This window comes from Micrasema longulum, unplaced genomic scaffold (genome assembly GCF_059751315.1).
Source record: "Micrasema longulum isolate JH-2025_06_02 unplaced genomic scaffold, ASM5975131v1 h1tg002097l, whole genome shotgun sequence".
NCBI lineage: Eukaryota > Metazoa > Arthropoda > Insecta > Trichoptera > Brachycentridae > Micrasema > Micrasema longulum.
In genome coordinates, this window is record NW_028279264.1 from 1,855 (window position 1) to 73,943 (window position 72,089).

At 32.8% G+C, this 72,089-nt stretch overlaps 1 protein-coding gene across 2 annotated transcripts; it reads left to right on the forward strand.

The window, feature by feature from the left end:
- Positions 1-6,090: 6,090 nt before the first annotated feature.
- Positions 6,091-48,787, forward strand: Ack-like (activated Cdc42 kinase-like). Of its 2 annotated transcripts, XM_088239229.1 has the most exons (27): positions 6,091-6,378; positions 12,352-12,418; positions 14,254-14,431; positions 15,125-15,316; positions 18,928-19,077; positions 25,369-25,517; positions 26,605-26,745; positions 27,035-27,194; positions 28,225-28,356; positions 28,631-28,728; positions 29,634-29,745; positions 29,839-30,024; positions 30,377-30,605; positions 32,522-32,571; positions 32,876-33,022; positions 33,167-33,315; positions 34,074-34,196; positions 34,472-34,626; positions 38,130-38,188; positions 44,074-44,264; positions 44,688-44,818; positions 45,179-45,231; positions 45,325-45,488; positions 46,220-46,304; positions 46,881-47,874; positions 47,984-48,105; positions 48,464-48,787. In XM_088239229.1, exons 1-27 carry the CDS (start codon positions 6,375-6,377, stop codon positions 48,659-48,661), a joined length of 4,419 nt encoding a protein of 1,472 aa, XP_088095355.1. In that variant the 5' UTR covers positions 6,091-6,374; the 3' UTR covers positions 48,662-48,787. The 2 variants fall into 2 exon arrangements, with proteins under 2 accessions (XP_088095355.1, XP_088095354.1); XM_088239228.1 differs by lacking the exons at positions 44,074-44,264; positions 44,688-44,818; positions 45,179-45,231; ... (3 more) ...; positions 47,984-48,105; positions 48,464-48,787 and adding an exon at positions 38,833-41,303.
- The last annotated feature ends 23,302 nt before the right edge of the window (positions 48,788-72,089 follow it).

Genomic DNA, 72,089 nt, shown 5'->3' on the forward strand with positions numbered 1-72,089 from the left:
AATCGTCTTGCAGCTACAAAGTGCGTGGACGAGTAAAATTCTGGCAACTTAAAATTATCAATAAATTTACAAAAACAAACATAGAGCATAATAGTAAATTTGTAAAGTGTTTGTGCTAAAAAGAAAACAATAAAAAACTTAACAGATAAAGCACTTCAACACTATGGATAGCATAACAGATAAAAATATCCGAAGGGTGGTTTTCGTAGATGTTCGGTAGTCACTAGTCACTGTCGCAGTATTGCACAAGTGCAAACACATGTTTTTGCAAAATTCCTAGAAGATGGTCCGGTCCACGTGTAGTTGCCGGAGGGGGAAAGAAGCCTATTGTTCCAACGACTTTGTACCCATTTTAGTCTGTATTATTTAGTTTATAATGAGTTTGAAATTCCCGCTCAATTTTATTAATTTTTGACATTATTAGACGAACGTGTGTATGAGAGTGGTTTAAGGATTGACGTATCATTTTGTATGCACGAGTATATTAGAAAGAATATTTTAAAACTATTGAGTATGTATCAATAAGTTCACTTTTAAATAGTTAAATCTTGGTACATGCATCACAAATTAACACATTCTTAAACGATTTTAATGGGTTCATATACTTGTTAATGATTTTAAAGTAGGCGCACTGTTGTTTGAAAGTTTCCGTTATTCACTACTTGTCACATATTTTAGTAAGAATAAAGTGTAAATAATGCTTTAAAATGAATAGTCTTCTTTTTCCACTTTTTGTCTACACATCGACCACTTATAAACATTAACACAATGTTTGTTTAACAGTTAGCAATTTAATTTCGAATTTTAAGCTACTATTGGAGAGAGAAACTATAATTCACGCCCAGCTGGTACGGAGGCTGAGCGCGAACTCAGCATATATATACATATCTCCCATACAAGTTTATCTCCCCCATAACCGTTTTTTTTATATTTGTCTACAATGCATAAATGTGTGTCTATGTATACTCTTATCTCATCTGTAGAGCTGTGAATCGGTACCATACTAGGCACAATCGCACTGCGGCTTATTGATCAGTTTTAAATTAAGACGATCACTACCAAATAATGATATCTCTATTCTGCATCTTATTTCCCTATCTGGGTCCAAATCAGAAGTGATTTGACTGCCGAACATGCGCGGTCCGTCCATTTCGGGTTGTGGTCCCGTGGCTATTGTCTCGGACTCACGGACCAAAGGTCCGTGGTTGGAATCCCACTCTACCCCAACTTGATTCCATTTTCTAATAGTTAGTTATTTACAACTCGTTGAAAACGGCCCTCAAAATTAAATATTTGGGTAAATCATAAGAACGCAAATATTTCTTTTACTTAAAAAAAATATATATATATTGAATGGAACTAATGCTTCCCTAAAAATTTACCTCTAAACAATCGTTTTTTTTTTTATATGATAAGATCAGCTATAAGTTAACTTATCTTTTAAATAACTACAAGAAATATTTTGCTATGGTTTGTTTTAATCGCAGTGATCTTAGATGGGTTTGATTTTAAGTTCAATGAAAAGTTACCCCATCTTTTTTTAATTTATCCAAACGGTTTTCACACACATTTATGATACAATCAGGCATTTTGGTTTCAAATCAAATGTCAAGCTCACGTCAAAACCCGGCTGTCGGTTAAAGAACTAAATAAACTTTGGGCATGACTGAGCTTTTGGGCATGAGTTTGTCGTAATTTTAGAGGGCTCAGGGTTGGTCTATGTGTATTAATAGTACTATGGTTTTATTTAAGAAAACTGAACCTGTTTCTATGGTTACGTAAAATCATTACGAAGCATACTTTTTTACGTGTGCTTAATAATGTGTTGAAGAAACACGGTCTGACTTTTCTTCATACAAATAATGGATTCCTGTATTTTCTACCAGGATTACAGCACTAGAGCAGTGATTTTTATTACACACTTAACCTGGTTTTCACTGTCTTGTTAAATGTTTTAAAATAAAGCTGCTTGTATTAGTTATATTTTCGAAAAATAAAAATTTGTATGTTATTAGTTTTTTCAATAAAAATTACTTTAAAATACCATATTTTATCAAAATCTGGTATAGTTGCCAGAAATTAATTTTACCACCTTACATCTCTAGTCTAGTATTTATACGTATGTACATACATAAACTTTATGTTTATTGTTATATTTATGTTTATTGTTATATTTTTGTTTATGGTTATGTTTATAATTATGTTCATGTTTATATGGTAGAATTGGCTCTGCACTATATAGGTAGCTATTTTACTGGAATAAAATAAAATAAATAAATAAATAAAATAGTACTGCGCGTGCGTAAGCAGGATAGGACGCATGCGCAGTGCTTTACAGTATAGTGGATTTCTATCCATATAATATTTATATTATGTATAAGTGATGTAGTGGACATTGAAGGGATCCTAAAACCCACCATCCACCCGTAGCCGTTATAGAGTCCTGGGGTGATATCTTAACACTCTCGAGGCCGTAGTAAAATCTTCTATCTCGCGTATTTTATATGTAAATACGTGAGATAAAAGTGTTTTCTACGGTCGCGAGAGCGGTTCAGAATAGCACCGCTGGGGGAGCCTGTCAGCTATAGAGGAAAGTTAGCAAAACATTCCCAATGAATACAAACTCTATGCAGATTAATCAGGGGGAGGAGGATGTATGAACAGAGGCCAACACGTCGTCCCTGCCCCAGGACTGTCAAGACCTTCTAATTTTTTTTATTTGTTCAAAAAAAATCTTTGCATTTTACAATATGTAGCACAAGTTACAAATACAAAATAACTATTACATAAATACAAAAAAAAACCCTCAAAGGCACGGCCTGTGTAGGTGTACATTTTGTTACATTTATTTTATTTTATCAGGTAATTCAACAAACCTACATACTAGAAAATATATAATTTAAAGGTACTCGTCAATACAATTTCACATGCATAAATATATAATTACACAAAATCATTTAATAGAAAACAAACATTCCTTCGAATTAAAAAATAATGTAAAAATAATTCATATTGCACCCAAAGGCCATAAACTTGACAAATTAGAAATTCTCGAAATTAATAGATTAAAAAATAGAATTACTTAATGAACAGATAACACATGTGCATTCTCCATTACTTTACCCATTGTAATATAATTTTACTAATGACTTTTTACCCTTTGTTTTTCAGAAATCATTATTTACAAAACCACACTCACGAAGGATGAGACACCAAAAATAAAATAAAATACTTAAACTCATTAAAATAGCATTGTATCCATTCATTAGTTAACCCATAGAAAATTTGTTGATAATGATCCTTAAGATAAAAATAACTTTATTTAATTTACTTACATATAACTTTGAATTATGTATCTTTACCTCTGTTCTGTATAAATACATTTAACTTTTTAATAAAGATACCAGTCTCGAAGATGTCGCGAAAGCGATGAAACCGGTCACTGGATATTCCAAATTTGTGGATTAAAGTATCACTCGTGTTTTATTTATGTAATAAAATACACAAAATAGATTGAAATACATTTGTTGGTGTTTTTTTTAAAATACGTTTCTTATACAGTGAAAAATACAATATAAAATAAGTTGTACGTGTGCTTAGATTAACTTAGATTTATTCCCAAGAGATCAAATTAAATTTTCAAATAATTCAATTATATCGATTGATTAAATAAATAAATTTTAATTTAAATAAAAGCTACTGAAAGAATACGATAGATATCAAAAAATTAAAAATAAGTGCTTACATTAGAACAGTTTTTTTTTTTAAAAGAAAGAAGAAAGAAAATTGAAAAAAAAAGACTTCTTTCTTTTATAATATTTTTAAGATAACCAAATAAGTAAATAAAAATATATAAATACCAGCCTACCATCAAAAGACCTATGAGGCACCCCGTGTATCGGGGACAATACAACTAGAGATGAAAATAATCGACTAAATTTACTAATGGAATGATTAGTAATTGAATGAATGAAATAATCGAATAAATCATTCATTTCTTCAAGGCCGGAGATGTCCTCAGAAGTACTTCTTACTTCAGGTTGAAGTCATGGTCAGGAATCCATAGGGAAAGAAGTCCAAAATCCAAGCCCAGGGTAAAGCGAAGGTCTCAAGCGAAGTGAAATAAAGCCGAGTAAAAACCCGAGTCGGGTAGAGAGTAGAAATGAGTAAAAGCTAAATGTCAGAGAAGAAGTAGTCGTTTATTTGCTAATGTCCATGTTTTATACCGGTGGAGCTGCGTGCCCCATCATTCACCCCCGGCGAGCCGAGGCCATCGAATACCGCGCGGAGAGATAGAGCGGTAGAGGATGCCCCTCGCCCGCCCTATCCGTTTCCCTCTCTCAAGATATATATACATTTCCCTCTCCAAGTCTCACGGCAGTGAGCAAAACTAAATATTTATTCTAAATGCCTTGGTATGGAAAAGGGCACCCCCGTAAGTAACAAATACGAGTCTTTATTGAAGGAACAGCACATTTTTTACACCTACCGAGGTCCCTAATGCTAATCACATACTCTATCGCGGTAGCTGTCTCCAGAAAGGCCGCTTTCCCGTATTGACATCCGTAACACTACGCAAGACAAAAACTATTCTGAATCATAAAACAATTTTTTTAATTCTAGTATTTTTCATTAATATTAAAAAAAAACTATGTAAAGCATACAGTAGTTTAAAATTATTATTAAATAGTAATATATATAATATATATAAACTCTTAGGAACGAAATTTTCAAAATGAATTGCTCTGAGCGCATCTATTTCACAAAATTATAAACACTAGCTTCTGATAAATAAGAATATTTCCTCTGTATCTTGGAATATGCAATTTAAACGGTTATCCCCGGAATGTTTTCAATACTTTGAAATGTTCAATTTTGTTCGAAAGTCATAAGTTGTCCGATACGATTGAACGCGTTAACCAGCGTTGCCAGATCTACCGATTTTTCGGTAGATCTACCGATTTTAGGAGCAATCTACCGAATTCGATTAAAATTCTACCGATTTTTATACATTTCCTTGTTTTTTCCAAAGAACAAAATTTCAATGCAAATAAAACGAATTCATATTATAATAATTTATTGCTTGTTTGCTCACTTCGATTGCCATCAGTTGCTTATTTAAAAAACTGCTTATCTTTCGTACATAAGTATACAATGAATGATATATTAATTATGGAATTGGCTTGTATTGTTGAATATGGTAAAATAAATCATGGCATAGAATTTCATGACATTATTGAAAAATGTATATATGTCTATTTTATGAAGTGAAATGTAGAGGGATCACTTTTCATATTGAAAATAATATAAATGGTTTTATCTCCAGTTAAATATCTATTTAAATTTAGTTGATCATTGTTTTAATAATTTGTTCAGTACTTCAGCAGTAAGCAGTTTTTATTAAATTTTAAGTTGCACTAAAAGTGAATTATTTCTTTGTTTGACAATAAAAATACTATATATTTTGATAAAATCATGTCACTCATTCAATTAAATAATATTTTGAATATTAATCTATGTATTATATTATTTATTTTTTTAAGAACTAACTCAAATATTTCCTTTCTTAAATGAATATTTGAGTATTGAAATGAAATATTGTAATTTACATATTTTATTAAGAAAAAGAAGACATTATAAATCACTATATTTTGGTGATTCACTTATTACAGTCTTTTTGGTTTTCAATTGTTCATTTACTAAGCGTTTTCAACTATTCAAAGCAACGGCCTCAGGCACAACAGGGCTTTAATTTCGAACAACTGTCAAATTTATTTTTGCCCCCCTCCTTCCCTCCTACCCCCTCTCCAAAATCAACCGAAATCTACCGATTTATTTTTCTGAATCTACCTTTTTTCGCTTGATCGGGTCTGGCAACGCTGGTTAACACAAAAGATCGGTGGTCCATTGCCTAGGAATAGACGCCATTTATTTACCGCAATAACGTTGCCTTTATATTGTGTTGGTTCCATTATGATTCATTTAGCCCCGTATTGGATATGCTTGTTATGTCTATTTTTGGATCAACTAGCATTTTCTCTATGTCGCTTCTCGAAACCATAGCTCGAAAAGTTCCGACCTTCGGAAAAAGAAAACTAAATGAAGTAAAATAAAAAATGGCGGTGTTTGGAAGATTTTTGTTTTGACGTTCGGCGTTTAGTGTTTTATGGCATTTATGTTTAGTTGATCTGTTGTGAAAAGTGGTTGCTTTTTCTTCATATTATTTTCTATATAAGAAATACATAATTTAAACTGTTAAGGTAGCACAGCGTACACAATACGCTGTAGTGATATCGCTGTTCTCCGAAAATAGACGTTTTATTATTAATAGAAAGGAATACTGTTGCTCATGGTTTTTAAATATCACCAGGAAGATGGGTAAGTAATTATATTCTTTGTTGGGTTTTCTAGAAAACATTTGAGGTATTTGTCATGTCGGATCTTATCGATTAAAATGCATCCGTTTACCTATACATATCCGGTATGCAGTTTTGTTCCTGTTCATGGGGGAAGTCCGATAAGTCGACCAAGGGTCAAAAAATGTCTTTCCTGGTTTGAGATTTTCTTTCATTTTGTTTTGTGTTAGACCAAGATTGATTTTACGAATTTCGGAGTGAATAGACTATAAGGAATGAATTATGGCTTTCAGCGACCAACAGTTTGGTTAGTAAACATTTAATTGCCCATTAAATTACGCCTTTTGTATTTTGCCTTTTGTGGACATTGTAAATGTAAAATATATAGTTTTGTACATAAACAGAAATTATTCAGAAATACTTCTTATTTTGAATGCAGTTTCTTTGAACTTATTCTAATGAATATCATGAATGTCATCTAATTGATAAATCATGAAATGTTTTTTTATAAAAAAAAAAACTGTAGATATGTGTGCAGTAAAATTAGATTAAATCCCTTGTAATATATGTTTGGATTATTAAAAAAAAATCCACAATGCCCAAAAACCTTCCCATAATAAATTTATTAAATAATCGACCTTTTATCAACAACTGTCAATAACTAAATTTATTTATTTTATTTTACATGATACTTTTTTTATATTTTTAATATGAACACCTTACTGGGCACAACTCGTGTCTAAGCATTAATTTACATTATTTATATTATGTGCCTAGTTACAATAGTTGGTATCTATAATAATATATGTATATCGTCTTTTTGGTTCCGGAACTCGGCGCTAGTGGAATTCGTGAAGCAGAGAAAAAACTTTCTTGACTAAAATACACTTTATTTATCGGGCAGAGTTAGTAGTAAAATAAAATAAAAAATTTACTGTCATATATTGGCGAGCTCACACGCTATACTTAGCCCGTAGTACAAAAGTATAGTAGGTCATAAGTCGAGCGACGAACAGGGCGAGATATCCAGCATAATAGGACTGGAAGTGAAGCGCGAAGATAAGACTTTTGAATGCAGAGGACGCGAGGCATAAATTTATTTATTTATTTTATATGGGATTTTTACAGCTATTACATAAACAAAATAAGTAGAAAAATATTAACTATACTTAAGCCAATTAAAAAAATCCACTGTAAATCTAATGACATATAATATAAAAGAAAAGAGTTAACGTAATTGTATGTGTGTGGCGTTTGTATTCATGTGTATGTTAATGTGTGTATGCGTAAATGAATGAGGGAGAGGGTGCGTGTGTGTGGGTGCGTAAGTATAAAAAAATAATTGTTTAAAACTTGTAAATATATTAAAAATGGTACAAGAAAGAGCTTGGTAAAAAGTTTGAAACCTTTTTGTTAAAATTTAAATCAAGAAATGTTATAAATTGTATTTTTTAAAAGTATGTTAAATTTCAAAACCATACTCTGAAAAATTTGCATTTTATTTTAAATTTAACCAATACACACTGAATGAATAATGTTCGACGAGTCCCATACAATACGAGTACGGTAGGTAAGCACAAAATGCAGTAAATACGATATGATGTCAACAATAAAACAAGGTTTGACATTACGCGAACGTTGGTTCAAAACGAGCATACAAATACATATTATATGCACCTACATAATATATAAATAAGAATAACATATAAGTTTGATAGAAATGATAATATATATGCAAAAACAGAGTGATGCGGCATTCTATCCTCTCCGCCCACCCCCTCGGAGGGACGGTGTGGCGGTTTGATCTTAATAGTCTGAAGTATTCGCTTGATTCCCTAACACTATCTAACTGACTAACTATACTGCAATTTTAATGTGTTCCCTTTAAATAGGAGAACACTTAGTTTGTTACAAAACAAATAGCAGAATTCAAAAAAATGAAGTAAAAAATCAAAATCTATATTTTTAAAAAAATATAAAAACTGTTCACAGTTTCTTTGGATTGTTTGTATATCACCGATAATTTGATCAGTAACCTTGCCAGCGGCTGCTGTGACAGTTGTAGATAAACAAACATAACAGATGAAGTAGATACGATTCTGCCAGCTAGAAATATTGCGCACCAAATCTAAATTTTTAAGGGCTTTGTTTGTTACAAAGTCGCCTAACTAGTATTACTATCAACAATATTTTAAGTTTTTCCAAATTTTTGTAGACAAGGACTGGATTCAACTCCCCGGGGAGCTGTTAACATTAACATATTACAACAGAGATGAAAAACATTTTAGAGAAGGTAATATAGAAGTCTAGGCATCTACAGGGCTTATTACCTGTCATTGGCTGGTTTAAGTGGCCACTTTACACGCTGTGTAACATTAACCATTCTGTCTACGCAAACATCAACAGATGAAAGAATTGAAAGAATATAGATGTTTAAATATGGGCAGAACGGTGAATGTTACACAGCGTGTAGTGGCCACTTAAATCAGCCAGCGACAGGTCATAAGCCCTATAGATGCCTAGACTTCTATATTACCTTCTCTAAAATGTTCTTTATCTCTGTTGTAATATGTTAGTATTGCTATGTTCAAAGAAAATGAAGTCACCGTAAAAAATATTTTTCTCAAATGCGTTTTTGTACTCTCATATTTGTTACATACAAATTGTTTCTCAGTCATTACACAACAGTCTAAAAATAATAATCAGACAAGAGTCCATCTTACAGTTTCATAACTAAAATACAAGTTCAAAGACAATGTTAGTATTATACCATACAAATATCAATGTGCATATGCGATAAGACATTATCAGAATACTCTTGTTGGCCAAATACAAAAAAAATGTATGTCTAGAAGTCTGCTCACAACTATCAACATACATAACTGCTATTGTTTAGAAAGGTCTAAACAATATGCATATACACATACTTCGCAAGGTATGGGAAATGGGAATACGATGTGATTTGTACAAATGGCTCATGTCATATATAAAAAATAGAAGTCAAACAGTAGCTGTGTTAGGATTTAACTCAAATAGCATCTACATTCCATCGGAGGTTCTACAAGGATCCCCACTTGGAACCCTTATTATTCTTAAAATTCATTGAATGTTCTAATTTTCTCACATTTGCTGACGACATCAAACTATTTTTAAAGGCTAAATTATGAAATAATTCAACAATGTTTGAGTATGTCCAAATGCTTGCAGACTGGCTGGATTTCTCCCTAGGGAGATATTCATATTTAAATTTATTTCAACAGAGAGGGAAATTTTTTTGAGAAGGGAATATGGTAGTCTAGGCATTTACAGGGCTTATGACCTGTCATTGGCTGGTTTAAGTGGCCACTTTACACACTGTGTAACATTCACCATTCTGACCATGTTTTAACATCCACATTTCCTCAACTCTTTCATCTGTTGACTTTTGTGAATGTTACACAGTGTGTAAATTGGCCACTTAAACCAGCCAATGACAGGTCATAAGCCCTGTAAATGCCTAGACTTCCATATTCCCTTCTCAAAAATGTTTTATCTTTCTGTTAAAATAAATTTAAATATGAAATAATGGTTTGGAATTACAAAACAACTTAGATAACCCAGCGAACAACTGTTGCTGTAGCCAGCTATACTTACACACTGCTAAATGTTTAGTTAATTCGTTCACTAGAAATAAAAATAAAATTATCTTGAATTGTGAAATTAACTGTAATTGTCTTGTCAGAAAAAAGAGCTGAGAGATCTAGGTGTGATTATGAATGAAAAACTCTTACTTGATTACCATATTTTTATTTTTAGCATTCTTTAATAATATGCATGCTTCCACTTGCCATTATCTTGTATCCCAACTCAACCCAGGACCGCAATTATAAAGGCTATCTTCATCGGTACATACCGAGATGGTATATTTAACTTCTGTACTATCTCTATCTACCTCGGTATGTTCTACCGACTTGTCATCTCGACAGCATATGATTGAATCCAACCAACGAGTTACCTCGAAAATTTATTCCGCATTCCTTACATAATTAATATTTGAAATAGTTCTCATTTATATTTTAAATAGGCTTCTGTGATAAAAAGCTTCAAAGGCCACTTCGAAGCAATTATAAACTCCAATAAATCCCAATTTAAGCAAAAAAGCTGAATCTCTTTCCTGCGAGCCATTTTTTCAAGTTTGGAAACAGGAAAAAGTCACTAGGAGCTAAATCTGGACTATAAGGTGGATGATCAACCAATTCGAAGTGTATTTCACGTAATTTTAGCATCATATCTAATGCTGTGTGAACCGGTGCGTCGTCTTGAAGAAAGAGCACTTTTTTCTTCTTTAAATGTGGTCGTTTTTTTTTTATTGCATCATTCAATTGATCCAATAATGCACGATAATACTTTCCTGTGATTGTGGATCCTTTTTCAAGAAAATCAATGAGCAATATTCCGAGTGCATCCCAAAATACAGTGGCCATAACCTTGCCAGCCGATTTCACTGCCTTTGCCTTCTTCGGAGCACTTTCACCAGCTTCCACCCATTGTTTCGATTGATTTTTGGTTTCAGGTGTATAGTGGTGCACCCACGTTTCATCAACAGTTATTAATCAACGCCAAAAATCAACAGAATTACGCTTTATAATGTCCAAACACTGCTGTGAAGTGGTCTCTCGAACTCGTTTTTGTTCGACACTGAGCAAACGCGGCACCCATCTTGCCGATAGCTTTTTCATAAGCAAATGATCATGCAAAATGTTGAACACACGTTCATATGAGATGTTTACCATTTCAACAATCTCACGCTACTTCACTCGGCGATCATTCATAACTATATCGAGGATTTTCTTGATATTTTCTTCAGTTACCACCTCTTTTGGCCTTCCCGTTGATGGTATTGTTGCAGTGCTTGTTCGGCCGCGTTTAAATTCAGCAATCCAATATTTGACCATGTAATCTGGACGGAGCAGACTCACCGTAATGTTTATCGAGCTTTTCTTTTGTCTCTTTTGCCGTTTTCCCTTTCAAATAATAGTGTTTAATCACTGCACGAAACTCGCTTTTTTCCATTTTTCTTTTCTTGAAAAGAAGAAGAATTTGAGTGACATTTTAACAGCTGCCATTTGACAGATTGCAATTTGGAAAAAATAAATCTTTTTTGTGTTTGTGCGGCCATCTAGCGCTTTGTAGCTTCATTATCAATCCGCCCTCGTATTTGTAAAAAAACTTTAACTGGATGTATGTACTATTTTTTACGATTTGGTTTATATTACATTTATTTTATTTATATTTTACAAATTTATTTATAAACAGGCACTATAAAGTATCTAGAAGATATTTCTTCAGTTTTTTTTTTTCATTTGAAGATCTTTCATGTTAATGATGATTTGTGGGAGATCATTGAACAATCTTGGAACAACGCAATTTAATGTTCGCTCTCCCAAGTAATTTGTAATTCGGGGAACAAAAAGGGAGCCCTTAGTTTTTATTCTAGTGTTAATCTAGGTTTGTGGTCCTGTGCTTGGTGTTGCGGACCAGAGCTCCGAGGTTCGAACCCCACTCTTCCTCAACTTGATTATCATTTTCTAATAGTGAGTTATTTACAACTTATTGAAAATGGTCACCAAAATTGAAATATTTGGTTGAATTAAATTAAAAGAACGCTAATATTTCTCTTTTTTAAAATAATATATTAAACAAGGTGTTTTTATTGATATTTTTACTAAATTCATTAACTATGGAGTTTTATAAAAAAAAAAACGAAAAACAAATATTATCAAATTTAAATAGGTACAAACATATCTAATAAACGTCAATCCACTATAATTTTATTGTGCCATTAAGATTAAGATGATATGTGTGAAATAGGCTATTCTCTGTCGGATATCACGCGGCTGGATTGTTTATTTGGAAATTCTTGTAAAAATGAACATACTTTAGGCACCTATTGTAATGATGAAGTTATCATTTTTCTGATTAATAATATTATCCAGTAAATTTAAATATCTTTCAGATATGGAAATCAGTCTGTTTGATTTTCTGATTGAAGCTGAGCTGCAGAATTACTACGAACCTATAACGTAAGTATCGTATTCATGTTGGTAGGTTAATTTTTTTCTTCTTAATTATGTTAGAGTTACTCATTTTACTTCATAAAAAAATAAACGTTTTATTATCTGATCAATGCCAGTCACGAGTGCTCATTTTGTATAGTATTAAGTTAAATGAGGCTCGCAACTCAAGTCACTCCTCCCGAGGGGGCGCACATAGGAGGAAGACTCAAGAATGCAGAATTGCAACAAGGAATGCAAGGGGGTCACGTGTGTGAAAAGATGAACAAACTGTGATGTGATGAAGAATAAATGTTTAAATATAATGTGTGTTACCAGAGAGCTGGAAAAAGGGGAGCGGAAGAAATAAGAAGTGCTGCCAAAAATATATGAAGAATGGAAAAGCGAAAGATTTTGATAATATTGCTACTGAGTTTATAAAGGCAGGCGGTGAAATAAGTTTTATACGGCTGCACAAGCTTTTTATCTGTACAAGGGAAAAGGCTCTAGGATGAAATGCGGAAATTATGGAGCAATCAGCCTTTTGAGTGCAGTTGTCAAAATGTATTGAAGATTACTGATTGGAAAAATGTATGAGAGTAAGAAAAGTTACTAAGGATAGAGTGTGGGAAATACAGAGCAGTTTTATGAAGGGAAGAGGATGAAGAGGATGGATAAAATATTTGCTTTGCAAAATATATTGATTACTTTTATGAAAGAACTGAAAGGTTTAAGAATGGGAGCAAAAATGGGTGATTTAACCTTCAATTGTCTTTTGTATGCTGATGATGTCGTGCTTCTTTCTAACAACAAAGATGACCTGCGATTCTTGGTAACAAAAGTCTATGATGTATGCAAGGGAAGTGCATTGTGGCATTGTGATCGGTCGGGCAAATGTGTGGTAAAACTATGTACAAATGCCGAGATCTGTACGTTATGTTAGGCTGAAATAGACAATATCGACAAAATCAAGAAAGGAACTGAAATTAAAATTTTAATTTATTATAGATATTTAATTTAATTATCGTTTAAAGTTAGTTTTAACTTTGTTATTTATTTTAAATATATTTATAAAAATATTTTTAAATAATTTAAAAATTTAAAAAAAATTGTGTTGGTTTGGACATGTAGAGCGAATGGACAGCAAAAGAACAGCTAAAAAGATTTACAATGCGAATGTTGATGGATGCAGAAATAGAGGAAGACCGAGAAAGACTTGGCATGACTAAATCCAACAAATATTTGAAGATGGACATGTCGAAAATTGGAATAATTGGCGTGCGTGTATGAGAAGATGTATAAATGCAGAGAAAGCGAGATCTGTAAGCAAAGATATAGTGATATGGCATTTTATCCTCTCTGCCTCTCCTTACGGAGAAATGGCATGATGGTTTGTTGTTGTTGTTAAGTTAAATACACATGTACCAAAATTCAAATAGTATACATAATAATATATTCCCTAAATTAGAGAATACAAATTTGTGTAATTTAACACGAGACGCATTTCTTAGCACCTCACTGCTTGAGCAATGTTCAAGCATTTAATAGTAAGGTGGCCACCTCAAAAATGTATTGTTTAGAGTAAGCTACTACGTTTTTGCACAGTTTTAACAAATCTCATGTTTGAATATCGTGGTGCTCATAGTACCCGAAGTGTAAGACTGATTATCTTGCCTTCACTTTTTTTTAAAAATCAAGATATGCTGTGAATAATGTACCTTTGCAGCGCCCTACTCACCAGGCGTCGATAAGGGAATGATGATGATGATGATGATGATTGGCTTTCGATATTTTACTAGCTGATTTTTAATGTTATTTCTCTCCTGGAGTGCTATATCAAGTTAACTTATTTATTGAAATTGTAGAAATGATCTTAAGATATGGAAGACATCCCAGTTAAAGTATGTAAGTGATGAGGACCTTACACTACTTGGAATGTCTCGCCCTGAACAACGGAGACTCAAAAAGTTCTACAGCAAATATTACTCACAAAACTATTTATCACGCATCAAAAGACTCCTGGGACCCGGGAAAAAGGATGAGGTAATTTATGCATTTATATCTACAAATAGATGAATGAGTTTTATTCACTTTGTAAATTTCTGCAAGATGACTCTTTTGATTAGTTTATTTGGGAATTTAGAAAGCGTTGTTTATCTGTGTGAGCAGATCTCTTGACAACTTTTCCTAGGTTTCTGTAGTTGTTTCTAAGAACAAATAAACAAATAGTATATTCAATTTGAGTAAAAACTCATTTTGTCATTTTGTTCTATAATATTTCTTATTTTTCCAAAATTTGTACTTATTCAAATATGAGTACATTATTGAAATATGCAGAATATTAAATAGCTTGTCTACAACAATGAATCTGGTTTTGATCCCGTATATACTTTGAATAAGTACAAATTTTGGAAAAATAAGAAATATTAGCGTTCTCATAATTTACCCAAATATTTTGGTGGCCATTTTCAAAGAATTATAAAAAACTCACTATTAGAAAATGGAAATCAAGTTAGGGTAGAGTGGGGTTCGAACCTCAGACCTCTGATCCGTGGGTCCGCAACACTAACCATGGGATCAAAACCAGATTCATTTCTGTAGACAAGCTATTTAATATTCTGCATATTTCAACAGAATGAGAACCTCTTTAAAATAAAATATGTAGTCATCTCATCAAAGCGATTATATAATATATTATAATTAATTTTGACTAACGCTTTTTTTTTTTCCCTACAGAATTGTACTTCATTGGGATCTCTGTCCGAAGAGAGGGCGCAAGAATTACAATCAGAAGCCTTGCCAGATACTGTGGTGAAAGGACCCTATCGACACATCATTCCTATTGAGAACATTTCCATTCACAAGGAGCTCGGTGCTGGAGAGTTTGGGGTGGTGAAACAAGGAGTCTGGACCAATGATAGCCGCAGAGTAATATATTTTTTTATCGAATCTTGTAGATCAATGTAAAAAAAAAATATGCGTCGACTCTGGAATCTAAATGTGGCATATTGTATTAAAAATATTTTTTCTTTGTCAAATTTGCAAGTTATATAAAAATAAATCAATTTACAGATAACAAATCCTTAAGATAATATGGCATAAATGATGAAAGTATAAAAATATAATATAGTCTAAGAAAATTAGCACAAAAATGATCATTCAGGGGAAATAATTTGTGTAGTTTTGAAAATTAAGCACACTTGTTCCTTGAGGTGTCTTGATCAACATACTCAAAATCCCCGATGGTGGGGGGTCTGCTATGAGCAGGGGAGGGGGGAAAGGTCCCCTTTTTAAGATTTTGGGTCATATCTTGAAAACCTTAAGAAATAGCGTTAATTTTACTTCTACAATAATTATTAATATAAAATTTGCTACAAATGAAGTTCTTTTCATTTTTACTGTAGGATTAATACTTTAGGAGCAACAGGAGGTCCAAGAATGAGAAGCAAAAAAATTAGCGTGGCCGTACGCATCTATCCATGTTTTTTCAAATCTAGGCTTCAGGTGACAAAATATTGATTAGACACAAAATATTGATTAGACACAAAATCACGGAAATCAGTCATATGCTTCCTTGATACTGGGGACAGGATCCTAAATGAGACGTGGTATACCTCAAAATGTGAAGATCAGAATAAAGAACGCCTACGAATCGTTAGGACAGCAGCAATGATAATCAAGCAAGATATACAGTCACGTGTTTATAACACAAGTTCCTACTCTTCCAGTGGTACATTTTTTAATTACGCAGAGAATGTGGTTCCCGAATCACTCAAAGTATTTATGGATTCACTTCTCATCCATAGGAACCGAAATGATAATAAAATAGAAAGAAAAATAGTTTCACTGACTCATTCTATCATCAGTATTATCCGAACCAGAAGTTTTATTTCTTCTGTGCTTTCAAGGGATTGCGTTTTTCATCCACGTTTAGTTCGGTTCAAGAAGCTTATTAAATCTTTTAGCTGATTTCAGGCTCAGTGGTTCTTACTACGATGCCACAATGCTCGAATTGTCTGCACTATATCACCCGCAAGAACCTACACCACCAGATACTTTTATGCAGTTTGTATTTGATAATGCATCCATGGAGCGCAGCATTGTTCCGAGAGCCATAAAGAAAGCAAATGTAACTCCACTTTTAAAAAACTCACAACTTGATGTGGAAGATCTTTCCAGTTTTTGCCCTATTTCAAATCTTCCCATCGTATCAAAAATACTAGAAAAAATAGTTTCTCATAGGCTCGTTAACTGTAACGAGCGGAATTCTTTATTTTCGGTAAGGCAATCGGCATACCGACGTTTTCATTCCACGGAGACAGGAGGGATAAGAGTACTATCTGACATTATAACGGCGGTAGACTCTGGTAATCTGGTGTTGGTGGCTCTTCTGGACATGAGTGCTGCATTCGATACTGTAGACCATAATATTTTGCTTGAACGTCTGGAGAAAACTTATGGTATCCGTGATCAGGCACATATGTGGTTCAGTTCATATCTTAATGAGAGAGAATATGCAGTTGTGTTCTAGGGTAAAAGCTCAACCAACTTTCGGGTGTCTACAGGAGTGCCTCAAGGGTCAGTACTCGGACCACTCCTCTATCTCCTTTACACTAAAGATATAGAGAACATTATCAAAGAATGTGGATTGTGGTCTCACTGCTACGCAGATGATACTCAGATGATACTTAGATTTATTTTTATTGCAAACCAGGCGAGAGAAGTGTGCTTGTCAATTTAATTGATGGATGCATCGAGAAAATAGGAAACTGGATGGCTGAAAACAGACTAACATTAAACCCATCAAAAACTGAACAACTATGGGTCGCTTCAGCCAGACGACAGAATTTGATCCAGGATACGGCTCTACCCAATGTAGGGAGTACCGCTTTACCCACCATTAAACTACTGGGAGTTTTACTCAATTCTGACCTTTCTCTTGACGCTCAAATTAGTAGAACGATAAGTTCATGCTTCTACCAGCTGAGACAAATTAAATGCATACGCAAAATTTGCCGGTTGATGCCGCCCGTCAATTAATAAATGCGTTTGTAGTGTCTAGAGTCGATTATTGTAATGGTATCTATGCAGGTCTACCAATGAACAAAATGACTCGCCTACAATCTGTATTGAATGCCGCAGCGAGACTTATTTTCGGAATCTCTAAGTTCAGTTATATCACTCCACTACTTCAGGAACTACACTGGCTACGTTTTCCACAGAGGGTCGAATACAAACTCTGTTGGCTTGTGTATAAGTCACTGCACAACTCTCCTCCGGAATATCTAAGGGAACTATGTATTCCAGATGAACTAGGTGACAGGCGTCTAACGCTTTGATCAGCTACGTCTACGGCGAGAGGAAAAGTTATTATACCTCTACGCAAACAGCGCACTAAATTTAGTGAACGCGCATTTGCGGTCGCAGGCCCTATTGCATAGAATGCTCTCCCAACAGAGGTGCGAGGCTGTGAAAGTGAAGTGATGTTTCGGAAAAAGCTTAAAACCCACTTGTTCTCTAAATCATTTGAATAAATCCGTAGCATGTGACAACAAAATAAATTATTTCTATTAAATAACAAATTTAAAAGAATCACTATGTAAAGCGCCCTTGAGGTATTTTGTTATGAAAATGGCGCTATATAAGTTATCCATAATAATAATAATGTGGCCACTTTAGATGGCTTGAACATGTTCCACACAGCATGGGAGGCATTTCATGCATTACACCTGCGGGATCTGTACCACATGGAGAGAAGATTGAAAAATTAACTAAAGTTCCGACTTCTCCACAAACCGGAACTTTAGGCGTCCTGCAACTACAAACATTTTACAAACTTCCTAAGAGAGGTCTATCGCAGATTTTGGTAGAAGATGTGAATACACAAAATCCTTTTCATTAAGATATGATCGTACCAACTCTGTTGTTTTGTGGATATGCAGCAAGTGGCTCGAGATTTCAAATATTCCTGAGTGGAAAGGTTTTATGCGTTATATTCAAAAAAATCAGAGCTTTGATAGTTATCCCTTTGCCATTTATCACTTCGCTTCCAACTGACTATGATACAATATACACTGCATTGAAATATGCTACAGAGTTGTGTCTAATTAAAACTTGTTTTGTTACTTTTGATCTACCACTTTATAGGCCGAGACATTGTTGCATCTTATCAAGATGATCCTTAAATCAAAAGTGTCGTTGTAAGACTATTATTAATTATTTCCCCTGATTTCACTAATTCGCTTGGGCTAATATAAGGAACTCTTTTATGCATTTTATTTGACTTTGTTGCAACAGAGGAGGAAAACATTTTTAGATAGGAATATAGTAGTCTAGACATTTACAGGTCATAAACATGTCATTGCTTGGTTTAAGTGGCTGGTTTAAGCACTCATTCTGCCTATGTTTGAACATCTAATATTCCTCAACTCTTTAATTTGTTTACTTTTGTGAATATAATATTTACTAGTTAAGGTATAACTAGTTGCTTAATTTTATATTTTGTACATCTAAATAAAATAAATTATATTACATTCCAGATACAAGTGGCTATCAAGTGTTTGAGCCGAGAAAGAATGAGTACAGATTCAGAAGGATTTCTAATAGAAGCAGAAATTATGCACAGTATTGACCACAAGAGCATCGTTCCTTTGTACGGAGTTGTACTAACTCCTGATGCTCTGATGATGGTTCGTTCATTCTGCTTTTATATTATCTATATTTTTATTTAATGGATTAATTATTTATAGAAATTAATCATTTATCTTAACTAAATTGCGTAGTTATTATTACCAATAGCGTAAACGACAAGATATACAAATTAACCTTTCCCTCACTAAGCATCCAAAAATTACACATGATTCGAACGGGGGGACCAAACGACCCCAGCGCCTACTTGTATATAGTGTCATGAGAATGAAAAGTTGGAAGTGTTTATGATGGTGCAATAATATACGTTTTCACGTATACATATTTTACTCATTTGTGTATTTTATTAATTTGTGTTAGTTTGCCGAATGCATAAATTGAAATCGACCCTTGTATTATTTATGTCTTTTTTTTGTTTTAATATTAAACGATTTGAAAATTTAAAAACTAAAACAGAAAAATGCTTCTTTGTGCTATTTTCACGATTACAAAAAATATAAAAATAGCTTTAATAATGCTCGAGTTATCGAATTAAAATCGGTCTCTCGAAATCGCCGCCTTCGGTCTAGCTAGGTTAATATATATTTTATTTTTTTTCAGTTTTAAATGTAAATATTTTTTTATTTTCTCTGATGGGTCAGAAAGTGTTTTTTATGTATCTATCTGATTTCGAAGTGTATTAGTTAGATTAAAGGTAAATAATTAACACATTTATTTTTATGACCACTATTCTTTAAGGCGCTGAGAGCCAGAGGAACTTAAGCGACATTTAAACAGTTGTTGGTAAAATGGCTTCCAAACATTTATGACTTTTGTTTTTTTTACATAAAATGACTAGACTAAGGTTAACATGATGATTTTTTGTTAACACAAATAAAAAAAAACTGTCAGCGCACACAAATTTGGTGGTTATGTTTATCATTATAAAATAAACTTCTATACTTTTTATTAAAACAAGTGTTAATTATCTATTGTTAATTTAATCATGTTATTCTACAACTTAAATGCTGAAACACAACATTAGTTAGGTCTAAACATTTTGTTTATACTAATGAAAAATAAAAAAAAACAATAAAATGGGTGTTTCCATAATATGGATCATAAAGCTGCTAAAAGACAATTGAACTCGGTTGAGTGAGTGTGGAACTGTTAAAATTGACTTATATCCCTCATTACTCACTCTGTTAACATTTTCTCATGTTAGTAAATTCCAGTATTACTCGCACGTTCACCATAATTATTATAAATGTTTCATCTTTAAAATTCTCAACATCACATTAAGAAGAACAATGATAACCATTGTAATATTCACAATCAAATTGTCTATTTATCACATCTGTATGCAGATATTTACAGTCGGTATACTGCTGGTATTTCCTTTTTTACAAATGTTAAACTATTTTATTACTATTTTTATTTATATCCCTACAGAGATGAGGTAGAATTTTTTCAAATTCAAGATTCAGGATTATGGATATTCGAGCGTTTACAGGGCTTATGACCTGTCATTGGCTAATCCTGAATCTTGAATTTGAAAAAATTCTACCTCATCTCGGTAGGGATATAAATAAAAATATATACCTACTCCCGTCTTGAGAGAAAATCCAGATTTGTGTGCAGGTACACAAACCAAAAAATGTTATTTTATTACTTACTAATTTACCAAAATGTATATTATGCCTAATCATATATACATTCTACAATATATATTCTGACAATTTGAAGATAACTGTTTTCAAATTAAAACATGAAGATTTTGTCATCTATGCTTCTTCACCAAGTATCGCTTATTTTAGTCTAAAAAAGAAATGTGAAACATTTACCAGTATCAATAAGATTTCCTTTTTTATTTCACACATACACACGCGCACGTGCACATACACAAATGTAAAAAAGCGTAATTTATAAGTCAGCAATGAAATATTAGGCGGTTGCGTAGTGATTAAATATTGTTTTTTTAATTCCGCTTCGTATATCTAATACCAATGACGTATAATTGAATAGACCGAGCATTAATAAAATGACATTTTAATGCCTACCTTGCCTTCATTCTCTTGATGGACTGTCATCAGGTTTAGCCGTAATTGTACACAGAAAAATGACATCAAGTGTAATGAGAAAATGCTTTCATTATACTGTAACTGAAAAACAGAAGCTACATATCGTTTCATTCGTAAATACAATCCAATTTATTGAACAATGTTTTTAAAGTACATTAGTAATAAACTGACAGACTGTCTTGTTACTATGGTAACAAGTTACAGAAAAATATAAGCTAAGAAAATATATCTATGGTGAGAGGACTTGAGTATAAATACAGAAAACAATTTTACAGGAGAGCCAAAACAATGTTTGAAAACATATTTATAAGCTCGTACGCCTAGTTATAGTGAATATATTTAACAAAGATGCATGCACTTTTGTCAAATACAGGGTGTTCTCGCCTGGAGGGTTTACTACTTTGGCCGCCATTTTGGTAAACAGGAATTTTGACAGTTCATATTTGTCAGTCGTGAAATATGTGTACGGGAAAATACTCTATAAACCAATGTGTTTTAATTGTAAAAACATTTCTTCAAAATTAATCATCAGTAAAGTTGTTGTGACGACTAGAAAAATGATGTGGAATTTTGGGTAAAAATAATGTGCCATCAAAACCCAGTGTTTATCGTTAAATGAAAGATTTCGAAGAAAGAGGCTCTGTAGCAGATAAACACAAGGCTGGGCCACAACGTACGAGAAGATCAGCTGCAAATATTGCTGCTGTTCTAGAAAGTTTTCAAAACAATCCATCCACTTATTCAATACCTTGCTTGAGAAATTGGACTTAAGACAGCTACTTTGTGGGAAATTATGCATGAAGATTTTCATTTGCGTCCATTTGAAATCCAGTTAACACAATAGCTTCTTTCACATGGCCATTTACGATGCCGTACATGTGCCAATATGATGTTACAGTTTGCTCTTGAAAACCATAATTTTCATGAAAAATCATAATTAGTGAAAAGGTGCATTTCCATTTAAATGGATATGTCAATAAACAAAATAGTCCGTTCTGGTCAACAGAAAATCCTCAAATTATTCACCAGTCACAAATTTATAATTATATTTTTAAACATTGTTTTGGCTCTCCTGTAAAATGTTTTTTTATGCTTACAAGTTTTCCCACCATACATATATCTTTCTTACATTAATGTTTTCATGTGCATCGTGATTTGCTGTCTTTATTTCGAGTTGTCGAGGGCAACGCAATATTTGTTAAATATGAGGTGTGATTGGTAAGGCAGTAACATGTTTATTTGTTATACGTCAGTTAATGTCTATGTCTAGTAGCTATCAGTGAGCCAAGTTAATGTACAATTTTTGCTTGTGTAATCATGCACATATGAATGATTTATATATAAAAAACTTTTTGTTACTCACACATAAGCAAAGTTTATTAAAGATTTTAATGAACTGTACTTATTTTGAAATAACATCGGAAAAAGCAAAATGGTTTTCTAAAATATGTATCCTCTTTTTCCCGCTTAATAGTGCATCGAGCGCTACAGTTGGAAGTAAAGATTATGAATCTTATGCTTCGAAGACTACTAAAAATCTACATAATTTCAATAAAAAAATATTTGCATTAAATATGAGTATTTTGTCAAAAATCAATTCTGGGTTCCTGTGCGTGGGTAGTCTAATGAACCACTACACCACAAATAAAATAAATCTGATTGGACTCACACTGGTCTAAAGAGGCAGCTAATAGGGGCAATAACTATTCTTTTGTTAATCATCATATTGATTAGACTTTTTGCATAAAACCTACCCCTTAATGTTAAGAATGTATCAGAATTATTAAAATATTTTTCTGATTCTGATTCTTTTAATCACAATTTACATTTTTATTTGCTTTTCCCCGCGCAAACAGTAAGCGCTACAATTCGTTCGCCCCGCAGTTTATTAATCTTCGATGCGTTGGTAGTGGCGTGACTTTAGATCAGTGCTGTTCAAGTTCACAGCGAGTGGAGGGCTTTGTTATTTAGCATCCTTTCGCAACTGTATTTTATGAATTTTGAAGAAAACTCGAAATATTATTAAATAGTTTCATAAACACTACCATGGCAATCATAATGACATAAGATTATTTTTTTCAAAGTCATATTTATAGCATTTTAGTTGGGGTATTCCTAGTACCCCCTCTGGAAATTTTTCACACTAAGGCACGGAAAGGTTAAATGTACATATATAAAGATTCCACATATTATGGTACTTTATGAAGCATTTTGATTGCATTGTTTATCAATATAACTAAAAATATAGTTAAAAAGTACATAAAGTATCATAGCAATTGACAAAAGATAGAATCATAATTATTTTGTTAAATATGTTAATATTTCAATTGATTAACATATTCGTTTTCTTTTTGTTCATAAAGAAGTCCGTGAAACTTAATTTTTGAAGTTTATTTAGTTTTTTCTTTTGCACAAAGCCATAGTGTATTTCTAACTTATAGTTCCTCTTTTTAATTTTGATATAAAGTCTCGTGCTAAAATTTATATTTAAATGTATTTACCGAGTTCTGGTTAATTAACTATCATAATGTTATTCTAAGTCCACTGATAAGTCTGACATTTACAGCTATGTATAATACTGACTATTCATAAATAAAGCAGAAATGTTTTGCTGTTCCAATGAGCTCATGCGTTAGTCACCGAAATGGAATGTTTACGTTTTATTTTCCAACTTCAAATATGTACTTGTACAAATGCAATAAAACATAATAAGTGGAACAGATTTTAACTGGTGGTGTTTTTTCTAAGTGTGTATCATTTCCATTTGAAAATTGCTGAGCGGTATTATTTCTTTGTTTGTTAATCATACTGTTTCAGATGCGATGTTTGCGTGTGTTGCGTGTGTTATGTGTTAATATTTGATAATTATTATAAGCCTTTATTTATCATTTCATATTTTTATTAATTTTTCTTTTTGTTATTATTTATTATTTGCCCCTGAGGTCGCGCTTTTGAGGTGAAAGATATGCTACTTTATGTTTACCATGTTATAACTATGTGCCGAATGTGTTCTTTTGTCTTTCTCTCATCTGCACCAATGTTTGCAATGGGTGCAGGGAAATAACAGGACTTATCACAAGAACACGATTCTTTAGAAAATCACTTCATGCTTTGATTCATTATAAAATTATGATGGTAATGAAATACAAGAATAATGAAATTGGTTTAATTATATGAAGACATTTGTTTACTGATTTCTGTTATATGATTTTTTTAAAAGTATTAATTACAATTGATTAAAAATATAAATTAAACAGAGTAAAACTTTACATGTTAATAACAAGAAATGTTTACACAAAACAAGTTAAGAATGGGGAAGGTTTACATTTTAATGTTAAGAATAATTGAATGTTTTGCTAAATTCTGCCGAAATGCTAGCGGTGGTGAGTAGTTCAGTGGTTCACATTCTGGTCAAATAATGTTTATTATATAAGGTGCGGTTGTATAATTTGCTGATTTGAATTGGGCAACGGGAAGCTTGGCTTGGCCGCCAGAACTTTGCAGGTTTCATTCAAATGGGTGGGTCAGAAGGTTTTTTTCCCACTTTTTTTAATCAATTTTTTATCACGCAGATTGGTAATGTTACCTATCTATATATATATATATTCCAGTTTATTTTCCCCTTATCGGCCTCAATAAAAATGGGCATAATGGTTTTTATTGTTTTAGTAAATATTAAGTCCATTTACATATCAATGATTGATTAACATCAGTCACATCATGCTGTTCAAAATATTCCCCAATTCTTGCTATATGTATTTTAAGAAACATTCCCCGTACTTAACATGTAACCTGCGAATATTGCTTGTTCTTAACTAGGCTGCATATTTTTTAATGACCATAGTTGTGTGATTATTTAATATTCACATTTTAATACTTTATTATTAGTAGCACCATATGACGGCCGCAAGATGCCATTCATATTTCGAGTTCATATAAATTTGGGTAAACACTGTTTTTCCCCTGCACCCTTCAATTGGTTTATAGGGAAATGCATTGGTCATCATTTGCCATGTATGTTGATACTTTTTACACAAAGTCCTGGGTAACATGAAATATAGTTTAAAAAATATTTTATTTGAAACTTAAATGTTTATCTAAATTGTTGATGTAATGCTGATTTTAAATAAGTTGTTGAATTGTTTCCTGCCTTGGTTATAAAATTTAACTCAGATGTTATTTTTTTGTGTTACCTTGGAATACATAATTATTTTCAATACAATGTTGTACAATTATAATGCTTAATACACGCGCTTCCTTATACAATTGTAGGTAACCGAGTTAGCTCCATTACGATCTTTACTGGAATGCCTCAAAGAAGTTTCACTTCGCTCCAGTTTCCCAGTATTGACATTGTGCGAATTTGCTCTTCAGATATGTGAAGGAATGTCTTATCTTGAGAACAAACGTCTCATACACAGGTATGATATCAAACATTAATATTTTATTTAGACAAAGTGGGGTAACGAATCATCCACACCTGTTACTAGTTTTTTTATTCTAAATAAAAGGAAGAAGTTTTTAAAATAAAATTAATAAGTAAATTATTTAATTAGATTAATAAATGATTTTGGTGTTGTAAATACTATATTAGATGATGATAATTGTCATAGAACTAAAATAATTGTGGATTACATTAAAAATATCTATGTACTTCTTAAAGTGGTTAGATAAGGTTTAAACGTATTTGTAAATTTGGTTTGATGAAAAGAAAACCGCTAAACTATTTATCTAATCATTAATATTTTTGTAATAAACTTTTAATACAATATTATTTTTGGTATGTGTACATATATTTACATATTTTGGTATGTGTATAAATATGTAAATATATATACACATACCAAAAATAATATTGTGTAAACAAGATCTGGTCAAAAAATTAAGTAAAATAAATTGCAGAGTCATCTGCAGGCGATTACTAGTAATTAATTTAACTCGGATAGAGTCTTAGCTACATAAATAAAGTAATTTGCTTTAATACTCAACCTCAATATCAAATACATAGATGGCGCTCCAAACGCGCTAGCGAAAGCTTTCCTTGTTTCATGACATATATACAAAAACCAAAAATGTCACCGATATGGATATTCGCTAATAAGCGGAATGGGGAATGTTGTAGTATCTACATAAAAGTGGCCACTTGAACCCAACCTATGACAGGTCATAAGCCCTGTAAACGCTCGAATATCCATAATCTTGAAACAAAAATTCTACCCATCTCTGTAGTGATATAAATAAAAAAAAAAACTTTTAATAAGTTATGCCAAATTCTTAAATTTGAAAATAAACCTTGAAGTTCTGTTTTTCAATATAAAAATATGATTCATGTCATTAATTAATTGTAGTGTTTTCACGTTTATAGACTACAGTATAATCTAAGACTAACCGAGTTTAAAACTGCGCCGTGCAAGTAGGTTTCTCGCGAGACATCAGATCTTTATGTTAACCTTCATCGATGATGTAAATAATGAAAATTTATAAAGATTTCATATTGGGTTTTTTCAGAGATTTGGCTGCTCGCAATGTTTTGGTGTTCTCAAAGAACAAAGTGAAGATTTCTGACTTTGGCCTTTCAAGGGCACTCGGTGTCGGGAAAGATTACTATCAGACCAACTTTAATGTTAATCTTAAATTACCTATTGCTTGGTAAGTATAAATATTTTGTTACATGTTACTTAATTAACACTGCACGGAATATACTTACATTTTCACAACTGCAATTCGAATTTACATTGACCCTTTTTAATAAATACATCTAAGTTAAGGATAGTCTTTGGTTGGTCCTTTCAGCCTCTATCTTAATGCATTAAATCATAAAATTCATACTTCACATTTTTTCCCTCGAAAATGTATTATTGAAATATTTCCTTACATAATTAAATTTTAGCGGAAAAAATATGTATTTATTTATTATCTTGAGATTTATCGATTTCAGGTGTGCTCCCGAATGCATCAGTTATTTACGCTTCACATCTGCAAGTGATGTATGGGCATATGCTGTTACATTGTGGGAGATGTTTTCCTATGGATTTCAACCTTGGGCAGCCTTTTCTGGGCATCAAATACTGGTCGCCATAGATGCTCCTAATTATCAAGTAAACTATCATTTTTTACATTTTAACAAAGACTGAACAACTGTGGGTGGCTTCAGGGGTGACTTCAGCCAGACGACAGAATTTGATCCAGGATACGGCTCTACCTAATGTAGGGAGTACCGCTTTACCCACCGTTAAACTACTGGGAGTTTTACTCAATTCTGACCTATCTCTTGACGCTCAAATTAGTAGAACGATAAGTTCATGCTTCTAGCAGCTGAGACAAATTAAATGCATACGCAAAAATTTGCCGGTTGATGCCGCCCGTCAATTAATAAATGCGTTTGTAGTGTCTAGAGTCGATTATTGTAATGGTATCTATGCAGGTCTACCAATGAACAAAATGACTCGCCTACAATCTGTATTGAATGCCGCAGCGAGACTTATTTTCGGAATCTCTAAGTTCAGTCATATCACTCCACTACTTCGGGAACTACACTGGCTACGTTTTCCACAGAGGGTCGAATACAAACTCTGTTGGCTTATGTATAAGTCACTGCACAACTCGGCTCCGGAATATCTAAGGGAACTATGCATTCCAGATGAACTAGCTGACAGGCGTCTCACGCTTAGATCAGCTACGTCTTCGGCGAGAGGAAAAGTTATTATACCTCTACGCAAACAGCGCACTAAATTTAGTGAACGCGCATTTGCGGTCGCAGGCCCTATGGCATGGAATGCTCTCCCAGCAGAGGTGATAGGCTGTGAAAGTGAAGTGATGTTTCGGAAAAAGCTTAAAACCCACTTGTTCTCTAAATCATTTGAATAAATCCGTAGCACACGACAACAAAATAAATTATTTTAATTAAATTACAAATTTAAAAGCTTCAATTAAATCAACTTAACAATAAAACCACCATGTAAAGCGCCCTTGAGGTATTTTATTACGTAAATGGCGCTATATAAGTTATCCATAATAAATAAATAAAGATATTTGTTAATTTTGTAGTCATCCTTTCTTTGATATACCACAGATCTTATTCAGCAGTTTAGGATTGCAATTTAACTTTTGTTTTATGTATTGTTTTAGCGTTTAGAACAGCCAGAATGTTGCCCACGAGAATACTTTGCATTGATGCAAAAATGTTGGGATCATGAGCCCACTAATAGGCCAAAGTTTTCAGAAATAATTTATATACTTCCAGATTGCAAACCAGAACAGGTTAGTTCACCATGCGATACTTTAACTGATCATGTTTTATATAAGAAAGAAATTAACTTTTTTTTGTACTTTTAGGTATATTTTTATTCACAATGTTTTGAGTATGTCCAAAAGCTTAAAGACAGGCTGTTTTTCAGGCGAAAATGTTTTCCGTCTCTATTGCATAAAATTGAGAAATTATTATTAAATTCTGATGAAAATTTTAATTAAATTTGACAAAAGTACTTATATATTACATTTTGATAAATTCCATATTTCCCTAATTTTAATATAGGTCCAGACTATATCTGCAAGTGAATACGATCCAAATGTTAAGAGAAGTGATCAGTTAATTTGCAAAGGAGGTGATATTATTACAGTCCTCGATAAAGGGTAAGTTTGTTTAGTTTTTAATGCTTAAAATATATATATATTTTTAATGTATTCCAACAGCTGGTATTTACCATTTTGCCTTATTAACTACTTATTGATCATAACATTTTCAACAACAAAATACCCGAGACCCAATAAAGGTTCTGAATATAGGGGTGTGTATGTAATAGGCAGAGAGGATAGAATGCCGCTTTTCTCTGCATACAGTCCTTGCCTTTGATCTTTTCCTGGTGGATTTTCTTATTATCAAAGAATATATTTGACACAAAAATATTCCATTCCAGACATACTTTAGCAATCATCTTCTTTCTTTGTTTGTTTATTTAATAATATATCTTTATTACTGGGTAACTTAAAAATCAGCATTTTTGAGTTACCCACTAAAAACACATATTTGTATCTTCATCAATGAATGCTGCAAATAGACAAGTTGTGATTCTTTAAAATCATATACGATGATTTTAATGCATCACAATTGTCTATTTGTAGCATTTATGGATGAAGATAAAAAATATGTGTTTTTAGTGGGTAACTACAAATGCTGATTTTGAAGTTATCTAATTTTACCCTGCGACATTCTTTCGCTGTCCATTCACTCTACATGTCCAAACCAATGCAGTACTCCTTTATTTGATTTTGTCGATAATGCTTGTCTCAGCCTCAGCCTAATGCACTGATCTTGATATTTGTGTACCTATCATACAGTTTTACCGCACATTCGCCTGATAGATTGCATTTGACAGCATTCAGCCTACTATTATCCTTGTTTTTCCAATTCCTACTTCACTCCCTGACATAAGGGTCGACACCTGAACTCTATCGTGTACTAATATTACCTCCTGCGACAAACATTTATTGGCCAATGTACATATTAAAATATTTAGAATTTTATAAAATTGTTTTAGTAGTCATCCAAGTGCTACACAGTGGAAGGGAATACTAAATAATGGCACTACTGGCTTATTCAACCCACAAAATGTTGTTTCTTATCTTGGAACTAGCCTACCCTCTAATCAGGTAAACTTTTAAATATGCTTGGATTTCACATTTTAAAATGCATATATTATGAAAATAAATCTTAATTTTTTTTTGATATAATATTTTTTCCAGAATGCTTTTATCCGATCATCGAGCGAAGGGGCGGGCACTAGTATCAGGAACTCGCTGATCCGTGATAAGGAATCTTCCACAAAAAGGAGACTCCGCAGTGACATGATATCAGCGCCCCAAGGCGTTAAACATACTGGACATGTTGGTTTGGATGGAGCTTTCTTTGGCGATGTATCTTTTCTCGAAGTGAGTAGCTTTGATATAAGACAATATATTACGTAACACCAAACACACTAAGGTCTTGCAGTATTCATACTTCCGCAGTATGTAAATAGTTCACTTACAGTCAACACAGATTGAATAAATCAGCTTGCGTATTATCGCAGAAATAGCAGAAATCGCATTCATCAATATAAAGATCTGAAGAATCCTGATTTTGACCACATTCACACTGCTTTCATCCTTCTGCCAATTCCATGTTTCACTTCCATACATGAGTGTTGGGACTAAAACTCCGCTGTGCACTGCCAGTCTAGCTTCGATTGACATATTTATGTAATTAAAAAGGTAAGATGGATTCAATTTATGTTTTTTTTAGATTAATAACCTACCAAGACAGGTTGTTACACCTTACAAGCCTTCTGAAGATTTAGAGCAGATACCACTTATAAATCCCAATTCTCCATCTCATTTGACCGGGGGTAACAACACACCTCTGAACTCTCTATCACACCCTTTTCTCCTAAGGGAGACCAATCCTCATCACCAAATTGGGAAAGCTGAAGCTAGAAAATTTATACAAGGCACTGAAGACAAAACTGCACACGGTGAGTACATCCAATTAAAAGAAAAGGTTTTTCTTTAAAATAAATATGTGCCATCAACCTTTCCCCCGCTAAGCATCCAATTACACATGATCCGAACGGGGAGACTAAAGACCCCAGCGCCTACTTGTACTCGTATATGGCGTCAGGAGAATAAAACGTTGGAAGTGTTACCGTGCAATAATTTATTCATGTTTTCTCATACACATATTTTACTCATTCGTGTATTTTATTCATTTTTGTTAGTTTGCCGAATGCTTATTTACATAAAGTGAAATTGACCCTTGTATTATTTACATCTTTTTTGTTTTAGTATTAAAAAAAAAAACAACTATTTCAAAATTTAAAAACAAAAACAGGTAATTAAGAACATCATAAAGAGCAGAATGTATAAAAATACAATTTTGATATTTATTTCTGTTTCCGGCATATTCCAATATATCTTTCAATTTTATGGATAAAAGGCAACATATAAGTATACTACAATATTAGAGTTTGTCCAAATGTTTATAGACAAAAGACTGGATTTCACCCCCCGGGAGTCATTAAGATTAACAAATTACAATAGCGATGGAAAATATCTTAATGAAGAGAACATGGAAGTCTAAGCATTTACAGGACTTATGACCTGTCATTGACTGGTTTAAGTGGCCACTTTACACATTGTAACACTCACCATTTTGCCTTTGTTTTAACATCTACATTTCTTCCATTTATTTTAGTGAAGTTAAAGAGCCGAAACCTTTATTTTTGTGAAGAGATTCATCTGACTGAATTATTTCAAATACAAGGCAATGCCTGAAAACCCAATTTTTAATCTTCTTTTTAACACTAAAATCAACAAATGGAAGAATTGAAGAAATATGGATTTTCAAACATAGGCAAAATAGTGAATGGTACACAGTGTGTAAAGTGGCCACCTAAACCAGCCAATGACAGGTCATAAGCCCTGTAAATGCCTATACTTCCATATTCCCTGCTTTAAGGTATTCTCCATCCCTGTTGTAATTTGTTAATATAAGTATACTTTACTTCAATGAAACACTAATTTTAAAATAAAACACCTTAAAGCATATAAAAAAAAGATGTATTATTTAATTTTTAATAATTAATTTATACTGATTTTAATGTTTTTTTGACCACCTTTGGCCTTAATCACACTTTATTTTTCTCAGCATGAATTTGTAGATGTACATAAAGAAGTTTCCTTTTACCAAATATTTCTATAAAGTTTTTGAACTCCTGAACCGATTTTGGAAATTTTCCCTTATTTTTTTCCCCCATTATGATGGCCCATAGATTTTCAATTAAGTTTAAATCTAGACTGTTTCCTGGCCACGAAAGGTAATTAAGTCCCAATGATTCTTTTACCTGCAATACCCAAGGAAGGAAAACACCAAAATGAGTCTAAAAAATGCTAAATACAATTGACTTTTTTTTAGTTTTTTTAAAGGATTTCTCAAATTGTGTTTAGTGAATTATGTTTCATGTTATATAAGAGATAAAAAAAGATTGTTTTTTTAAAAGGTTTCTTGTTATTTATTTATTGATTTACACGCCCAATGGGCTTTTACATATTTTATAAATTACATTTAAGTGCAGCAGTGAAACATGAGTATGTAAATTTGGTTAAAATTAAAGATAACATAAGAAAAGCTAAAAGATACAATAATAAGTAAAAATCAGGAAATGTACCAACATAGGTATATGGTACATAGAAAAATATTTAAAAAATTTACATATGAAAACATACACGCATACATATACATACATATAAGTTTATACATTATTATAGAGATACATGAGAAAAAAAAATAGTAAATAAAGAAAAATATTAAGAAATTTTACATAAATTAATTTATAACCTTTTGTTATGATTTGTCATTGAAATAAATATCATTGTGATTATTGATTTATAGGAAGACACACTGGAAATTTCAAATTGGATTCTGTGCCTCATTTATCCAAGGTAATGTTTTTGCCAAGTTTATTAACTTTTTTGTACACTGGTTTTTTTTAATAAGTAACCTTGTAGATTGTGAATAAATATGTAAATAATAGGTTCATCAATTAATTTTCTACTGCTTAAAAAAAATTGCATAAATGGAAATGGTATGAGCTATGTTTATAAAATATGCGTAAATGCTCCATCATACTCGACATAGGTCATATTTATATTTTAGTAGTCTCTTAAAATGCTATATCATAGATATTTGAAATTATGCCTTTGCAAATAATTATCTGATACTCTTCTTTACTGAAATATTTTTCAGGTTAAATGGCCAGGTAGCAAAGATTCTACCGATAGTAATCATTCTACTAAGTCCAAGAATGACGATTTCTACTGTAATAATGATTGTGATGGTGATATTGACCCAGAAACTCCCCATGAGTACCAAGAAATATCTGATGATGACCAGGTAATCACTTAATCTTGAGGATTGTTAATAAAATGCCAGTATTATGGGTATTATGAAGTTACACGGTGCTAGGCTTCAGGCAGTACAAAATTATACTTTAATAAATATGTAATAATTGATACCTATGATTTTTCTCTTGTTTAGAAACCATCTGATTTTCGTCAGTCATTACTTGATGAAATGGAATCCATGTTCCGTAGTATGGGAGGACTCAATAGCAGAGCAGTTAGCTCCAATCATCAAGATCACGAAGTAATAAATCAGCGGAACGAAATTGTTGAACTAAATGCCAAGTAAGGTTTCAAATATGTATTTTTAATTAAAACAAAATGCACAATGTTTTAAAAACTAGTACATTAATGAAGGGATAGAATGTTCAAATAAAATGAATTTGAAGTTGATGGTGCATAATTAATCACACCAAATACACTTTCACCAGTTACATAATATAAATCCAAAATAATAAAATAAACCTTATAATATTTTCAGTATTATTTTCATCAGTATTATTAAATTAGGTATTATGAATTGATCTCTACCAACTTGCCACAAAAAGTGATGATTATGATAAAATTATAAATAATCTCATCAATGAAACTTCTTGGTTTAGTTTTACTTTTTATTATTTTGACCAACGAGCGCTTTCGCCTAAGTAGGCATCTTCAAGACTGGTTTATTTATAATTTTATCATAATCATTAACTATGGAGTTTTATAAAAAAATATCAACAAAAAACATCACAAAAAGTGAATTAGTGGTATTTAGTTCTTATCATTGTTATGCTTTATGTTCTTTTGAATTTTTTTATTTATGTTTTAATAAATAAAAAATATTGAAAAGCACATAAACACAATAAATTAGAAAACACAGGAATTTCTCTGGCACATATGTAATGTTTTTATGTAATAAAAAAATGTAATTGTTTGTTCCTTATAAATATCACCTAGAAATAATGGAAGATTTCAGTTTTACGAAAGAATAATATAGTAAGCCCATTCTTTTTGATACGGCCATACTTCTGGAGAATGTAAAATTTTAATAATTATTTTAGGTTGAATGATACGGCTACACTGTCCAAGAAAAAACAAGCCATTTCTTCAGTAAAATTGATATCTGCCCATGATCAGAAAATGTTGGACACTGCAATTGCTTTGGCAAATGAATTGACTGCTAAGTAAGTTATGTTCATTTTTTAAAAAAAATTTTCAACATCAAATTTGACTATGGTTTCCACGCATTTTAAAATTTTAATATTGTTAGTAAAAAACAGATACCGTAACAGATATTTAAAAAATCTTCAAGAATGTGGAAGTCTGGGGATATAATTGAAAAAAAAAACATTTAATAAATATGTCATTTGGCCCTGTGCAACCTGCCGTGTTAAAAAAAGTATATTCTTTTTCGCTAAAAAGTGGTTATTATTCTTGATTTCTTTTTTGTTTCTCTCAGCTCAATGACAGATTTGGTGCACAATGAGCCGCCCAAAACGCCAACAACTCCAAGTGAGAAGTCCAAATTTCACTTCAGGTTTCCTCTTACAAGTGGACATTCTCATACCACAAACACTCTTAAGTCCGGCGACTCTAAAGGTGCAGATTCCCATGGTGAGTAGAACAATTTTCATAATGTTTTATACATAATCCTGGATTATTGGATCAACAGAGATTGTAAACCTCTTGGATGGGAAAATCGAAGTCTAGACATTTTCAAAGTTTATCGGCTTGTTTGAGTAATCACTTAACACGCTGTGCAAGTGTTTTAAAATGTCATGATCATAGAACATCGACGCATGTGATTTTCTTCAAGTTTACACAAGAGTGACTTTTTTTTTTACACTTTATAGAACATATTTCATTTGATAGTTGGGTTAGTTTTAAGAATTTAATTTTTTCAAACCTGGAATATAAAGCCTTTATAAAAACATTGACAGCCTCGAAAGAGTCGATTAAAAAAAAAAGTACATAATTTTTTAAAAAAAAGTAATAATTAAAAAACTATACATATTAGTTAAGCAGGGTGTATGTGAACGGAAGAAAAAATTGAAGGATGAAGAAGGAATGAAAATGACACACAATTTCCATGAAAACATCAAAGTTTTCTGGAAAGCTGTGAAAAACTCCAGGAGTAGCAGTGAAAGCGGAGGCATGACAGTTGTTAAAGATAAGGATGGAAAAATGGTGACTAGTGAGAGTGGAATAAAAGAGAGATGGAAGGAATACTTTGAGGAAGTTTATGAATCGCACACTGGTAACTCGGGCGGTGCCGATGTATCGACATTATCCGAGGTGTGTCTGAACGCAAATGATGAGGTAAGTCAGATTAGTATGAAAGAAATTATCAGCGTTGTCAAATGTATGCGGAATGGTAAAGCGCAAGGGTATGACTGTATTGCAGCAGAGTTTATTAAGTCGGGTGGCAAATTAATTCTCACATGGCTACATAAACTTTTTAACTTGTGTCTCAAGGAGGAAAGGACTCCACCTGATTGGAGGAGGGCAGTTGTTATGCCGTTATACAAGGGAAAGGGTTCTAAGGTGGAGTGTGGGAATTACAGAGCTATCAGTCTTCTGAGCGCTGTCGGCAAAATGTATGGAAGAATACTGATAGAAAGAGTAAGAAACGTGACCAAGGAGAAAGTATGGGATGTACAGAGTGGATTTATGAATGGTAGAGGATGTATGGATCAAATATTTGCATTACGCAATATGACAGAAAAGTTTTTGGCGAAAAACCAGAAGCTTTTTTGCGCTTTTGTTGATTTGCAAAAAGCATTTGATCGAGTTGATAGGAAAAAATTATGGATGGTTCTATCGGAGTATGGAGTGAGTGACAACCTTGTCCGCGCTATTGCTTCCTTGTACAAAGATAGTGTAGCGTGTGTAAGGGTAAATGGGTCATTAACTTCCTGGTTTGACATCCCTAAAGGAGTCAAACAGGGATGTGTAATGTCACCGTGGTTATTCAACATATACATGGATAAATGTATGAGAGAATTGAAAAGTATGGATGTGGGAGCGAAAATGAGTAATCTTACTGTCAGTTGCCTTCTGTACGCCGATGACGCAGTCCTCCTAGCTGACAGCGAAGAGGAACTGCAATCCTTGGTTACAAAGGTTTACGAAGTGTGCAAGGAGAGTGATTTGCTAATGAATGTGCAAAAGTCGAACGTCATGGTCTTTGAAAGAAATGTAACTATGACTGAATGTAAGATTGTAGTAAATGGAGATAGTTTGAAACAGGTCGAAGAATTTGTATATCTTGGTAGTATGTTTACTAGAGATGGAAATATGGACAAGGATATTGAAAGGAGGGTTAGTGCCGGTAACAGAGTTAATGGTGCCTTAAAGTCTGTCGTAGCAAATAAGTGTCTATCGCAAGAGGCTAAATTAGCAGTTCATAATGGAGTTCTGGTACCAACCCTAATGTATGGAAGCGAAGCATGGAGTTGGAAAAAAAGGGACGAAAGTAGACTGAATGCTGTTGAAATGCGATCCCTCAGGCGAATGTGCGGAAAAACAATGTATGATAGGTGCCCTAATGTCGAAATTAGAGCAGAATGCAAGGCTGAGTTAAGCATTATTGACAAAATTAAGAAAGGTCTTTTGCGATGGTTTGGTCATGTGGAGCGAATGAATGATGAAAGAACGGCTAAAAAGATTTATGATGCGAATGTGTCTGGTTGTAGAAGTCGAGGAAGGCCGAGAAAGACATGGCATGATCAAGTACAACAAATTCTTGAAAGTGGTCTTGTGAAAAGTCGGAATAATCGACGTGCGTGCGTGAGAAGATGTATGAATGTGAAGGAAGCAAAGGAAGTGTGCCAGGACAGAGTGGTGTGGCGTTCTATCCTCTCTGCCTACCCCTCTGGGGAAATGGCGTGATGGTTAGTTAGTTAGTTAGTTAGTTAGTTATACATTTAATTAAATAAATGAGAGTGAGAGAGATGTCATAAGGTGCGGTAACGTGAGGGCGCATAGCTTGCGTCTCGTGGTGCGGCGACGTGAGGGTGCGTAGGATGCGTGGTAGGCGGCAGCGTTGGGGCTGCGGCGTCGGGTGGTTAGTCATCGTGGTAGCGTCTCGTCTGGGCTGCTGACTAGGCCACGGGGATGGCAAGGCACCCGTCCGTGACCCTCGAAGACATACTCACCCACGGAGTGAAGGTATGGTGGCACAGGAGAAGAGAGATCGGAGAAGAGAGCCCGAAGAAGCGAGTCTGGAGAAGAGAGTTCCGGAGAAGAGAGTCTAAAGAGAGAGATCTGGGAAGCGAGTGTTGCGGTTCTTATCACCTTCCGGGCGTCCCCACTCCCGGATTGGGTTGACGCCTCCCGCTTCTCGGTCTCGTCTCCCTGATTGACCCACGCTTCAGTTGGGGGTCGGTCCACTTTTCCCGCCAAATTTCTTAATTCATTAAAATCTAACTTATTCTAATAAACTTAAATATAAAATTAACCTTACCTTATAATTAAATTATATTAACAATTGTAATTGTGTGCACGAGAAGATGTATGAAGGTAGAGGAAGCGAGATCTTTATGCAGAGATAGGGTGACGTGGCGTTCCATTCTCTCGGCCTAATGTAAAGTTGATTTTAAAATATAAATATTATTTTTAATTCGTTTCGAACTCGTGTTTTTAAAATTGTCTCTAGCTTCAAAAATATTATCACATGTGGATGGTTTTCCAAAGGGCCTTTTGGAACAAACTCTCGATTGCCTGAGCGGACAGGCTTTTTATGGCTTGGCTTCAAAGCGAGATGCGCATTTTGTTTCCTTGTCACTTACTAAAATAACCTAATGGTACTTTTTTAAGATAAATATGGTTTACAGAATAATTATTTTTATAAAAAATGACAGAATTGATGGCTTTGGCACAGCGGTACTTTCGGTCTATATCAACCTTTTCAAGATCAAATATAAAAGAAAGTCAGTGTCGCATTTTTCGCACATTTTCGCCTTCGCTGTTCTATAATCACGACGACACGTATTTCTTCAATATTCTTCTATCCGTTGACTGTTATAATGTAAAAGAACTAATGTTAATATTGACATGGGTGAGATTGTACCAAATTATTTATAATTCGAAAATACTTATCCTGTATTCTTTTTCAGGAAATAAAATGGACAAGCGATCGTTTAGCCAAGAAGCCCAAAGCGTTCCTGACATTCAGGTAATTTTAATATATATTTTTTATTGATTTGCTCTATAATTTGTATGTAATAACAATACTCTATTTGAATACATATTTATAATTCTTTCTTGAAATACAGAAAAATTACTTATAATATCCCTTCTAAGCTTCTCTTTTAGTTTTAACTTAAACAAAAAGCAGCCCACCTTTAAACTTGTGGCACACCTAGTAAAATACTTTGGCAAATCAAATAAATTGTTCATTTTTCTTAATTTCAAAATTAAGAAGAATTTTGTATTGCCAGATAACTAACAAAATTAGTTTTTTAACAATTAGTAGAGAAATTGTATTTATTTTCCATTTCATAATATTACACAAAAAAAATCTGATATACTTCCTTTGCGGTTACAGTAGTTTTGTAATATTGGTAAAAAAAATAATTAATTAGATTTATGTGTGACAGTGTTTTGATAGGTGTGCCTCTTAAATGTTTTTTTTTGTTTATTAGATGCTTTTACAGCTTTACATGTGCATTTAAATGTGTTAGTACAAATTAAATTACTTATGTTCATGCTTTTCCTTTCCACTACACCAATTCAATTCTCATTGTCCTTATTTTACTATTTTTGTTTTGTTTTTTATTTTTTTTATTGATTTATTTTTAAATATTTGTTTTTGAACAGAAATTACAATGCTCCTTGCAGTCCTTAAGTTCTATTGCTAGTAACGATATTGATTCTCTGTCGCAAAATATTCTAAGATTACCTTTATGGGATAAAGCATCCGCTGAATTCTGTTTTGCTAAGTCTAGGGAGTTGTTGACTAAGCCATTAAATATAACTTCGTATTCTGATTTGAGTGAAGTTTCCTCATTTGGGTATGATGTGTCTTCTTTGCAAGGAACACTTACATCCCTAAATAAAGAGTCATATTACGATGATAATATAATGCATGGCTTCAATGATCAGGTTACCTGCAAGTCTAAAAATAAATCAAAGTGTATAATTTATAACTCGGATGAGAACACTAATTCCGATAATGATACTCTAACTAAAAAGTCTTCAAAAAATACTAAAGCAAATCGTTTCTCCAATGGGAAAAAAAAATCGGATAGAGAAGAAATTGTTCAAAATTCTTTGTCCGCTTTAGATAGTAGTACGCTTAAACGGGACAAGAAATCTAATCTAAGTTCTCTGCGTGATCATTCTGTTTTCAAAACTTCAGACAAGGAATATAATTCAAAATCTTCATCTTTTGATTTATTAGAAACTATTGATCGCAGTTTATCTAAAGTTGGAATATTTTCTTCTAATAAAAAAAGAGGTAGCCCATTAAGTCCACAATTCAACACAAAAAACGCAAGCATGACCCCCAAGTCTGTCAAATCTCCCAATGCAAGTTTTTTCCTATTTCCCAATATAAATGATACCGTTGGTCCAGATTTTGAGGGTACCAATTCGAACTCTGGTTACGAGCATGATTTAAATGTTTACAGCCCACGTAGTTTACAGAATGGGGAATTATTTCAAGATACCGCTTATAAATCAATGCAACAGTACAATGATTACCAAGGATTGAGAAAATCTGGGAGTTTTACAAGAAAGAAATCCGGGATTGATCGAGTGCAACAAAATAATAATATTTCTAAAAAAAATGGAAAACCTGATTCAAATACATTCTATGAAAGTAACTCTATTTATGTCCAACAGATAGATGGGAAAAAGTATGTTGTTGCGGCCCCTAAAAATTATGGTTTTGATAATAAGATGGTATTCAATTCAGGTTTGCACAATTCCAACAGTAGTATTCATTCATATCAAGTGCAAAAAAGCACCTTCAATCAGAAGAATGATTATTATGCAACAAGACCGCGAGCTTTATCATTTTCTGAAAGAAATGCTCCACCACATTCAGCTAAGTCGAACTTCCCCATGCAAAAGGTTTTAAGTTCCAAGTCTATTAAGGCTCGAAACCTCAGACGACAGTCTTATAATCCTGGAGTTTATGATTTAGACACTTCGTCAAGTGACAGTGAAGCTGCCATAGATTATTCCATCAGTCATTCTGAATGTGATATTCGTTTGATTATGAATAAAACTTCCACCCAATCTTCCAAACATGTCAGGCAGTTATCTTGTCGGCGAAGTTCTCAAAAATCGTCTTCGAATAAAATTTCATCAAAACTCTCTACTTCGAATTCAAGCATTCGAAGTGTTCCTCAAAACTTTGTGACGGCTACTGGAAATGGACACCCTTCTTCGGATTTCAACCCTTCCCGTAATTCCAAGAGCAGAACGGGAAATTTTGTTTCGTATGATCAGGCTAACATTGGTTTTATGTATAGGAACCAACCGAATGTGAGTTCCCAAGGTAGAACGCCAATAAAGGATTCACAATACAGGTTGGATAGTCGTGAGTTTGCAGAAGGATTGTTGAGAATGAAACCAAAACCAGTTCTCGGAAATCATTTACATCCAGGTTATGGGATAGAAGCATCTAATTTTGATGTGTCTAAACTAACTGGTAAAAGCCCTCCGCCCTCCCAGAATTTTCTAAATAATTCTTGTGCTGGTTCTCCCACACTGAGAAGTAACATCAGCAATGGCAGATCTGGCACCAGTACACCTTGCTCATTTAACTGGCCAGAAACTATCAGTGCATCTGCCGTCAATGTTAATTTTACCCCTAGCCTATCCAAAGATTGGTATTCTGTTGACAGAAAAACTCTGGACAGAATTAATGTTGAAGCTACATCATCATCATCATCTGATTGTAGTAATGATTCTTTGACCGAGTATCCTGAATTCAAGATGGATTATTCTATTGGGTTTCCACCTAGTCCTGCTCCTTGAGAGGAAAAGACTTTTGATTATCTTTAAAACATATTATTTTTTAGTATTTATAATCTATTTATATTGGGTAAAATCAATTGTTTTTTTAGTAAAAAGATTAAATGTGATTTTGAATGTAAAAAATGTGGAATCGATTCCCGATGTGGTTGACATGCAATATTTCATAGTCCCTGAACTGGCACCTGAAGCGTAAGACTGATAATCTTACCTTCATGTAACAAACATTCTCAAGATACACTGCGATTGCCAATGGAGTGCCGTATGCACCATTAGGTCTTGAAAGGGAGCGACAATGACAAAAATGTGATTTTTATTTTTGAAATATGTACTTCAATCTGAGTTACATTCTATATAATAAATACATATTTTCTGTATCTTTAATTGTTATCACTAATTCTACATTCTCATGACAATATGCAATACTCGACAACACTCTTGCCACAAAACGTTTTTTATCCTTCTATTCAAGTTTCCTGAATAGCTATAACTGTTGTGATGTTGTTGATGTTGTGCCATACATATTAGTTGATTAATAAGCACTTAGCTTATTTAACGAGTATTTACATATAAATAGAGTCCGCTAAATTTGGCATTTTATTTTAAAACAATGAAGTTTGTTGTCAACATCTTTAAAATTTGATTACTACGTAAATAAAACAAAGTATAGTTTTAGAAATATTTGTTTAATTTATTTTACACGAGCCAATCCAACTGTGTTTATAAGTAAAAAAAAAAAATATTTGTGGATACCATAAATTCATGAGTATTTTTGAAATGAATACAAATTTCAAAATGAGCTAATTCCTTTTTACTAATGTGTTATGCTTCTTTTTATTTTATACATTTATTTTACTACAATACCCTAAGCATTTGAACATCTTCATTAAACTCTAATATAAATTTACTATTGGCAATTGAAATTAATCTTAAAAATTTAGATTTTTGGTCAAATTTACGATTTATAGATTTTGGACTTTTCTATACATTATAAATTACTGTGATGTTTGAGAGGACTGATTTAAATTGGAGAGATCTCAAAGGACTGAAACTGCTTATTTATATATTTTGAGCATTTCAAACAACTCTTTATTTTAATGTTATCGTTTTGAATCATAAAACATCACAATTAATTTAAATAATTTTGTGTGAAGGTTCTCCGCTTTACATCTAGCTGTAATGCTAGAGTATGGAGTTAGTAATTTCTTTTGCATACTCAGCTATCTTAATGTCATCTTAAATTCTTCTAATAATAAATACCATAATTTATACTTATATGAATTTGGTTTTAATAAACTTGTCATATTGATAAATTATGTGAAATATGAGTACATATTGTATAAGTCATAAATCTTTCATTTGAATCAAAGAGCAATAAAACATTAATTGTGATTTCTTTAAGATGGTTTTCTTTTTATTATTTCGGCTTGTAATGGTGAATATACATATATATACACATCTGGTGTGTTGCAATTAGAAATATTTATAATTTAATTTTATATATGTTAAAACGTATTTGCGTGTAAGGTATCCCTCCAATAATTACTATTTTTGTATGTGGAATGGAATCCCTTTTATTTTTAATTACATTTCCCCACTATATTTGATCATTTTTCGATATAGAAGATATTTTATTGTTCCATAAAATTTTAAACACTAGTACAATATACCTTCCTATGTATTTAGTGTTCAAGAAATTTGTTAAAGTCACAAAAAAATATTAATAATTACTCTAAGAAATGAAAAATGATAATATTACTGCCTAAAAGCCAAATGTAATATTCTTATATTTGGTGTGTTTATAGGAAGCAATGCAATCTTTGATTAAATTTATAGAATTTTGTCATTTGTACACATAAAATAAATACATTTTTCTGAACTAGGCTCGATACTCACTTAGCTTTATCTGGAATTCGGATTTATGTTTACATGATTATTTTGTTTTTTAATGCACAAGCACACACTAATAGATACCGAGCTATCCGCAACAGGAAAAAATCATTTTACTGAGAAGAAAAGTCCACGGTAGAGTTAGAAGAGCTAAATATCATTGCATCGACTTAGAAAAAAATAACTGTAAATTTTACAATGCCAGAGCTCAACAATCGAGAGTTTTTTTTTGCTTTAAAATCTGTCAGACTTGTTCCTTATTATAATTTTAAAATGGTATTGGAAATAATATCTTTACTTCTTGTATGTACATATTCATGTACTTACGGTATTATGTATATCCAGGTAGAAAAATTAGGTAATTGTTAGATTTTATTAGACTTTATCACATCTAGTATATAACTGCACAGCGCTATTATATTCTACTGTGTTTTCATCGGTGTCCTAAATGTTATAGCGTAGGAAGTTTTATTTTAAAATTAATTCAATTCCTCTTTAGATTCAAAGAAACAGCTTTAGGACTAATTTTCCAAAATTCACTCATATCTCCTTTTGTTCTGACTCTTAATAATTGATCTTGTCTGTAAGGACAGCTGTCTTTTGTAGTATGTAATTGTTTAAATAATTCATAAGACTCCGCTCGTTTAACGCTAGTCACGTTACTAGTCGTAGATATGTATGATTTTTAAAATTATCTAAATTGCGTGCCAAAATACCAAATTTAAATGTGCTCTTAAGGTAATCTCAGAATTTGTGACTGACATTTATTTTACTTCTAAAATATTCACTCACATGTATTTCAAGTAGTGATGTTTTCTGTCTTATTCTATACTGAAAAATAAATGTTTTTAATGTGTAAAAATACTTTTTCTTTAATTATCTTAAATAGTACCCTCCACTTTAATATTTGAAGTTTTCATGTAGGTACCTATTATTATTTACAATTCAATGTTTGCAATGCAAGTGGCAATAAATTATTCAGATGTTTGAGCTGAATGGATGTTTTCATTTGTTTGGTTGTATGATTTGCTTATGATTGGTTTATTTGCATAATTTAATTTTTATTTTGTTTTAAGCTAGTCTTAATGCACTGGCATATTCAGTCATATGTTATTTTATTTTTTTATTTTTATTTTGTTGGTTTTTTTCCCCATCACCACATCCTTATCCCTCCCAATCTTATAGTCGAGCCTCACGGAGGAGAGCAAAATGGCGTACGTGAACTTGGTTGAAAAGCCCGCTCGCTTTGTGAAGACCATTATGAACATCAGGCAGAAGCATGGAGCTAAATCCCCTACCACTATCAATGGTGGATGTTCTAGCCTCTACGACCCGGGAAACAAGTTTCAGGATGAAAAATTTGCCCCCACTGTCAGGTATTGTTTATTCAATAATAATAACAGAATGATGCATGCAGTTTTTGAAAGAGTGAGGGAGAGTGAGTACCCTACCTCTTCTAATATGCTGATAACGAAACACCATTTAAATGCTTTTGACAACGGGATCTCATCGGTTTGTGTTGTTAATGGGTGTAACAAATAATATGCGATTGATTGATTGAATGATTTAATAAAGACATATCTTGAAAAAAAATGAAAAATAGTATAAGTATATAATGTACACAATTGTAAAGGTTTATAATATGCATTTTTTTATAAACAGATCCTCAAAAAGAATGGCTAAATATTCTAAATAAGAGAAAAGTCTGAATTTTTATCCAGGTGTTACCTTATAGCTTTTATCTAACCTATTTTCTTCTATTTGGTGGAATTATTTCTGAATTGTTAAATGTTTTTTAGATCTATGAATGATTTGGATCATGAAGAACCCGCAAAGTCTCCAATAACACCCTGCGTGAAGACCAACTTCTTCAGATTTCCTCATGGTACTTCTATTGTATCTGGCGATCCAAAATTACTTGACACACATGGTAACAGCAGTACTATCAATCTACTATTATGAAATAGAAAAGAACAAATATCTTGGTTTATATTATTCAACATTGAAAATGTATCCAGCGTATCAGTTAAAATAAAGGAAATCTTGATGTTGTCTGTCTTCTGCAAAAACGTTATATGTAAAATCAAGTTTTGCTCGACGTAACAAAGAGTTAGAATCATTTGATTGTCTGCGTCAATGAGCTTAGTTTTGAAACAATGATCTTAATTTTTTTTAGAAAAAGTAATAAAATTTGCAATTAACAAATGTTATGTTATCTTCGATAACTAAAAGTATGATTTTTAAAGTTAATAATTCAAAAATAATAAAATTAGCTAATATTGTGTTTTAGGAAATAAATCTGACAAGTGCTCTGTAACAGAAGAAATAAAAAATGATATTCAGGTTAGAAATCAATTTTGTTTTCTTATGTACTTTTTGTTTAAAACTAATTTTTCAGGTAAATAAAGTTTATGATATATTATTTTCATTTTATAGCCTACGGTAACCAAAGAAAGCAAGATATCTCATGAAAGTTTGCCTCAAAAATCAAATATTTTGCAAAAAACATCTTCCGACCTTAACCAGAACAGTGGCCCGAACACACAAGAGTTTCAAATTAATGAAGAGATTCCAGTTTCTGACCTCAAATCAAATAACAGGTAAAATTTCTGTATAGAGCAAATCTTGCCTTGCTTATCGCATGACAGAATAGAGATAAAATAACAAATTTAACTAACACCTGGTTCTTATCCTCAAGTGGTGGTCAGTGCCATATAAGCTCCTGACGTCACTGTGACCTGTGAAGATCTATTGTGACAGGTCCCCGTGAATAGTTCTCGCTCTCCAAGCCCAGATTTGTAAAGTATCAGGCTATTAGGTAGGGGGCGAGCTCTTTAACATCCTCAGGTTTAACCAGTGGTCCCCCGAGGATACATCTTCTTTTATGTTATAAAACATCACATTCACATAGAACGTTTATAGGTGTTTTCTTACTGCATTGCAGAACCTACATCTAGAAGTTTCAGAAAGTTTGATTCTTGCAATGTGTTTGTTCTATCTGTAGTGGCCTGGGCGGGCTCTAGTGATAACCCTCACTTGATTTCGGCTGACATTTATTAGGTCGAAAGTAAACCTTTGTGGATCAGTTCCTTCGCGCGGTGCTGACCAGGTACTTTTTGCAAGAGCATTATGCTATGCTTCCTGTCCTGTGACTTAAACTCATTACGAGGAGCACATTTGGGCAACCTACAGTAGAGCCTATTGCGGCTGTATCAGCTCCCAGCCTTGCCAATTCATCTGCCTTGACTAATACCTAATGGAAACGTTTTTAATTTCTTATGTATTTCTTGATGAATAAACAAGTATAATTATTATTTTATTAATTTTCCAGTGCAAATTATGATTCGGAATCTGAAGCAGCAGCTCCAGACCCTCCAAAAGGCACACTAACCAAAGATGTAACCCAAGATACTCTGGTAATAATAATTTATTATGGAATTCATTGGACTGCCTTTCAGAATGTTTAAAGTAACGCTTGATGTCATCGAAACGAAATCGGGTTGTGGTCCTGTGGCTAGTGTCTCGGACTCACGGACCCCAACTCGATTCCATTTTCTAATAGTGAGTTATTTACAACTCGTTGATAATGGCCCTCAAAATTAAATAGTTGGGTAAATCATAAGAACTCAAATATTTATTTTTCTAATAAATAAAAAAAAAAAATCTTTGTACAATATACTGCTTAATTTTTGCTTTCTTCTTAAACATTTATGTTACTACAAGTCAGCTTAATTAAGTTGGATGTGTTTTACATCATAAAGCTAGTTATAGCTAGTTTAAGTCCATCTCTCTGAATGGAAAACCTTTATCCAAAACATGCTGTCCGCCAACTAAAAAATATTTTTTTTCAAACTAAAACATTATACATATTGAGATGCATCAATCTGCTGAAAAAACATATCACTGAAAAAACCTAAAATCCGGCTTAACCCTTCAGTGAGTGAATAGTATTTTTGAAGAAACATTCTTCAAATATGTGTTTTTGTTTTCAGACGGAAGTGAACCCCCTACCCCTTCCACCCCGAGATCGTACTATTGTGCATTCAATTAATAGGAAGCGTCACACGCGCAAACATGCTTTGATAATCCAGGATTCTAATCTGCAAAGGACTCTTAATCGTGTTCTACCGGAGACTATCTCTGGTCACAGCGAGAAAACAGAGTTAGATAAAAATTATCAAAATAGTCCGCAAGCAAGAGATATTGGTTTTACTACCAATAATGGTATGAAAAAACCCATTGTTAATGATGGTCAAAGTTCCCGTATTAACAAAAACACATTTCAGAATTCCGATAGATCTCAATACCAAAATATAGCTCCAAAGTTTTCATTCCCTAGTGATTCATTTGATACACCATCCTTAAAATTTGAAGCTCAACTGGAAAATAATTTTTCTTCTATTGATGTTTGTGATGGTATTACATCTCATGAAAATGATATTGCTGGCTCCCAGACTCAGATTATTGATAACGCCCCTGTGGCTACTATCGTTTCACCGCCGAATGCTGTTGATCAAGATGCTAATGGAGTACAAGATATGAAAAATAATCCTTATATTAAAAAAGACAACTTGTTAAATTTAATTACTAACAATATAGAAATGGAATATATTGATGATACCTTAAATAATTATGTTCCTCCGAGTGATATCTTGTGCAACAATGTAGGTAATCCACTTGGTGTGCAAAAATCACCAACTAAAATCCAGACAGAATCCGCTCAGCCAACAGAATTATCTAGAAATGTTCTGTTCAATAAAAGAAAGACAGATTTACAATATCTTGATACGCTATCGTCAACAAACCAACAAGACGCTGTTATAGAAAAACCAAGTAATATAGCCGTTCCATTAGTGAGTAAAATGAAAGCAGCTGATGACCTTGCATTACCATCTGGTGTAAAGCAAAGCGACTCAAATAGATCTTTACAGAGACGAAGTGTTGGTGATAACATTGATGAACTTGAGCCATGTACATTGGCAAAAGGTATTTATTGTTGATATTTTTATTTACGAATGTCTAAATTAAAATATTATGTATGCTTGTTCTGACTGGAATCCGGAGTATCAGTTGGTAAAAGATTTATTATTTTCAGGTTCGCCAGACCGCGTTTCAGTAGAAGATTTATTAGAGTTTGCCCACCACAAGCCTTGTGGGAGACAAAGAGGAACAGAATCAGATGAAGTCCGAATAATGTGTAAAGTGTTGAATCATCAGGTAAATAATACTTTATAACATTGTGACTGTTCATAATATTGCCAAGAATAAATATTCTTTATTGATATTCTTTTTTCTATAAGTAATTCATTTAGGGGCAAAGCATGCTGAATGGAAAAAGTGATTCTATGAATATTGATTTTAAATGACTTCAAATTTAAGTAAAACGATTTATTTTGGCATCACATGCCATGGATTTATTCAAATGATTTAGAGAACAGGTGGGTTTTTACCTTTTTACAAATCATCACTTCACTCACACAGATTTGCACTTCTGCTGAGAGAGCATTCCATGCCCTAGGAATTCTGATCTGAAGGATATTGAAGAGTAGTAAATAACGTGTGGCATGTTTAGCAGGTTTCCCCTGAGACTTGCCTCCTGAGTCTGGAGTTTGCTCAGTGGAACGTGCACCGCGCCATAAAGCTTGTGAGGCTTCAGGGCATGGGGCTAGGCGGGCCAAGCCTGTACGAGTGCTCGGCCGCCCTGGATGCCTGCGGCTGGGACGTAGCCAAGGCTGCCGCATTACTCGTAGAGCATGGTGACTCTCAAGTCTAAACTCTCCGCCCTTAACCTCTACACTGTTGGCCTATTTCTATCTTTAAACGACTTTCACTCAAATTTATCATTTTAATTACTAGGATACATTTTGTAAAAAGTAATACCAAAGGTAAATTTGAAAAAAAAACCTTTGTAACATCTCTGTGAGTCCATTTAATTTGCATATACTTACAACATCTTAAAGGTGACGTCCTTCTTTTCTGATACTGGTTTTTAAAGAAGTCTGTAAAGAAATTAATTATTATTGTCACTCTGTTTTCACAGAATGATGAAAGATATCAGTGTCTTTTTGCTAACACTATTCATTTTAGTAATTGATTTAAAAAAAACATATATACCAACAGTGTAACTAACACTTTTGGTACTCATTTTTATATGATTTCCCATTAATGCCCAAGATGATTAATGCTATACTAATATGTAGCAGTTGCAAGTAAACCCAACACTTCAGAACTCATTTCTTAAAATAAACATGTTTTTTCAATTTTTTATCAAGTTTATCTTTTAAGGCTACATATTCTATTTATGTATTGGGAACTTGAATAAGTTCTCGCTGTTGTTTCGTAAAAATGGATGCTTTATTTTTAAAAATTAGTAACATGACATTGACAGTATCGTACATCGTAAGCGACTACTTTCTCCCACCTTTCTGGCAGAATACGAATAGACTACAAAAAATGACACAAATCGAGTCATTTTTTGGCTTCTTTGGTGGAGTAACATATACTGTCATTTCAAGCTTAATGGTGAGCTTTACGATAAACTTTGCTTTAATATTACCCGATGTAAAAAGGCTAAGATAACACCACCTGTCGGGAAACAACGAGAACTTATTATATAATAAGTAATATTATACAATAAAAATATAATTTTACTTTATGATTGAAATTATAATTATAATGTTTCATTATACTTACAATTTTATAATTACAGTCTTGGGCATTGATAGTAGTGTAGAACTTTTGTTTCATTCATTTTACAAATCAGGTATTTAAAAAAAAACCTTAAATTCTAGTCTTGTAAATGCTTTTACATAAACACTCGTTTTTTTTTTTAGTTTAATTTAACTCTACGGAGTATTGATTATTGAGATAAACAAGAATACTGTATTGTGTATATTATTTTATCTTATAAAATTAATTAACAATACTGTAAGTTTATCACTCAAATTACTATTATTATGATTAGTTTAAAGTATTTATTTTGTATTAAAAATATATGTTAAAATGTTATACATATTCTTACAAGCATGCAAAGGTAATGTAAAAAAATTATTAACTTTTGGGTCATTTTTTTCATCATAATAAAATACATAATATTGTTATTTTCTTCTTAAAATTAAGTAAAATATTTTTTTGTTCATTAATTAATCCATTTTTTCACTCTGACATCAAATATTTTTCTGGAAAAGTAATGAGGCATTTTTTTGTACTATGGTAAAACCCAAAGGAAATAATTGAGTAAAATATGTGCATTTTGTAAGTCACCTACATCTATATTAAGAGTTTAAACTTTACATAAATAATAGCATTTCTCAATCTTAACCCCTTGTTGTGGAAAAGTCTTTAAATTGAAACGATACCTACGAAATGTACGTATTTTATACAAATGAACAGACAAATGAATCATAATCTGCATGTTTAATGGTTCATTTATAGCTATAATTAAAGATTCCCAGAACAAGGTATTTGAAAAATTGCGGGTCAGTTTTGTACCTACTTTTTAAATTATTTTTTTTAAAACAAAATATTTGCATTTTTATGATTACCCTAAATATTTCATTTTGAGAGCCATTTTCATCGAGTTGTAAATAACTCACTAGCAGAAAATGGGAATCAAGTTGGGGTAGATTGGGATTTGAACCATGGACCTTTGAGCCGCGAGTCTGAGACATTAGCCACGGGACCACAACCCGATTCAAATGCATTTCTTTTTAATTTTTCTATCCAAGTTACTGTAATAGTAAGTCATATTCCAAATAAAAGTACAGATTACCTTTAATGTAATATAACTCGAGTATATTCTGTACTCATTTTTTACTGTCATATAAAATGTGTTAATAAAAGATGAAATTCAGACATCACAAAATAATTATTTTGTGCAGTAATTTATAATATAGATAAATAACATAATAATGTTGGCACTTTCCTGGTAAAATATTGTATGTAAAATGAGAAATTTACCTGTACTGTATTTTGCCTATATGTTTACTTGTAATTGTTAATATGTAGTAAATCATATATTTATGTGGCAGTAAATCCATATACAGTAAAACCCATATTGTTTGTAAAATGAGAAATTTAGCTGTGCTGTATTTTGCATATATCTTTACTTGTAATTGTTAATATGTAGTAAATCATATATGTAGCAGTAAATCCATATACAGTAAAACCCATATTGTTTGTAAAATGAGAAATTTACCTGTACTGTATTTTGCATATATGTTTACTTGTAATCGTTAATATGTAGTAAATCATATATGTGGCAGTAAATCCATATACAGTAAAACCCCCTTTTTACGTTTTTCAAGGGAGCAAGAAAAAAAAAGTGTAAAGCTGAGAAAAAAGCTAAAGTGAGAAAATGAAAAATGTATGGAAAAAATAGGAATGACATAAAAATCAAATTGATTTGCTACATTATAATGTACATATATATACTTCCAGAAAAATTGTAAAAACAGTGATAAGTGGAAATTTTAAATATTTTTCAAAACTATTTTCAATGATTATGTAATTTGTTTTTTTATTTGATTTAAAAACAGCATGTTAAAATTATTTTATGCGTAAATAAAAAAAAACGAAAATGAAATTTTAAATTTGCATAAAATAACATAAATTATTTTCCCCCTAAATGTTGGGAAATTTCATATATACGGTATCACTTTTTTATCTATGGCATCACTAAAAACAACTGTCATATAGATCTTTTTTATAACTTTATATATTTATATTGTTATGTTTTAAACAACGCAATTAAATGATATTTAAACTTTATTGTTTCTAAACGTTTGTCAACCGCGTATCATGATTTTTACAAGTCAACATGACGTTTTAGTTCAAATGAAAACTAAGACTAACCCTAAAGGAAGACACTTAAACAAAAAGGTCAATTACACTGCACCTGCTTTGAATTTAGGTTAAGACAATAATTTATCGTTTATTAGTTGTTTACATGTTTTTATTCTTCATTCACGTGGCACACGCGGTGGTGCGCGGGCTCCGGTATCATTATTATGACATAATTTTTGCTTTTTTGACACATCAAATGAATTCCGAAAAATTTTAAGCGTAAAACTAAAAATGTTAAAAACGTTAATTGGGGGAATATTTGTACAAGAATTTATGAAGAAAAATGGGTCCTGAACATTTCGGTGTAAAAAGCGGGAAAATGTAAAATCGAGGAATGTAAAAATGAGGTTTTTCTGTATTTTGCCTATTGTCGTTTTAACTGTTTTATATTAGGTTCACAAGACCAAACCATATATTTTATGTCTATAGGATTTACTTCAGCAACTTGTAAACACCCACCTATTACGGGTAGTCTTAATTTTCAATGTTATTGGTTTTTAAATTTAAAAAAATAAATATATATATATTTAAATATATGAGTAAAGAAATACAAGAAAATGATACACAAAAAGAAATATGACTATTAAATACAAATGTTAAAAATATGTTTTAATATCTCCACAAATTTTTTATATTACTGAAACTATTTCTGTCACAACACAATATAATTTTGGGAAAAAAAATTACACACATACTAGCAAATAGTTAAATATAGCAAATAAATCACCCTTTCACTCATATTTTATTAAAGTGAATGACAATTTATGAGTAGAGCTTGTTAAAATAACTCAATCCGTATTTATCCAATTATCAGTGTAATCTTGGCAGCTGTTAATATTGATACTACAGTGTTCATGATATTTTTTGTCATACCAGTATAGTGTTGCGGCCCGCGTAGCTTTACACATATATGTATGTGGCCCGAAGAAAAAAAAGGTTGAATACCATTGACTTATACAGTCAACATTACTTTCTGGTTGTTTTGTGATACCGTCATTATCAGTACTTGTGACTATTTGTGAACGCTACGCCGCTGATCCGGAGGACACCGGAGCGACGTACACACTTCCGCCGAGCTGCTACGCCGACAGCAGCCGGGTGAGAGATGGGGCCCTAGGAGGGCGCCCTGTCGCAGCCACAGCCTTCTCTGGACGAGAAGCCACCGCATGCTACGCCGCTGATCCGGAGGACACCGGAGCGGCGTACACACTTCCGCCGAGCTGCTACGCCGACAGCAGCCGGGTGAGGGATGGGGCCGCACGGAGGCACCCTACTATGGATAAGGACGCAGCCGTCAGTGCAAGGGAGGCTGCCACCGCACGCTACGCCGCTGATCCGGAGGACACCGGAGCGGCGCACGCACAGCCATCGGACCGCTACAACGACCACAACCCGATGAAGGGCCGGAATGTCTGGAGGCACCCGACCGAGGGCGCGGCTAGAGTCTTCAATGGGAGAGAGGCCGCTGCCACACACCCCGCTGCCAGGATGGATGACCCCGAGGCAGCGCAACCACTGCCGAGTCGCTACGATGTGCAGCATCGGGAAAACAAGGAGCCACCTGTCTATAACCGTAGACAGGACGCCGCCGTACGCTACGCTGCCGGACCAGGTGAGCCCGCAGTGGCACGTACGATACCACTGGGGGGCTACGGTGACCGTGACCCAGTGAGCACGTGGGTCCAGCAAGGGCGGCCCACAGAATATATGCCGCCAGGTGCTAATGGCGAGCATATGACAAAGTATGGACAGCAACCGGAGTAGCACACATTTATGGCGAGGCAAACTGGCGCCAGGGACCTGCCACAGTTCTCCGGGGACCCGTTAGACTGGCGGATATTCAAGGCACAATTCGACCAATGAAAGCATCCACCCCTTTCCCGAAACTGTTCATAAAGACTTGAGTCTTTCTTCAGTTTCGCATATCAATATAATTTTTATTTTTTTTTTTAACTAATTAAGCGAAAATTTAATATTTCTTTAAAATCAAACCGCGAAAATAACAAAACAAATAAACTTTAAAAACTTTCATTGTACCCCTCACTGCAGTTTTGTCAGTTTGTGATCAATCAAATACACATGGTCAGCACAATCACCTTTTTCTAATTTCCCAGTATTACAGTGGAGGAATACAGTGTTAGTTCCAAATTGAGACCGCGGCCGCACGCTCCAGATCCCGCATCGGAAAGGAAGAAGAACGTAGTAATACAAACAAATCAATCAAACGACACGAAACTCAAATACATAAAGGAAACATTAGAATAATTTGCCAACATGCAATCAATCAACAGAAGAAAAACAATACGTATCTATAACAAATCACAGTGGAACATCAAATCATCAAGACACTACCGGCAAAATCCTAACACAGATCCTAACATGATCCCTATCGAACTCAGGCGAAATTACTTTTCGTCATAGTACTAAATTCCTCGCAAAAACCATTTTCCTAATACCAACAGTAGAAACAATCCTATGCAAAGACCTTAATCGTCCTAACAATCTCACAGACCTTAAAGCAGACGAAACGGGTCCTAGAGCATGGTCGGCGCGTGGTTCTCTTGAGTTAGTCTACTATTTAGATTTGTAATTTACCATTTCCCTTCTATGGGACAAGAACAACACAGACGGACAAGAGTTCAGTTCAGACAACCAATGCTAGTACCCAAGTATGCATCCTTTTATCTTAAACTGATTTAGTACTCATGGTAGGCCTTTACCCAGTTCCTCCCATTTTTCTACCCATTCGCTCACAAAATGAAAAAATGCTTTTACGTTAGTTGGATTAGCCAATAAGCTTGGATTCCACATCGGCCTCGTCACCTCTGTCAAGCCGTTTAGCATGTTTTCCCTTTCAGTATCTAAAATCGGGCAATGCCATAGGATATGTTCAGCCGTCTGACGGGGCTCCCCGCAAGTACATTCAGGATCTCTTACTAGTGCGAGGTCATATAGTTTTGACCTAAACTCACCATGTCCAGACAACATCTGGACAACACAGTGATCCAAGTTAATTTTTTTAAGGCTTAGTCTTTTTCGTATGTCCGGAAAAAATGTATGCGTCCAGCGCCCCGTCAGAGATGCATCCCACCTAATTTGCCACTCGTCAATAGTTTTTTCTGTTATTATTTTTGTCAATGGTTTTAATCTACTACCCTCTCGGTGTTGAACACTGATGTCAAAATATGTAACCAACTCACCTTTTTTTAGTAGTTTCACCGCAAAAGATTCCATTACCTCTAAGTCTGCCGGAAGTTCCCCGGCCAGGACAGGTAAAGCGGCTGTGGACACAGTTCTATAAGCACCCGTGAGTGCAATTAGAGGGGCTCTTTGGCCACTCAGGAGGGTCCTGTAGACGCCACCAGAGGATGCACGATGAGCCCAAACTTTAGCAGCATATGTTAATTGTGCGACATGAGTTCCTCGGTATATTAGTCGGACCCCATTACTTTTTATTCCCACGTTGCTCGGCTCACCCTTCATACTTTCATAAAAAGCGAAGACGCCTTTGAGGATATCATTTTGGCATGAGTCAAAAACGATCCTTGGGTATCCAAAAGGACACCCAAGTACCTTACATCTTGGAAAAATCGTATTCCCCGCCCACCCATCCTGATTGTGGGTTTTCTTCCTCTGTCAGAGATACCCTTCACCATGAGTCCCATAGTCTTTTGCGGTGAGAATGTTAGTCTGTTCCTATTTCCCCATTCTAAAATTAGTTTAAGTGCCTCACACCCCCTAATTTCCAACTCCCTTCTACTGTCTCCTGACAAGAGAAGAAGAGAGTCGTCTGCGTAAGCCACCATATCGCTGCCTGCCGGAAAAGGTAAACGCAGCAAGTCATCAAATAGTATGTTCCATAGTGATGGCCCCAGGATAGAACCCTGTGGACAACCCATGGTCGTCGTTCTACACACGGTTATGGATCCGTGGACTACAGAGATGGATCTATCACTAAGGTAGCTCCGGATGATCCCAAAAAGTTCCTTCGGACAACCTCTGGATTTTAATTTTGTCAATACCATCGGCTACCAGGCGTTGTCAAATGCACCAGAGATATCGAGGAATATCCCACAGGCAAATCTCGCCCGGCAATCATCTCTCCATTTGCTGGCACGGAGTATGGCATCCTCCGTAGACCGGGCTCTAGTAAAACCGTACTGCTAGCTAGCCTTCCAACCTATTTCTAATGAGATTTTCAAGAACTTTACCGACAGCTGGGAGGAGCGTTATTGGCCTGTAAGCCTTGGGATCAGATTCCTTTTTATCGTTACCCTTCGGGATGATCCGCAGCAATCCTACTTTCCAAACTTTTGGGAATATCCCTGCTTTTAGACATAAACTCATCAGAGTTATGAATTCGACCAATTCGACCAGTCAACGCGGATGTGCTCACAAACAAACGCGGAGAATATTCTGAGAAGGCCACTGTGTCATCGTTGCTGGTGCATCCGCGAAACGTGCCAGACATTATGCAGATGCTGGAAGCCGCCTTTGGACATCTAATACCGGGGGAATATAGCCAGGGATTACTCTTTATGTATGTATTTCATGTTTGTAAGGCCCTGAAAAGGGCCTATATTGTGTATTGTATTGTCAGGTTGCGCGCGTCGCGGCTGCCGACGAAATAGCCCGTACGGGCGCTAGGCACCCGTATTTACGCCACCTGCGGCCGGCGGCATGTAGCGAGTGGCGGGGGTGTGCTACCCCCACCACTCCCAGGCAGCCGGAGCGGGTGGGACGGCTGACTCACGGGGCCCGACGCGCACCGCTTTATAAGGCGATTATTTTGTATTAATAAGTTAGTTGAGTTCCTAACTCTGAACAGTTCACACGTGTTTTATTCCGTTCTCCGCCCTGTTCGCCCTCCTGCACTTCGCTATTCGCTCCGCTCTGCCTGCTGACTGCTTTCGCCTCTCTGCACCACTTGGACCGGGTGGAAAGTCCTTTTCAGGGCTATTGAGGTTGACTTGCGGTCGGCGCAGCTGTGCTCCTACCTTCCGACTTTGTTTTTGACTCTGTCTGGGAGGGCGGCTTCCCACTTACGCCGGGAAGCTTGACTGCGGCAGACGCGGGTGACGAACCGGCGAATTAATCGTGGTAACGCAGTAAAACCGCTTTTATGTTTTTCAAGGGAGCAACGAAAAATATGTAAAATAGGAAAAGTGAGTAAATTAAAAATGTATGGAAAAACTGGCATTACTTTAATTATTTTTTTTAAAACACTAATTTACTGGACTATAGTGTAAATATGCTGCCAGAAAAATAGTAAAATCTGATGTGATTGGGGATAATGAATATTTAATGATTTCATTAAAAATATTTGATATTTTTTCAATCTATATTATGTATTTTTTTTTACTAAATTAAAAAAAAAAACATGCTGAAATAATTTTATGTATGTACTTAAATTTAAAAACACGAAAAAAAAAAATTCATTTGCATAAAATAAATATAATATTTTTCTCCTAAACGTTGGTAAATTAAATTTATATGGTATCACTTTTTTACTAAAGCGCCATAGAATTTCAACTGTCATTGGCACACAGCTTACGGTTTTCCCTTTTTTATAACTGTAAACAGTTTAAAAACTATCTTCATTTCACATTGTGTTTATAACTTCAAAAAATATGTCTATTGCCACATTTTAAACTTTCTGGATCATAATTTATTGATGTAAAGACTTTCTTTTTCCAAAACATGCGTCAACTGTCTGTCACAATTTAGTAAAATGTCAATATTTATGGCGTTTTTGTTCAAAAAACGATAAGGATATAATGTACAACTAACCCCAAAGGACATTGGAACATCACTTATATTTTATTTATTTATTCATATTTTACTATTACAAACTATAAAAAATAATAAAAATAATGTGACCTCACTGGGGTTACCCGTGCCGAGGACACTTAACAATATACTTTTTTGAAATGTTTTTACATTTGAGAATAAACAAAGAAGACTAACTTAATAAACAGAGATAATTAACAAAATATTCAGACTGTTTTAAAAACTAGGTATATATGTACATCTACACTATTTATATTACAAAACGCACAATGAAAATAACAAAAACCTAACATAAGCTATTTACACTTGTGGAGCAGTTGATTCAATATTGGTTTGGTCGAATGAGACAATCCATTTTACTTCTACCTAGCTCCACCATCCATTTTTTATAGCCTTTTAAACTTTTTCTCGTTACTAATTGTTTTAATAGATAGTGGAAGTAAGTTAAAGATTTTAATTGAATAATTCTCAAAATCCCTTTGTCCGTAAGTGGTATTAGTTTTTATTTGTTCAAGTTGTCTTTGTGTTGAAGATCTAGTGATTATATTATTTGTATTGTAGGGGTTATATTTGCTTGAAAATGTATAAAAAAATAAAGGAAAATCGCCTTTAAGAAAATTAGACACTTAAACACTGCACCACCTACTTTGAATTTAGTTTGACAATAATTTACCCCTTTTTTTTTATTTACCTTGCTTTTATTCTACATTTTGGGCTAACGCGGCGGCGCTCGTCTCGGCGTCTTTTGACACATCTAATGAGACGCATCAAATTTTCCAACACTAACCAGGGTTATAAAAAATGTAAAAAAACATTAATTGGGTGGAATATTTAAATGAGAATGTATGGAAAAAATGGGACCTGAACATTTCGGCATAAAAAGCGGGAAAACATAAAATTAAGGAGCGTAAAAATGAGGTTTTACTGTATATTAGTAATTTTATATGACTATAATATTATTACGTATGTATCATACATTATGCATACATTCTTTATGCACAAAATTGTAATATGTTATTTAGGATTTTCTCTTATTCTTTCTGTTATTGAATTGTTGCTAAACTTTTAATTTATTTAGTTAGTAACTTAGTAAGGACTAGGTTTATTATTTCTTTGGGCACAATATGCTGTGAAAATGCTCCTCATCCTAGAATCTCGTATTGAAATATGTTTGTAGATTTTTAGATTTATAAATAATACCTCATAACATAAGGACGACTACTAAGCACTGCTGTGGAAATGTCTCTCGGGTATGCAATATATGCCCAAACTGTGATGTTTTTTTAATTTCTTTGCTTTGGTGCTAACATATGTTAGTATTTGAAATATTACTTTACAATTAACTACATGTTCATACATTTAATTATGCATACTGCGGGTCATTGAAAATATCCCAGAATATTATTTATCAATGTTGATTTTTTCAAATTACTAATGTTTTTTCATGAGTGGATCGATCAATCAAAAAACAAGTCTGTTTTTTCTTCTTTGTTTGTTCATATGTTTTATAAAAAGGTATTTTTATTTAATTTTTTTAACAAGTGTTATGAATAATAATTTTTATTTTTTAATATATTTTTTTGTAATAATCATCTTTTTCGTTGGATATTTCGGTCAAAATGTGGGTAATTTATATTCAGGTTCCAGCTATACCTTGCAAGATTCTAACAGTGTTTTGTGGAATATCTTAAAAGAAATAAAACTTTTTTTTATTACATAATTATAACACGGGGTTTATTTCTTCACTTTCTATTTTCAGAACTGATTTTAATTTATTTTCCTTTATTAAGGCCTTTTACCAAAATATGACAAAACAATTTCACATAGTGTCTCATTCATAATGGCTATTTATTGTTATTTGATTTTGTTGTATCCTGTCAATCTAAAATGTAGCCACTGACCAAAATAAATTTAAATGAAAAAGTAAGATTTAAAAATAATAGTACTTAATTACATTCGTGAATTGTTTCTGGAATTATTTATTTTTATTAAATAATTATTCAACTATGGTGGATTGTAAAAAATAAAAGTTATTTACACTTGGAAGTAAAAAAATAAATATTAATAATTATTTACCAATGTTTTTATTCCTGTTTTCAGGTGTTTCAATTTGGTATTAAAATAATTTTTTAAACATTATAATATTATATTTGAAGTCAGAAGTCTTACATTTATAAACAGACTACATATTTAGATTTTTATTCTTGTTGATTCTCAGGCTTCCAAAGAAGAAATATTTTAAATGGAATATTTTTTCCTTGGATCCTGACCGATTAAAACATTATCATTCATCATTTTCATACCATTTTCCATAATAAACTATTTGATTTTTTGCAGCAATTATCAAATCTACAGTTACTAATTAGTGTAAGATTTAATTATAAAAGTAAAATTAGGCAATTTCAATAAAATGTATGTAATTTAAATATCCTCTTAATTCATCAAAATGTTGTTAAATTTCAAACCCGAGACTGCCCTTCTTTTTCAATTGTAGTATATAACATAGTTTACACTGTAAATAGTTCTCCTATTTTTCCGCAAAATATAAAGAACTAAATAATATATAAAAATAATTCCATTTCTCCATCTATTAGTGCATAGGGCACTGTATTGGTACACGAATCGTAGCGTATCTTGTTCATTTTTATTACATGAAATTAAGATAGTCTGTCTTGTGCTTCGGGTGCCAGTCCATGGACTATAAAATATTCCTGTGTAAAAACACCTTTCTAAATAAATATTTTATGTTAACCATGTCGGGAACCAAACCCAAGATCTCCTGCATGTTAGGCAAATGTGCTGATCGTTAGACCACTAGGCGGACAAAAAATATGTACAATTGATACCATATTTTGATTACATTTTTATTATAATATACATATTTTTTAATAAAAAAAAGGAATCACCTGCTAAGCCTCTATTTAGACGCTTGTCAACAGGTGAGAAAATGGGGATATGAAATGAGGTAATGAGAAATACACCAAAACACCCAGACCAATTGAGAAAAAAAAAAATCTACTAGTTTTTTCTTGCAACTGTTGGGAATCAAACCGTGACGCGAGTTTCATAGTTGGCTGTCTAACCTTCTGCGCCACAGCACCTGTCAAAATGTTTCTTCAACTAAAATTTACCTAATTAGTTTACTACTATGTATTATTAGTGATGTGCTATACCTATTTACCCAACTTATGAGAGCGCTTGATTAGAAGGGCAGTCTTCTAAGGTTATATGAATAATAAATATTTTTTTAAATTGCATAATGTTTATCTTTTAGCAGTTTTTTTGCTACATTAAAGTGTAAGAAGGAAAAATGCAATTTTATATACACGGAATACATTTTTTTGCGGGATATATGACTAAACTCATTGTTAAAAAATATTTATTGAGTTGGCGTTATTTTGTAGAATTCCATTCAAATTAGGAACTTAGTATTAAATCAAACATGGATTTTTGTAACATTGATATTTGAAGCACTAACATTGAGGTTATTTATTATAATAAAATAAATATAAAGCAACTTTGTTTTTAACCACTTTTCAATTAATTTTTGTACCGACCGGTTTCAAAGCTACACAACCTTCTTTATCAAGGTATAATTAACTAATGAATCTTGTCCTATTTATTTTTAACAGTGTTTATACTAAATATCAAAGGAATGGAGATTGTGCAGGAGGCCAGGGCCAACAACGGGCTGTAGCGCTACTGATGATGATTATATTAAATATTAAATTGAAACACATGTAGCTTATAAGTAGTATTTTTGTCATGCTGTTCTTGTTGTAAAGATAGGTGGTGTTGAGTGAGATGGATACTATATTTAAAACTAAACAGGAGTGGACTAAAGGAAATATTTTTTTTACACTTATTTGTTTTAACTTCCTGTTAAATTCCTGACGATGAGGTAGTAACCTCGAAACCGGTCGAAGTGTAATAAAAAAATTTAAGTGGTTTATACAAATTTATAAACAAATAAGTGTAAAATGTCATACCACAAAGTGAAAAATGTTTTTGATAACAATTAAATATTTTTTATTTATTATTTTTTTCTTATTATAAATCACTTTTTTCATTTTTAAGATTTCTGAGTTGTCTAATTTTAATATTTTTAACATGAAGAGCTTTTAATCCAGTGTCTTTATTAAACTTAGTAGTTCCGTATGTTTTGATTTCATATTTAGTAAATACTGTTAAAAATAAAATAGATAAGATTTGCATCCTTAAGATAATTTTCACAAAAATGGTGCCATATGAATTATCCAACAATAATAATAATAATAATAATTAGTTATACCTTGATAAAGAAGCTTGTGTAGCTTTGAAACCGGTGGGTAGAAAAAATAGAAAATATGTGGTTAAAAGTTGTTTTATATTTATTTTATGGATTTTTAAGTTAACTAATTATTTTGCCTCATTAGGGCGAATATATGTTTTTTTGAAAATAAAATTCATAGACTCAAATCAGTGTTTGATTTAATATTATGTTCCTGTATTAACAATGTAAACTAACATTAAACAGCCAATTTAATTTCTTTCAATTACAAATTTAAAAAAATAACTTCTATAGCAAAATACAAAGTATACATATCACATGTTTTCTCCCTAGTTTCTAGTTTGGTATGGTCGGTTTTCATCGATTTTTGTAAAGTGGAAAAGCTTATGTTTACTGAAAGCTATAGTACATTAAACTATGGCATGTTTGTTTCATAAATCTGTGTATATTATAAAGCGCTTTTTCCATATACTTTATCTAAAATAATTCATACTCTCCATATTCGTAATTATGTATAACATTGATTCCTATTGTATGTTTTATTATACATCTTTATAGTACACAATATTATGTTTTAAATCGGGGATGGAGAACGGATTATAAAAAGCAACCCAAAAGAGATTACAAAGCTACACCAAAAAATTAGGTATAATATAAAAATTATTGTATTCTTTGTTTTCTATAATATTTACACGATAATGTGTTATTTTTGGCATTAGCAAATAGTAAATTCCCTTTGCCATCCCTGTTTTGCATAGTACAAGGCTTGATTTATAGTATATTTAATATAATGTAAAGTATTATTATAATAATAAATATTTGAGAATACTTGATTTGCTTTGTTTTATATTTCTCTAACCACTACATTTATGGTAGGTATTTCCACAGAGATGGAGAACATTTTAATGAAGGAAATTTATTTATTTATTATCCACGCGTCCACTTCGGTTACAACCTGTTATTGGTTGGTTTTGGTAATTACTTGAAACATTGCGTAACATTGACCATTCTATTTACGTTTGAACTTCTAATTTATTTTTATTTATTTTGTAAATTTATTGCATAAATAAGTATACATATTTAATAGCAGGGCTGCTATTCCAAACGCTGTCGTGGCCATAGAAAAATCTTTTATAGCGCATATTTACATACAAAATACGCATTATAAAAGTGTTTTCTACGTTAGGATCATCATCATCATTCCCTTTTTGAACCTAATGGTGCAAAGGGCACTGCATTGGTACACCAATCGCAGAGTGTATCTTGATCATTTTTGTTACATTAAGGCAAGATGATCAGTCTTACGCTTCAGGTACCAGTCCAGGGTCTATGAAATATTCTAGTGTAAAAACACCTTTTTTTAAAAATAAATATTTCACTTCAACCACGTCAGAAATCGAACCCGAGACCCCCTGTATGGTAGGTAATTGCGCTGACTATTACACCACGAGACCGACGGTTAGGATAGTCTCCATCTAACATGGCTCAGCCTGTTCTAAGATGGAGATTTTTTAAATGTATTTCCTAGTTTTCATTTGGTTGATTTTTATGAAGTAAAAGAGCTGGAACCTTCATTGATGTGGTTGAGATTATAACAAATTATCACACCTACTGGGAGATGCCTGCAAAATACTTAAATTTTTATTTTTTTCTTAGACCAGTTCTTTTCCTTAACAACATTTTGAGTATTGTCATTTAAACCCGCCAATGACAGGACATAAGCCCTGTAAATGCTTAAACTTCTTATTCTCTTAAATCGTGATACTTCTGAAAATAATGTTTATCACAAAAATGACTTTTTTGAATTTGCAGAAAACACCCACAGCACTAGAAAAAGCTTAGGGTATAGATTCTGATGAGAAGATTAATGCTTTCAGAAAACGAGTTCTCTTAAATAAATTAAATTAAAAAAATATGTAAGTGATTAAATTTTATAAATTTATAAATTTAAAAATACCTAAAATAAAAACACATGTTTTAATACAGAATGTCTATGCATATTTTAGGATGTGTGTTCAGCCAGACTTTTTTATGTAATTTTTGTAATTGCCAGTAATTTTTTATGATAAACTTACATTTATCAAACACATTGACAAGATCTCAAAGGAGGCGCTAAGTATGTTGGGATTTATTTGCAGGGTTACTAGCAAATTAAAAAATATAACTCCAATCAAGTCACTTTATTGCTCCTTGGTTAGAAGTCGTCTGGAATATATTATTTCTCCAGTCTGGTCGCCCCATTATAGTGAACATTCTAATTCACTTGAGCGCGTCCAGAAGAAATTTCTAAAATAAATACATTTTAAACTACGTGTTCCATCTTATTTATTTAATTAAAAGCAATTGTTATCTTTGGAGAATCTTTGAAAACTTTCCCGTAGAATAATTCTAATATACCTAATATTACTTTGCAAAGTGATCAGTTAATTTATCAACTGTCAACATTTGCTGGAGTTGGTGTGTTTCCGTGTACCCGGTTGACATATCCGCCACAGATCTCCCTTTTGTTCTGCAAGTTCTAGGACCAACTTTACTATCACGTGCACTCGCTTATCCTTAGGCTCCACAGATATACACCTTTAAAAAAAAAATGCATACTGCAAATAAATCAGCATATGCTTATTTTCTTTTTCTTTTCTTTTCTTTTCATGGTCATGTCATACCATATTTATATGATATAAACTTATTAATAATTAAAAAAGGAATGGCCCACGCTCAGATGCTGAAGTCTTTGTGGGCATTTTTTCCAATTTATGTTATAGCTTCATTTTAAGATGTATTTTTTAAAAGTGTACTATTGTAATTAAAATTCTATGTATGTATGGAAATATAAACAAATAAAAAAAATGAAAAAATATATTGGTCATCAGTATGAGGATAAGGCGGATAACATAGATCTATTTTTCTGTTCATATCGTGCAGTTTAGCAGCTATCTGCTTTCTTCTAACTTCGGGAATTACACTTGCTACGTTTTCCACGGAGGGTCGAATACAAACTCTGTTGGCTTATGTATAAGTCACTGCACAACTCGGCTCCGGAATATCTAAGGGAACTATGCATTCCAGATGAACTAGCTGACAGGCGTCTCACGCTTAGATCAGCTACGTCTACGGCGAGAGGAAAAGTTATTATACCTCTACGCAAACAGCGTACTAAATTTGGTGAACGCGCATTTGCGGTCGCAGGCCCTATGGCATGGAATGCTCTCCCAGCAGAGGTGCGAGGCTGTGAAAGTGAAGTGAGGTTTCGGAAAAAACTTAAAACCCACTTGTTCTCTAAATCATTTGAATAAATCCGTAGCACGTGACAACAAAATAAATTATTTTAATTAAATTACGAATTTAAAAGCTTCAATTAAATTAACTTAACAATATAATCACCATGTAAAGCGCCTTTGAGGTATTTTATTACGAAAATGGCGCTATATAAGTTATCCATAATAAATAAAATAAATAAATAAATAAGTGTTTATATTTAATAACATTTAGTAATATAAAATTATTTCTAACTTAAACCAACACATTAAATGAATTAAATTAAATGTAACATTACATTACATAACATAACAAAGCATGCATTAGGCATATTCGCAATAATTTGCAATAAAAATATCTTGGCTTCGTTTCCTTTTAAACTAAAAATAAATAATGCCAATAATTCACAACACCGAACGCAGCGCCCCTAACTAAGACCCAAGACGCGCGGACGAAAAAACTGGCGTCATGTCATCAGAATACTATCAAACGAAAATGGTCTTTAGGAAATATTGTTCGAAATGCTACTCTCCAAATAGAGAAGCTTTAAATAATATCTTTAATCTGCGAATGAACTCAGCAAGGAAAAATACCTACTGGGTTTTTGGATGTTAAAATACAGCATTTATTTTCTATTAAGAAATAAGCTGCCAGTCGGTGTGCTTTTAGATGTTTATATTTATTATTTGAGGAAGATATAAACGGTGACGTTAATTTATAATAAATATACATTATTTTATTTATTCTCCTATAATTAAAACTAATATGAAACATTATTATTAATAGTTAAATACAATGGTAAGCTGCGTGTAATCGATTATAATACTGAATAGGCGGGAAAACCTTTAAATATAATGTCATAATAAAGTAAACACCTATGCCATAGCGAACGGACCATTCTCAAGCGTGCACATAAATTGAAACAGCGGGAAAAACTAATAGTTAATGATAAAGACATTAGCAAATGGATAATTTGGACATACAATACATATTTATTGCGTTTTCTGAGAAAACTAAATTAATATAAATTTGAAGCTAAATAAATGACTAAGTAAAATAATCATTAGTAAAGCGTCTGTATCGTATCTGTCGTAACTGTACTCAAAACAAAAGTATAAGATAAAAACCTTTATTACTCATGAAATATCTATTAAAACGAATTTATTTACGCCAATATTATAAAATGGTATAAAAATAATATTTAAATTTATTTCAACAGAGAGGGAAAATTTTTTAAGAAAGGAATATGGAAGTCTAGGCATTTACAGGGCTTATGACCTGTCATTGGCTGGTTTAAGTGGCCACTTTACACACTGTGTAACATTAACCATTCTGCCCATGTTTGAACATCCACATTTCCTCAACTCTTCCATCTGTTGACTTTTGTGAAGACTTCCATATTCCCTTCTCAAAAAAATTTCCCTCTCTGTTGAAATAAATTTAAATATGAACAACTCCCTAGGGAGGAAATCCAGCCAGTCTGCAAGCATTTGGACATAATCAAACATTGTTAAAAATAATATGTTTAGTCTTTCAGCAGATAAAACGAAAAGCACCAAAATAGTATATATATATATATAAAATATATATACTATTTTGTTTGGTTGCCGTGCATGGGGTAAACGTGAAATATTTATTCAGAGTGATTTTACACAGCAACGTTTCGTGTTAATGCGGAAATAATTAATGTGTATTCTTAAATTTATTTATTATTTAGTTTTAATTATTATTTTGTCTTTTAATTTCATGTTTTATGTTTATGATATTATATTTTTAATGCATACATCAAAATACTTATTTTTTTATTATATACCACGAATCAGCACCGAAATAAAACTAGATTTACTTGTATTCAATGGAATTGGTACCGCAGCATAACCGTTCGCTATTATTATTATTATTTTGTCATTGTATCTCAGTAAATTATACAAAAAAATCATTTTTTAATAAGTTAAAAAAACACCTGTACCTGGGTTAAAATTACTCTAATCATGCCATAAATCATACCTGGAAATACGGGCCATTTCACACAGCGGTAAAATCCGCACGGTACAATAATATAACCGAAGGTGGGTTGATATTTATAGAATTCTAGTTATTTTCTTAAATTACATTTATTTATTTAATGTCAGGCAAACGCAATAAGGTGACTAATCTCCACTTGATTTACTTTTGCAGGATTTTCACCTAAGGGTAGCCCCTGAATTAATTTTAAATAAATCCAACGTAATACAATCAATGTCAATCCATCCTAATTTTACCGTGCCGTGTGGATTTTGACGATTCGTGTTAGTTGGGCCTACGCGTTCAATAAATACACCCTATTGTATCCTTCGGAACCTGTAGAGACACACTAATACTTAGGCGTTTTGAGTGTACGGGATGGCCTCAACTAGGATTTAGTTACCTATACACTTGAAAGCTATCACGAAAAATAATGCAGAGATCAAAATATTTTAAACAAATTCACCATATAACAAAAAAAAGCTCCAATAATAATCCAGAAATATAAAAAAAAACAGATAGGTACACAAGGGTAAAGTCGATGCCAAATTACTCAATTAAAATACTTACTCATCGTAAACAAAGAAAACCCCTTCAATACAATGATTTTCGTTCAAAAAATTATCAAATCATTATTTTTTGTTATTTGTTATTTTGAAAACCCAAAAAAAAACTTCTTTAAAGCCTTAAAGCCTTAATAGATAGAACTTACTATACTATTTACTTTTTGAAATAAATATTTGCTTTCTTAAGGTTAACCTAAATATTTCAGTTTTGGGGCCATTCACGAGTTGTAAATAACGCACTATTAGAAAATGGAAATCAATTTGGGAAATAATAAGTATCGGAATATTGGTGCCTTTCCCGTTTTTCAAAATTATTTATTATATTGGTATATACCGTACGTCCGAAGACAGCAGATAAAACTGGGCGCTTTTATGGGTTTTCGAATGGCTCAGCTTCCAAATGAAACAATTTATCAAAAAAAGTAAAACAACAAAAACACGCAAATGGTAAATATCTGCAGTGTTTAAAATAATCTCTGGTCTAGTGCCATATTCCAGGGAGAAAATACGGGAAAACGTTTGTGCGAAGGAAAGTCAGACCGCGTGTTCTCTTAACAAATTAGCAATATACATTTTACCCAAGTACTCGATAAAATTCACATGTCGATACCCTCATTTGCAAATATCTATAATGTTTAGTATTGATTTAATTTTTCGCTAATTTTTTAAAATACGTAGAATAAAATATACTCAGTATTTAACTGTTAGCATTTTTATTTGTTTACCATGCAAGAGGTCTCGGGTTCGATTTTCGACATGGTTGACATGAAATATATTTTTATTAATATAATGAATTCAGAATGACGGTCACTAACCTCCGATAGGAGCGGTAAATGAAGGAGAATGAAAAAAAATGAACATGACAGCAAAATACTTCGTAACAAAGATTATTTACTATTTTTATTTATTTATTTATTTATTTACACTCTTTATCAAAATACAATTCCATGTTCACTTTGCCCAGCTAACAAGGGTACATACCCCGTTCCAAGCTAGGCAATTACATTTTTATATATTATAATAGTTAACAAATTAATAAAGAGCTCAGACAAACAAAATATAAACTTATTCGGATACACATTTTGATTCATATACATACAGACATACACATATATACACATGTACATACACACATACGTACATACACCCATACGCATACACATACATACATTCATAAAAACATAGATAATTTATTTATGTGAAACTTCATGGTTGTCATCTATAAATATATTTTTTTTTTAATTATTCCTTATTTTTTATATTTTATTTTTGACATCCAGTAAGGTTCTCCAATCCGTGGCATGCATCAACTTTTCTGACTCTCTACGACCAATGTCATGAAAGAGTCTATTACTGTCATATTATACGCCAGCGATGTAGGGAATTCCAATAACGGATAGTACAATTATATTAGGTACAATAACGCATTTTGTTGTGTTTACGTTCAATTTTTTTTTTAAATTCAATTTTGGACTGTGTTTTTTCGAAACCACGTAAAACGAGGTTTCAGTGTATCGCCGGTTTCACTGGATTGGAATAAAAATTATTCTTCCTCTGGGCATGCGTAGGTAGGTATTTATACTCGGCAGAGTTGTGCGACGTCACACGTCACCCCCTTCCTTTGCGCAGACCTCTGCGCCTGATAATTTAAAGAGCGATAGAGGGAATCCCAAAAACGAATAGTGTACCTACCTTATTAATTATATTACTATTATTCATTATCATCAAACCCCAATCCGCACCCCATGGTGCATAGGGAATGGGTAAAGTACACGCAGTGTATCTCGGTCACGTGTTACAGGAAGGTGAGGTGATCAGTCTTACGCTTCAGGTGCCAGTCCAGGAACACATAAATACCGCAGTGTAAAATAATCTTATGAACAACTTGATCTTATAAATCATTCGTCGACCATGCGACAGTGATTGATTTTTGTTGTATTAAAAAAATTAGAATATTTTATATTTATTTATTTATATCACAAATTTACGGACAATGTCCAATTTAAACTAATCATACAACGAAAAACAATAATAATACAGTAACAAATAATATAAGCAATACAACAAAGAAAAGCAAAGATAAGTTAATACATTAGACAGGCATTATGAAATCCAGGTTAATTCTACAAATATACAGTCAATTCATTGGGAATATTTCTTCAGTCTATTCTCAATTTACAATAAAAATAATTTAGATCTTGATTTTAATTTACAAATCTAATCATTCTCGGTAGAGGGGCATGGAAACCACAATTGACCGTTTTCACAAAGTGAAATGTCTACAAAAAAACCAAATGCGTTTTTTTATTGAAATGGGTTCTTCCATGTGAGCTTTATCGATTGGTGAAATAAAACTTTAACAAAGCGATACATATGCGAAATTGTAGCGGTTCAAATATCGTGAATTTTCACAAAACGAAATAACTACACTACACAGAGTTTTCACAAAGCAAAATATCTACATATTTTTTTGGGGTGATAAGTTTAAAAAAAAAATAAAAAAATCACAAACAAAACATGATTTCGGCCAAAAAAAGAAGTATAATAATAATAATAATAATAATAAAATAATATTATTTGAAATATATTTTGTTATCACTTTATTTGTGCTATTATGTATGTAAAAAATATATATGAGGTAAATACCCAAATGTGTATATTTACATAGATACTTATGTATGTCAGATTTTTAGTGTGTAAGGATTTTATATATCTATAAAATATAATTTTTATTTTATTTAAACTCGTAGTAGTTTTTTTTTAACACGATAAAACCCGAAAAATTTACATTTTGTAGATATTTCCGAGGAACAGAATTTCATTATTTCTGAGTCTACGTGAAGAAACATTAAGATATGTTTGTTGGAGAATAGTTTGGACATCAAATAAACTATTAAGTATTTTAAACATGCAAATTAAATCTGCATATTCAGGAAAAGTTCCATGCTCGTATAGTGATCTCTTGTAATTACTAGTTTGTACACAATTTTTCTTATAAATTTATGCTGAACTGATTCAATGCGATTTATATGAGTAACAGAATCAACTGCTCCACAAGTGTATAGCTTATGTTAGGTTTTTGTTATTTTCATTGTGCGTTTTGTAATATAAATAATTTAGATGTACATATATACCTAGTTTATAAAACATTCTGAATATTTTGTTTATTATTTATGTTTATTAAGTAAGTCTTCTTTGTTTATTCTCAAATGTAAAAACATTTCAAAAAAGTATATTGTTAAGTGTACTCGGCACGGGTAACCCCAGTGAGGTCACATTATTTTTATTATTGTTTGTAGTTGGTAAGTGTAAAATATGAATAAATAAATAAATAAATATGAAGGAGACTACATTACGGCGGCGTATTCAAGAATGGGACGAACCAATGTGCAATAAAGTGTTTATGTTTTCAAAATCGGATGTAGCTGTATTAATAAATCCAAAGAAATTAAGAGATTTGTGAATGACACAGTCAATGTGTTCATAAAAAAATAGTTTGTTATCTATAATCACCTCAAGTCCTCTTATTGAACTTACAACGGAATGAATTTGGTCATTAAGTTTATAATCAAAAGTAATATTTTTTTAGATCTACGGTAAGAAATTATTTTGCATTTGTTTATATTTAATACAAAGTTATTTATTTTGCACCAGACATGAAAATAATCAATATCATCTTATAAAGCAAGATAGTCACTTACATTTTTAAGTACTTTAAGAATGTTATTATTAGTCAGCAAAAAGCCAAAATTTTAAGGTAGAATAAATTAAAAACAAGGAGGGCTAAATGAGCACCTTGCGGTACACCTGATGTAACCATAAAACTATTTGAGGTGAAATTATCAATCATGACACTTTGTTTTCTTTGGGAGAGAGGATTTTAAAAACGACAGGAACGGGTCTCTAATGCCAAGAGCATACAGTTTAGATAATAGAATTTTATGATCGACTTTGTCGAAGGCCTTAGAAAAGTCAGTATAGAATACATCAACTTGCAGATTGTTTTCAAATGCTCTAAAAATTAAATACCAGAAGCCTTTCCTTTATGTAATATTACGTTTGTCGCTAATGCCTAATGTCGCTTAACCAGATGTACAGTAGCCGGCATTAAAAAAAGTACATCGGGCTGAGGAAAGAGACTGCGGGCGTAATCGGCAAACTGAGGCTTTGTAGAGCGTCGTCTTTGTCATACATACATGCATACAGATACCGAACTCCTGGGACAGAGACGACGCTCTGCAAAGTCGACAGGCTCATTCTTAACCCCAATGTATTTTATTTACTGCCGGCTACTGTAACGTGTTTTAATTATCGCTGAACAGCAAGGTGTGTTCGGCGACGGGGACGGATCAAAGGATCTCGATCACATGAAATTATTCCAACGAGATAGACTTTCTTTCCCAGGGGTGCTATTCTGAACAGCTCTCGCAGCAGGAGAAAACAGCTTTTCTTGTGTATTTTGTCTGTAAATA

Excerpts from the sequence above, each read along its gene's own strand:
- Ack-like (XM_088239228.1), top strand. Across the intron at positions 30,606-32,521 it reads TGAAGACAAAACTGCACACG|GAAGACACACTGGAAATTTC; the intron begins GTGAGTACATCC and ends ATTGATTTATAG. Across the intron at positions 32,572-32,875 it reads CTGTGCCTCATTTATCCAAG|GTTAAATGGCCAGGTAGCAA; the intron begins GTAATGTTTTTG and ends AATATTTTTCAG.